This window comes from Mixophyes fleayi, chromosome 5 (assembly GCF_038048845.1).
Source record: "Mixophyes fleayi isolate aMixFle1 chromosome 5, aMixFle1.hap1, whole genome shotgun sequence".
Classification (NCBI taxonomy): Eukaryota; Metazoa; Chordata; class Amphibia; order Anura; family Limnodynastidae; genus Mixophyes; species Mixophyes fleayi.
This window is the reverse complement of record NC_134406.1, coordinates 211,307,474-211,379,562: the sequence shown is the minus strand read 5'-3', so window position 1 is coordinate 211,379,562 and position 72,089 is coordinate 211,307,474. Positions and strand designations below refer to the sequence as shown.

General features: G+C 40.9%; 1 protein-coding gene across 2 annotated transcripts; it reads left to right on the top strand.

Annotated features, from left to right (window-relative positions):
• The first annotated feature begins 12,731 nt into the window (after positions 1 to 12,731).
• ABHD3 (abhydrolase domain containing 3, phospholipase) lies at positions 12,732 to 62,432 on the top strand. 2 transcript variants are annotated; one of them, XM_075213397.1, is made up of 10 exons: positions 12,732 to 13,053; positions 13,193 to 13,356; positions 25,217 to 25,399; positions 37,946 to 37,991; positions 53,174 to 53,286; positions 56,097 to 56,270; positions 57,542 to 57,590; positions 59,433 to 59,598; positions 61,476 to 61,650; positions 62,012 to 62,432. In XM_075213397.1, exons 1-10 carry the CDS (start codon positions 12,754 to 12,756, stop codon positions 62,130 to 62,132), a joined length of 1,491 nt encoding a protein of 496 aa, XP_075069498.1. In that variant the 5' UTR covers positions 12,732 to 12,753; the 3' UTR covers positions 62,133 to 62,432. The 2 variants fall into 2 exon arrangements, with proteins under 2 accessions (XP_075069498.1, XP_075069496.1); XM_075213395.1 differs by having other exon boundaries at positions 12,735 to 13,053; positions 61,476 to 62,023.
• Positions 62,433 to 72,089: the final 9,657 nt, after the last annotated feature.

The following is a 72,089-nucleotide window of genomic DNA, read 5'->3' as shown; positions in this document are numbered from 1 at the left end:
AGAATAAGGAAGAAGGAAGCTTGCTGTACTATAATGATAAAACCTCAGTCAAAGTATACAGTAGTAGAGAAATATAATGTTAAGAACTGTTGGTGGAACAATTTATATTGAATCTGAAAGGACACATTCATATGATATGAAGTTCACTCAGATCATAATAGCAATCATATCCTTATTTTGTGTGCCAAAAAAGGGAAACTGGTTAAAGCAACCTACTTGTACTACTAATGTATGTCCATCACAACCAGACACAGAACTAGCGAGTTGTGGGCCCTTATGCAGGAAAGCGGGAAGGAGGGATCCGGGCCCCCGACTCTTTGCATCTGCCATGTAGCAGGCCCCATTATGTCCATGGGTCCCTGTGCACGACACCTGTCGTACCAATGGTAGTTCTGCCACTGATAATAACTATGGTTATTTCCCAACTGCACAGATAGGGAGGCATAACAGATTTTGGGTAGACGTCCGGCAATGTGGCTCTAGCTTCATGTGGCTGTGAGTCCACGTATGTGCACAGTACATGATGCAAGTATAATTTTGTACACAACTGTATCTGTTAACAACACATTTAACCTGCTTGACTGAAACGGTGAATCTACATGGGTTGATGATAAGTCTAAGACTGAGGGGTATATTTACTAAACTGTGGGTTTGAAAAAGTGGAGATGTTGCCTATAGCAACCAATCAGATTCTAGCTGTCATTTTGTAAAATGTACTAAATAATTGATAACTAGAATCTGATTGGTTACTTTAGGCAACATCTCCACTTTTTCAAACCCGCAATTTAGTAATTGTACCCCTGAAAGTTAGGTTGTGGATAGAATAGAGGAAGAGAAAAAGAATCAACCAACTGTAGTCACGAGCATTCAAGGACTTTGGAGACAAAGAAAATGAAAACGCTATAAGAGGTATGTAGGCTTGTGGGAGGATTTTATTGCAGCTGTATAATACCTTTTTATGTATTGTGATTCCTATTTTGCTACTTGAAATAGCAATTCTTTTCTACAATAGCCACCTATAAAACATATTCTCTTCAATTGACATTTACACTGGGATGCTAATGAGATTCAAATTATCTTGCATATATATTCTGACCCAGGATTCAGTAAAAGTCAGGCTTAAGCTGAATGCATATTATGGTTTCATTACTTATTATTATTTATTTAATATAACTATTAGGATATTAACAATAACAGGCTCTAAAATGTGTCTGAGGTGCTGGCGACAGAATTACATAACCATGTTACTACAATTAAATCTCCATATATGAAAAGTATATGAAATTAATATATCTGTATATATAGTATATGCTTTGTGTACATTAAAACACCAGAGAGATTGTTTATGTGTGTGGGAAAGCTTCCAAAAGTGTTTCTCATCTGTAGGAAAGTTTGGTAAGGTTCCCTGGTGTTATGAATGGAGAGAGGGCGGGCTCCATTTATCAGGCCCATTCTGGGTCTTCTTGGCCTCCAGCCTAAGTGTAGGCTGATTTACAACAACACCCGTGTGTGAGTGTTTAAACAGAATTCAGGCTAGACATACAGTCTCTCAGACATGGGGAGGAGGTTGGATGACTTCTAAGAGACTCAGCAAACGGTAAGCAATTATCTCTAAGCTTTGTATGTGTGTGGGACACAAGGTCCTGCACAGGAGAGTATGTTCCTGTGTGTTTACTTAGTGCCAGACAGACAAGGGGGTAAATGTATCAAGCTGAGAGTTTTCCAGCGGGTTTGAAAAGTGGAGATGTTGCCTATAGCAACCAATCAGATTCTAGCTGTCATTCTGTAGACTGTACTAAATAAATGATAGCTAGAATCTGATTGGTTTTTCAAACCCGCTGGAAAACTCTCAGCTTGATACATTTACCCCAAGGTGTTCATTTTGAAGTTTTTTGGTTTTCTGATTAATAAAGCTGAGGCCAGTTGTACCGAAAACCCTGGACTTGTGTGACTTCTTTGCTGCTTTTCACTATCATCTACCATAGGAGATGGCACCTGTTACCCTAATGTGGTCACAACATATATATATATATATATATATATATATATATATATATATATAAAATATGACTCCCCCTCCCGCGTTCAGGTAACATTACATCATGGGTCATCAGCAGTGGAAAATAAAACAAAATTGTGGCTCTGTATAGTCTAGTATTATCATGGTAATAAAAAAATAAATGTATTACTATAATACCAGCATATTTCCCATCCCTACCCTGTGGAGGACATTCCCTTTAAAGCGTACTTGACATTTGGTTTTAAAAGGGAGAACTTGATCAAAATGGTGTCTTTCCCCTGACTATTTTTTTTTTTTTTTAAATTCTTTATTTTGGTTGGTCATATAAGCAAATACAGGGAATAACACTGTTATTGTTGTACAGACGTATAGAAACAGTCAGAACAATCGAATCAACATGTTGTACATAGAAGCTGATAATGAAAGGCAACCATTTTTACAATTTTATATGCAGTATCAAATTGTATATAACGGTAGTGAAAGTGGGAAATATGGGAATGGGGTGGGTGGAAGGGAGTCGGAGGTGTGGGGGGGGGGGGGGGGGAGACCACAAAGCAGGGATATGAAAGAGCTCAGGAGGTGGAGAGTGTGTAGATGACTCAAGACGGTAAGGGAGCAAAGCGTATAAGGGAGCCAGATTTACCACACATGGGTCCTCATCACGGGGCTAATTGTTAGGGGGACGCGAGCTTTCTACAAACTGCCATGGAGCCCAAACCTGGTTAAAAACATGGCCTCTATCATGGAGGTAATAGGTAATCTGTTCCATGGCTGCGACATGCCAGATTTGTTTTTTAAGGGCTGTTAGAGAAGGAGGGGACGTTTTTTTCCAGTTTAGCGCGATAAGGGATTTAGCAGCTGTCGGTATGTGTGAAGCTAGTTTTTTGGAAAATTTGTCGAGCTCTGGAGGAGGATAACAAAGTGGAAACTCCCAGGGGTCCTTTGCAACGGGAGCCTCAAATAGAGAGTTTAGAATGCCACAAACCGCATCCCAGAAGGAAAAGATAGATGGGCAGGTCCACCATATATGGAGCATAGTTCCCCTGTGGCCACAGCCCCTCCAACAATGAGGTGAAGAGGAGGGAAACATGCTGTGAAGTCGAGTAGGAGCTAATAACAACGATAGTAGATTTTATGAGGTTTCTCTAAGTTTGGTGGATATGGAGCTTTTGGCTATCCCCAGTCTCATGTCCTCCCACGCCTCGTCGTCCGGAAGGGGACCTAGATCCCTTTCCCAATCAGCCTCATGTGTCCTCGGAGTAGGAAAGACAGCTGCGATAAATATACCATAAAGTTGGGATATCATGCCTCTGTCCCTAGGGTGTTTTTTACAAAGATATTCAAAGGGGGTTAGATCTCGCAAAACATAAGTAGGAGGCAGGGACCGCAGAAATGACTAATTTTGAAAAACTCAAACAGACTAAGTATGCGGGATGGGGAGTGACGTTGAAGTTCCGCCAGTGGGAGCCGGTGGTTTACTTTGGAGAAGTCTATCGGGAATTTTAAACCAGCTTCCCCTGACTATTTTATCTTATTTTTTGTTTACAATTACTATTAACACAACAAAACATGACACATTTGAATTTCCTACACTGCAAATTTATTTGAAAGGGCAACAGACTTAGAAATAGCTTTCAGAAACTACAATATAGGGTGTATGTTGCATGGTGCTATGTGTGAGAGGTGGGAGAAGGGGTGATGGTGTATGTTATATGCTGATATTATGTGTGAGCGGAAGAGGGGGGTGTTAATATAATGTGTGATATAAGGGTAGGGAGGGGGGTGTCTTAGTACATGTCCTTTCACTTAACCTAATTGTTGTTATTGACATCGTAATTCACTTTATAAAACAATTCTCACAAATTTATGCTTTCAATTATAATTATTCTGCAGTTTATTTTTATTTTCACTTATCATTTTTATTTTCAGTGGCATATTTTATTTATCATATATATTGAAACATCATTGTCTCTCTGGGAGTTTATATATTTGTTATTTTCTTCCTTACATCATATTAACTCCCAGAGAGACAACGATGTCATCATTTAGTCAGCATATTGAAACAGTCAATATGTATTTCACAAGGATATGTCACCTTTAGGAATCCTTGTGAAATACATATTGACTGTTTCAATATGCTGACTAAATGATGATACTTAATAATGACTCGTTTATACTGTACATAATACAGCCTGAATGTAAATAAACAAACTTTAGCCAATGATAACAACACAGAAGGCGGGATCTGACATCTGACTGGCTGAACTATCAATCAATCTTGCGGTTGATGATGTGTCCAGAGAAGTGCTGGGGGTAAATGTATCATTTTACAAGGCAGCGCCTCTTTAAATTTAAGCTGCCATCTCGCCGATTTCCGGCGAATTGTACAACCCGCACTATGTTACATTTACCCCCTGGTGTTCTAGAGAATGATCAGTCCTATTATCACATGATCCAATCAGGGATCCTTACTAACAAATATCTCCAAGCAGGGGTGAATAATAATGAAGGAAGCGTGTTTAAGGACTATAAAAAGCCAGCAAATTCTACCCTTCGGTTAGCTTTGATAAAGCCACTAGCGAAACGCGCGTCAGCGGGACGCCACGTTTGCTATTCTTACTCTCTTTATATATGTCTATAAACAATCCTCTTGCGGTCTGATCTGAATTATGATCAATAGTTAGTATCTGTTTGCAGGGCCGGTGCTAGGGTTCTCGGCGCCCTAGGCAAAATTTCACCGAGGCGCCGCCGGACAGACTGTCATATGATCACTGATGTCAGTGATTATGTGTGAGGTGTGCCGCGGACACTGAAAAACAGCTGCAGCACCCCGCCGCTGCACTTCTCTCCCGAGCTGCTGACTAGATTAGAAAATCTAGTCAGCGGCGCCCTGCATGTCCCGGCGCCCTAGGCAACTGCCTAAGGTTGCCTAATGCGAGTGCCGGGCCTGTCTGTGTGGGTACAGTCAGTGCGAATGGGCACATCTGTATGTATGTCTCCCATGGATTAGAAATTGAGTTAGCTGCTTCCTGTGAAAAGAGAATATATTACCGTATTATTAGCAAACTGAGTAGTAATACGCTACCAAATACAGAACCTGTCAATGTGTTTGTGTAGGAGGAATCCTCTAATAAGGAAAGGGAAGTGAATGATATTAAACTGATAATTGTGGGTGATTCTTAACACTACAATAAGATATTCAACTATCCTTGTTGACAGAACAGTGAGGGATTTGCGCAATTAGCATTTCCATAATTTGTAAGTGGAATATCTATTGGGGTGGATTTAACCCCTCATTGTTATAGACTAATCTAAGTCAATGTAGTAATCTCCTTTATAAGAAAGGTAAAGCAAGCGGCTACACTAACCATTGAGAGACCATCAAAAGTCCAATTACAAGATATCATACTTATATGAGTGATTATACATTATAAAAAATAAACACCCGCAGACTGTAACACTTTAATTGAACATTTATGCATTAAATGTAATATTTGGAATATTACCATTTTAAATGGTGCTTTGAATAAATATCAGAGGATCATTATCTTATTACTGAAATCCAGGGAGTACCAACATGGCTATCAGCTTTTTGCTGTTTTTTAACAGTTGTTGAATACCCTTGAAGTCAAATTCTACTTATCAATTTTTAATATTTTGCTAACTGATTCTATTGATAAAAACAGGAACTTTTTAGTATATTTTAATGAATATCAATAAAGCTGTAATGCATAATTTTATGTTATTAAATGTAAAAGCCTCAAGTTGACACATTTCCTCTTTCCCCTCCCACTCCTAGAGAGGTAAATGGCTGTCAGTAATGCTGTAGACCATGTTAGAGACACTGGGGCCTATTACTAGGCCCTTTACTATGGAAATAAGTAAGATGCATTTATTGCCAAAAATATTTATGAACACAATGTAACAAACACTATTGTTGGAGCAGATGAGCTATACTTTCTCAGTGATACTGGCCCGGAGCATTGTGGGTTAACTTACCACTTTGCCGTGCCAGTCATTGCGGATGTGTGTAAGCACAGGGGGACTGAAAGCCCAAATCTGGCCTTTCTGTTCCACTTGTGCAAAACATAAAAAAATGTTTATGTTTGAAAAATAGATTACATTTATTTGAAAAATATTAAAAATGTAATGCCTTAAAATGCTTTGTTCAAAGAATAAAGCATATTTTCAAATATATTAATCTTTTTGGGGGCATCATGGCACAGTGGTTAGCATTGCTGCCTCACAGCGCTGGGGTCATGAGTTCAAATCCGCCAGGATCCTATCTGTGTGGAGTTTGTATGCTCTCCCTGTGTTTACGCAGGTTTCCTCCGAGTGCTCTGCTTTCATCCCACAGTCCTAAAACGTACTAGTAGGTTAATTGGCTACTGACTAAAGTAAACCCAAGTGTATGTGTGTGTTTGGGGTAAATGACAATTAAGTGAGTAGGATAAATAAAGAAGGTAAATTGAGTCCGTCTATGGGGGCATGATGTGAGAGATGTGGATTAGCAGGAGAAGATAATGAGAGTGGGGAGGAGCAGTTGATCCATGTACTGCAAAATGGGGTAGGTAGAGGGACCTTTGGCACTCCTCTGACTGGGATAATGGTATAGGCAGCCTCCATGACTCGGACAAGGAGTTCTGGATGCCAACAATTGAGCACAGTTGTGCTCAGTGGATACAGCAGTTGTGCGGACATGGAAGTCCTGCAGATCATCAAAACAGCTTCATTTCGGTGTGGTGACATTCATCAGCACTACTGTGTCACCGGTTATTTCCCCACTAATTCTAGATGTATTACATATGGGAAAATAAGATCATGAAGGTGGAAGAGAACTAATAAGCAGCTATCTCTAGCCATCTTCCGCAGAGCAACATACAATGTGGTTTCCTGTCATTTAAATAAGGAACTAAAACATACAAATACTATTACAGTAACAGTAGGAATGATAACGCTTGATAAAAAGGTGCTGGACATAAGGGCCAATTACTAAAATTATGATTTTCAGTTACAGAGTAAACTTTTAGATTTGGCTTTCAGAATACTGTTTGGTTTATGTGTTACCTCTAAGCTGTGAGTTCTGGAAATGAAACTAGTAAAAGCTTAAGTAAGACAAAATATCTTCTCCTCATCCTACGTTGCAGAACCACAGGGTTTTACAATGGGTTTGGAGATAAGCCTCTCTCCCTCAGCTTCCATGATTATCAGCCTGAAGATGCTCAAACATAAGTGGCTCTGTGCAGAGTTATCAGTTGGAACCATACTGGACAAGATAAGCCACCCTAGAAAATCTTCTGTTCAGTGCAACTCTGCACAAAATATTCTTCCTAACCGCTTCAGGTTTTTAACATTACCATCACTAGATCTTTCAGATTCCTGCGGTCGGTGCACACAACGTTTATCCTAAACGCCACAATATGAAGGTACCTCAACATTTCTACATATTCAGGGCCAGCGGACTGGTAGGAACAAGCGCCATATCAGGGCAGGCTGGACCGCACGTTGCCTAAGTTACCAGGTAGGCCGGGCCATTTAGCCTCTGTTAGCTTCCTCTGGAGAAGTGATGCGACCTGCGCCTGCTCCAAGACAACCCACCTACCTGAACTCCCATCTCCATTTTCTCCTCCATATTAGTCTCATCAACTGTTTATGTCTGTCTCTGCAGCCCCCCTTCAGCCCTGGACAAGAAGTGGTTCTCAAGCAATGTGCCCCCATTCTACATAATTTATTTATATGTGATCATCCAAGTCAGCTTGGGTAGCAGCATTAAGTGTGGTTAGACAAGGCATTTGGGGATAATACCTCTCATGTCATGGGCCACTGTGGCTGGGCAGTAGAACCTAGCTCCTTCCACTACCTCTCCCCTCACCCCTTGAGTGTATTCATCCGTCTCCCTAATGAGTGTGTCTGTGCCTTTCTTTATCCACCTTCCTGTGTCCGTCTGTGTGTACAATTTTTTGTATGTATATCAGAGTCACCCCATCTGTCTTTTCATGTGTTTCCCCAATTGTTTGTGTGTCTGTCTCCACATGATGGGTGCCGGTCCCACTCTTCCTCCCCTTGTGTATATCATTCTTTGTCCCTTCATTCCATCTGTTTTCCCTACTTTTTCTCCCAACTGCCCCCACAACCTACTGTCCTCTAATACCACAGCTTGTCCCTCCTCATCTTCCACTTTTCCCCTCATCACACCTCACCCTCATCCTCCTCTACTGGAGGTTATGAGGTGGGAGGGAGAACCAGTGCTGGTGGCTGAAGATCAGAAGTGACGTAGACAAACAGAGGTGCAACCATGGTCAATGTCACATAGCTGATCCTACGGATGGCAGGTAGCAGCATTTTCTGATCTTAATATATTTTGCTGAGGGTCTGAATAGTGAACTTTTGTTACATTATGGGTCTTATTCATCAAAATCCAATTAGTACATATGATAATGAGTCTTAGGACCCTACTGTTCAGGGATTCCTCATTGAAGAATTAGTATGCACTAAGGGATTGAATTATTAAAGGATGAAGCGCTCTTTAATAAATCAATAAGCTCTTTTTTCTGCTTTTGAATGGGGAAGTCTATTTTACTAGTATTGTGGCGGTACTTGTACCACCGTAATATCTGTTATCCCCATCTGTCATTGGCCAAACTTACCACAGTTGTCTCTAGGGCTCATGGTGTGCAAACCCTGACTACCTTGTGTTGACTCCACCTATAGTTGTTTTGGTCCCAACCACATGAAGATTTTTTTCCAGGGCTTAGGAAGGATTCATGGCCCCTCCCTCAGACCAGGGGTGGACACACAGCCATAACTGGCTGTCCCCGGGTTTCAATATACAGGGTGCATTGGTATACAGGACGCACAAGAAGATCCCGCACTTCAGCAGCAGAGCAATGCGCTTAACTGCACCTGCTGGATGCAACCAATACACACAGGTGCAGATTGGGAACATAAAGTGGCCCTGGAAAAAATTCTGGAAGTGGCCTCCTGTGGGCGGAACCAAATCAACTGTAGGCAGGGCCAACATAAAAGGAGATAGGATTAGTACAAAGCTGACTTTCCCGGTAAGGCCTATAACCAATCCGCCCCTGAATACACAGCTTTTCTCCATCCTCGACTGCCTCAAGCATCGCCAGTGTGACATCATGACTTCACGACTCCAGTGAAGAAGAGCAGAGCGGCACCACCTCCTGGGGCTTAGGTATGTAAAGAACTGGGGGAGAAAACACTGATGCTATCTTCATATGCAAAATTAGATGCAATGACCTAAGAAATGTGCAGTTTTTGTACTGCACTACTGTCTCTATAAATGACTTATAGGTATGTTTTTTTAAAAACATTATTATTAATTAAGATCATCAAGGAAATCTATTATTAAATACGATGAAGGGGGCACTATTATTAATTATGTTAAGCAAAAGGGCACTATTATTAATAGCAAGGGACACTATTATTAACCAAGATCATCAATGGGCACTATTATTAATTTAGATAATCAAGGGAGCATTATTATTAATACGCACTACTATTAATTAGTTTCATCAATGGGGCACTATTATTATGATCCTCAATGTAGCACTATTATTAATTCCAACCATTAAGGGGGCAATATTATTAATCACAACTATCAATGTGGCACTATTATTAAGATCATCAAGGGGGCACTATCAGTTAGATCATCAATTGTGCACTATTGTTAACTTAGATCAAGGGTTATAATAGTGTAGTATGTTCAGAATATTTTTTCAATGCCCTGCCCCTGCCCCCCCCCCCAAACAGCCTTAATCTTGTATCCTTGTATGGAAACCTCTATGTGACAGTTTGGACTATTGGGGCGCTGTACCGGAGTTCCAAACGTAAACCACTGGTTTTCAGTGATCATAACAACTGACCAATAAAATGCTGCAGTGCTGAACGCAGGATAAGGAACGGACTACAAATACAGAAATAAGGAGCACAAATTAAGTGTTCTTAAAAAAACCAAAAAACATCTTGTAGGCTGATCACAATAATCACAGCTAATACAAAAGTCTTAAATGAAATCAGCTCTCCAAGTCGTGTAATCTCAAATGTGTGACTTTTTTGTAATAATACATTTCATCCGGATCCAAACGGGAAAAATTCCCCTCAGGGAGATGTACTCACCAGAAGTAGGTAGTACATCAGCGTGTATCACTCTCCTACGGACACTCCGTTTATGCCGTGAACTTCTCCACAAACTGTGATCAGGATGACGACCTCTGTTGTAAATCCAATCATCGGACAAGGGCAGAAGGTAGGGGGAGTGGTCACGTCTCCCGTTCTTTAATCGATCCACGATCCTCTGTTTTAAAACCGCTGTTTTCTTTTAGTGACCTCAGCAGATGTAATATATATATATATCTCTCCCGCAATCACTTGCCTCGGTTCGGGTATATCGAGTCCCCCGAAATACAGATCCACCGAATATGATGTGAAAACGGGGAATACAAGGAAATGCTAATAGTGCATTAACTCTTACATAAAAAGGTTTATTTAATAAAAATGGACATGACATAAAATGTGTAATACAATAAACACTCCTCTCATCCAATGTACCCTTACCAGCACAAGATAGTATATATGCAATATATATGTGTCCTCGGAATCACCGGCAACTCACGGGAACGGCTATATAAGGTAAGGGACATGTACCGTGAACCTCCAGCCAACGCGTTTCGATTCGGTCTGAATCTTTCTCAAGGCTCCTTGAGAAAGATTCAGACCGAATCGAAACGCGTTGGCTGGAGGTTCACGGTACATGTCCCTTACCTTATATAGCCGTTCCCGTGAGTTGCCGGTGATTCCGAGGACACATATATATTGCATATATACTATCTTGTGCTGGTAAGGGTACATTGGATGAGAGGAGTGTTTATTGTATTACACATTTTATGTCATGTCCATTTTTATTAAATAAACCTTTTTATGTAAGAGTTAATGCACTATTAGCATTTCCTTGTATTCCCCGTTTTCACATCATATTCGGTGGATCTGTATTTCGGGGGACTCGATATACCCGAACCGAGGCAAGTGATTGCGGGAGAGATATATATATATTACATCTGCTGAGGTCACTAAAAGAAAACAGCGGTTTTAAAACAGAGGATCGTGGATCGATTAAAGAATGGGAGACGTGACCACTCCCCCTACCTTCTGCCCTTGTCCGATGATTGGATTTACAACAGAGGTCGTCATCCTGATCACAGTTTGTGGAGAAGTTCACGGCATAAACGGAGTGTCCGTAGGAGAGTGATACACGCTGATGTACTACCTACTTCTGGTGAGTACATCTCCCTGAGGGGAATTTTTCCCGTTTGGATCCGGATGAAATGTATTATTACAAAAAAGTCACACATTTGAGATTACACGACTTGGAGAGCTGATTTCATTTAAGACTTTTGTATTAGCTGTGATTATTGTGAACAGTTTGTGTATGATATTAAGCGCCGTCAGTTGTGACACTATACCATACATATTGAACCTTTTTTTACTCCTTTGTGGATAGGAGTAGTCACATACAGGCTGCCATATATCCTTATCAGCGCTGTGGTTTCTATCTATTTTTACATACATCTTGTAGGCTGAGATTGCCCTAAGTGATTGAATAGAGGTATAGCGGAGACGCAAACATGTTGCAGCTCTTAGTCCTGTCCTTGACGCCACATGCGATTATTGTAAGGAGAACTAAGGACAGAAGGTAATACAATCAGTGGACACTGTATGGAAAGGAAGCACGGAGCAGCTTGCAGGGCAGGTGCTGCCCTAGTCACGGCGCAAACACACTGGAGAGGAAGCACGGAGCAGCAAGCAGGGCAGAGCGGGTGCTGCTCTAGTCACGGCGCAGACACACTGGAAAGGGAGCACGGAGCAGCTTGCCGTGCAGAGTATGTGCTGCCCTAGTCACGGCGCAGACACACTGGAAAGGGAGCACGGAGCAGCTTGCTGTGCAGAGTATGTGCTGCCCTAGTCACGGCGCAGACACACTGGAAAGGGAGCACGGAGCAGCTTGCAGGGCAGAGCGGGTGCTGCCCCAGTCACGGCGCAGACACACTGGAAAGGGAGCACGGAGCAGCTTGCAGGGCAGAGCGGGTGCTGCCCTGGTCACGGCGCAGACACACTGGAAAGGGAGCACGGAGCAGCTTGCCGTGCAGAGTATGTGCTGCCCCAGTCACGGCGCAGACACACTGGAAAGGGAGCACGGAGCAGCTTGCTGTGCAGAGTATGTGCTGCCCTAGTCACGGCGCAGACACACTGGAAAGGGAGCACGGAGCAGCTTGCTGTGCAGAGTATGTGCTGCCCTAGTCACGGCGCAGACACACTGGAAAGGGAGCACGGAGCAGCTTGCAGGGCAGAGCGGGTGCTGCCCTAGTCACGGCGCAGACACACTGGAAAGGGAGCACGGAGCAGCTTGCCGTGCAGACCGTGTGCTGCCCCAGTCACGGCGCAGACACACTGGAAAAGGAGCACGGAGCAGCTTGCCGTGCAGACCGTTTGCTGCCCCAGTCACGGCGCAGACACACCTGTGACACACAGCTGCCGTCAGCGGAATGTGACAGATCGCGGAGACGCTGCTTTGTCTGAGGATGTAGGATGCACGAGACGCCCACATCTGCTGCCGGCGTTTATTAATGGCCTACACTTGGGAGTACTGGCCCCATCTGATTGGTCGAGACATCTGAGGGGGGGTGGAGATTCGCGTCTTCCCGGTGAATGATTGGATGAGGGTGCAGCAAGGACAATCTCCCCATCCCAGTGCTGCACCGGTTCCTGTGCTGCTGATCCTCGCCCGCTGCCCGGGGCCGGTGTCGGTGTCATTTGCATGTGGCTGCAGAGCTTGCAGAGTGTCAGCAGGTGGAACAATGCTGGGGAGCATCAATTTGCAGGGACTGACCAGGGATCTAACACTCTATTTGGAGAGTCAAGTGCGAGTGGGTCTGTTCGGCTCAGGCGTGGGCTTGTCCTTGGTGCTAGGCTTCGGTGCAGCTTATGCTTGCTACTATCTTAGTGTCATTGCCAAGGTAAGGGCTGCACTAGTTGTCTTTTCCCCCACGAAAATACAAGATACTATCTGGATACCCCTCTCCAGTCATATATTCGGCCACCTTCTATTGACCGATCGGGTGATCTTAAGGCTTCTCTCCCCATCTCTCTTCTCAGAAACCTCAACTGGTGACCGGCGGGGAATCCTTGTGCCGCTTCCTAAAGAAGTATTGCCCAGCAGTGACAGAAACTTACTATCCTACCGTGTGGTGCTGGGAGGGCAGAGCCCAGACATTGCTGAGACCATTTATTACTGTAAAACCGCTAGTGCATTACAGCAAGTGAGTATAACTGCTGTAGGGCTTTCTCAATTTTTTTAACATTTACCTCCTTGTGATGTTAAATTTCTACCAAATATATCACTAAAAGTCTGTATGTCATAGTAAGTACACCCTAATGTGTGTTCATATATTCAACAGTACACCCTAATCTAAGTACATTTCTACCTAGCCACTCCTTCTGCATTTCTGTGTTTTCAAAATAATCCATCTGATTAGTTGTATATATGTTTTATTGCTAATAAATGTAATGGTATTTTGAGATCTACTTAACACTGCGAGTGGCTCATGTTGAAATGAATGCAAATGGCATTTTTTGACGTATAGTGCGCTTCATTACTTCTGCGCAAAGCACTGGTTCCGAAATTAGTGGTTTGTGCGCTTGCAGAGATGTAAAAAGCGTGTTATACGCCGTAAACGTAATCTGCATTTAACCCAGCATGAGCCCTTGAATCTCATACCCCTTGGTATACACGTACTGCAGTTGGAGAACATTGGGCCTGACGCTGAGCTGGACGAATGCCGTTTACGTAAGGTAAATTTGCAAAAAAATTTCACTGTGCTTGCGCGCATAGAGAGCATATGCATATGGGCTCATGCATAGTTACGCGCATCTGACACTGCTGCCTCCTTACGAATGGAGAGATGGTATGGAGGAGGGAAGTCTAATGTAGGCCGAATACAGTAAGGACACCTTCAAGCAAATGCATCTGAGGCAGATGCTTATACGGCTGTGATGATCTATACCTTTTGCAGCTGTTAGAGGGCAGATGCTGCTGACTGTCGCCAGCACTAGCTAGCGGCTTCTGATTGGCTAATTGCTAATTGCAAGCCAATAGGTGTTTTCGACATTAATCATGCGTATATTATAGGCTTTTGTGTGTATTTTAAAAATAATTTTTATTGCTATTTTATTTTTACGAGAGAAAGAATATTATGCTTTTTACAATAGAGCAAATAGAACAGCAAATGTGATTTTCGCTATCGAAACAAATGTTAACAAGCTTCCCTCGTGCATATTACCTGGCTGTGTATGCATATGTGGGTTTATGTGTGCTTGACGTAAGCCTGCCACACATGCTACAGGTGCAAGCTAGACACAACTTGTAACATGTGTGACTCAGCATTTGGACGTAAATATGCTGTTTGTAAGAGTCACTTTGTTGAGTCAGTGTAATTACACCCAACATGCGTCCAACTCAGCATCAGGCCCATAGGCTCAGAGGTCAGGTATTACACCATTTCTCGTGATATCAAATTCATAATGCACTTATAATCAGCCATGTATTTGCATTAGTACAACAATCACCCAATACATTTTAACTTTTCCATTGATCAATTCACCTGTTTTCATGTCATGATCAAGAAATCACTTCTATTGTAGTTCTCCCTAATAATTATGGATCTATTTATTGAATAACAATACATCTCCACTCATCCTGCCCCACATCTCTCACTATGCCGCCCCGCTTGTTTCCCATTCCCATCCTCTCCCCGAGTCACCCTTACTGGTCCTCCTCTCATGGTCCCATCTCTTCCCCGTGCTCCAATAACCTCCCCCACTCCCTCCCACTGGTCCAACTCTCACCCCCCCCCCCCTCGCTCCGACAACTTAATCCGCATCTCCCCTCGTCCTTCCCTCCCCTTCTCATGTGCCCTCTGGAACTCTAGGTCCATTCGTAACAAACTGACCTCCATCCATGACCTCTTCATCTCTAACTCTCTCAACCTTCTTGCCATCACTGAAACCTGGCTCACTCCCTCTGACACACCCTCACCTGCTGCCCTCTCCTATGGGGGCCTCTCCTTCACCGACTCCACCAGACCGGACGAGCGTCCAGGAGGCGGAGTGGGCCTCCTCCTATCCCCCTGCTGCACTTACCGGGTCATTCCCACCGTACCTTCCCTCTCTTTCTCCTCCTTTGAAGTTCACTCCATCCGTCTCTTCTCTCCTATCCACCTCCGTGTCTCCGTCATCTATCGTCCCCCTGGCCCTACCTCCCTTTTCCTGGATAACTTTGCTGCCTGGCTCCCCCACTACCTTTACTCTGACCTTCCTTCCATCATACTCGGCGACTTCAACATCCCTATTGATAACTGCTCTGACCCTGCCACCATCAAACTTCTCACCCTCTCCACCTCCCTTGGCCTCACCCAATGGACCTCCTCTCCCACCCACTGTCTTGGCCACTCCCTTGACCTAGTCTTCTGTCACCTCTGCGATCTCTCTGATTTCTCAAACTCTCCCTTCCCACTCTCGGACCACCATCTCCTCTCCTTTACTCTGTCCTCCTCCACTGCTCCCCCCCCCGCCGAAAGTCACCCTCACCAGACGCAACCTTGAAGCGATTGACCTTACCTCTTTCTCCTCCTCTCTTGATTCTCTCCTCTCTCCCCTCCCTTCCCTTCCCTGGCCTGTCCAGACCAAGCGTCCTCTCTCTACAACCATTCACTCACTACTGCCCTGGATGCTGTCGCCCCCGCCGCTCCTATCCGCCGCCGCCGCCTTATTCCTCAACCGTGGCACTCCAAACTCACTCGCTTCCTCCAAAAGTGCTCCCGCACTGCCGAACGCCTCTGGAGGAAATCTCGCTCCCTCGCTGACTTCCTTCACTTCAAATTCATCCTCTCCTCTTTCTGCTCTGCCTTCTCCCTTGCTAAACAAACCTTCTTTAAATCCCTCATCTCTTCTCAGTCCTCTAATCCCCGCCGCCTCTTCGCAACCTTCAACTCCCTCCTTTCTCCCCCCCCTCCTCCAGTCCCACTTTCCCTCACCGCTGCTGACTTCGCCACTTTTTTCTCTTCCGAAATTGAGGCCATCAGACTTAACATCTCTATTTCCTCCCCCTCTCCCCCTGCCCTTATTGCTCCACCCCCATCCAACACGCAACTCTGGTGCTCCTTCCACCCCACATCTGGCAATGAAGTTCGCTCCCTTATTCTTTCCTCTCCACCCTCCACCTGTCCGCTTGATCCCATCCCCTCTAACCTCCTTCGCTCTCTCTCTCCTACTGCCTGCTCCTACCTTGCACACCTGCTCAACATATCACTCGCCTCAGGTGTTGTACCCTCCTCATTCAAACATGCTCTCATCTCCTATCCTCAAAAAACCCAATCTTGACCCCACCTCCCTCGCCAACTATCGCCCCATCTCACTTCTCCCTACGCCTCCAAATTACTTGAGCGGATAGTCTGCTGTCGTCTCACCAATTACCTCTCAGACAATTCCCTCCTCGACCCTCTCCAATCTGGCTACCGCCCCCTCCACTCTACCGAAACCGCCCTGGCCAAAGTCACCAACGACCTCCTCTCAGCCAAATCCAGGGGTCACTTCTCCATACTCATCCTCCTCGACCTCTCTGCGGCCTTTGACACTGTGGATCACCCCCTCCTTCTGGAAACTCCTCTCTCTCTTGGCCTCTCTGGTTCTGTCCACGCCTGGTTCTGCTCTTATCTCGCCAACCGCACCTTCTGTCTCCACATCTGGCTCTGCCTCCACCCCCTCCCCTCTCCCGGTTGGAGTCCCCCAGGGCTCTGTTCTCGGCCCCTACTATTCTCGCTCTACACTTCCTCACTCGGGACTCTCATCTCCTCCTACGGTCTTCAGTATCACCTCTATGCTGACGACATTCAGCTCTACGTATCTTCTCCTGATCTCTCTCCCACTCTCCTCTCTCGTGTATCTGACTGCCTCTCTGCCATCTCCTCCTGGATGTCCTCGCGCTTTCTCAAAATTAATATCTCTAAAACTGAACTAATTGTCTTCCCTCCCCCCAGGCTCCCCTCTCACCACAACCTCTCTGTCGTGGTTAATAATTCAACCATCTCCTCTGTCACCCAGCTCCGTTGCCTGGGTGTCACCCTTGACTCCTCTCTCTCCTTTGTCCCCCACATCCAATCTCTAGCCCAAACCTGCCGCTTCCAGCTGCGTAACATTGCCCGCATCCGGCCCTTCCTCTCACAAGATGTCACCAAAACCATCATACACGCTCTCATCATCTCCCGCCTCGACTACTGCAACCTTTTCCTTACTGGCCTCCCCCTCTCCCACCTCGCCCCCCTTCGCTCTGTTCTCAATGCGGCTGCCCGACTCATCTTTCTCTCACGCCGCTCCTCCTCCGCCTCCCCTCTCTGCCTTGCCTTACACTGGCTCCCCTTCCCCTACAGGATCCTTTTCAAGCTCCTCACCACCACTTACAAAGCCCTCTCCCAGTCTACTGCCCCCTATATCTCCAACCTCCTCACCATTCACACCCCTGCCCGCTCCCTGCGCTCGGCCAATGACCATCGCCTCTCCTCCACTCTGATCACTTCTTCCCACTCCAGAATCCAAGACTGCTCCCGAGCTGCTCCCCTCCACTGGAACGACCTCCCTCGCTCCATCCGTCTCTCACCCAGTCTGTGCTCCTTCAAACGGGCACTCAAAACTCACCTGTTCCTCAAAGCCTACCAACAATCCACTTAACCCTTACCTTGTTGCACCTTCACAAACATCCTTCTCTCGTTCTCCCCTCTCTCCACCAGCCCCGCCTTTCTCTCCCTTACTTTAATGGCTCCCTCCTGTGCCTGTTTGTCCACCCTCCCTTAGGATGTGAGCTCGTATGAGCAGGGCCCCTCTCCTCTCCTCTCCTGTCTCCATACCTGTTCCTTTACTCCATCTTCGCTCATATGTCTGCCCGGAGTTCTGAAGTATTGGTACTTTGTGTTTATTGCTCTGTACTATGTCACTCTGTATGGTCTCCTGTTTGTAATATGTACGGCGCTGCAGAAACCTTGTGGCGCCTAACAAATAAATGATAATAATAATAATAATAATCATCTAGTAAACACCATAACTTCCCCACTCATGTATTAATCACAAATATGTATGCCCTCATGCTTTCAATCTGGACTCCTATAGTGGTCACTAAGAGATCTTGGCTCCTTACAATTAAAGTGAAAATGAAGCCAAATAGCCCACATCCTATAAAACTTATCATAAGTAGCCTTAACAGTATGAGTTTGGCTTACATATCCCCATTGACTTTCAGCAGCCATACCGTTACCATAGGCAAAGGGGGGGGGGGGTTTCCAGTTCCCAAAACCCCCCCTCCAAGCTTGTGGCACTGTATAATTGAGGTGGCTGGTCCCTGCCCCCACTTCACACAACTCTGCTTGAAAAGGGAGAGCTGTGTGCACCTAATAGTACTGCATGCAGCATTGCCCATGTATATTATAGGGATAGGAAGAGTTGGAGAGCAACCAAGCACTGTCTAATATTATAGCCACACGCCCATTGGTGGTGTGGAAAACCCCCTCTGCAAATCCTGCGTTTGCACCTGGTTACTGAACTGCCTTTTCTTTCAATGCCTTGAAAAAAGACTTCTAACTGCGTGTAGCTGATGAGGAGCCAGGGAACGTTTATATGTGTAAACTGAGTTGTGCAATAGAATCTGCAGGTATTTCATAGCACCGGTTGCCTATCTACAATACCTTTATCCAGAAATGTTGAATAATTGGGTATGAACACAAAATATGTGAGACTACCAGTGCAAATTCCTTGGGAAAGCTAAATGTGGCAAGCTAGGAACATCTTGAGAAGTGAAATTATTGATGATAATTAAGCTTTTGCTCATCAGTAAAGTTATTCTCCAATTCCACCTACCCCTTTTGTTTACCATTGTCAACCCAGTCAACAGTCCTTGTAATAACAGCTACAATATTATAGTCCTTTAAATTAGACACCCAAGTCAATTTAGATTATCTTCATGTCTTGAATGCCAATCTGTATTGTTTTCCTCTCAAAAAGTGGTTAACAAGCTTCTGTAGGGTATTACAACATGCAGGTAGGAGAGAAATTGGAGCTTCAGCAAGATATTAATTTTAATAATACTCACCCGCCCAGCCAGGTACAACTATTTAGGTTCCACTTAAGGTCATTGGAGACCCCTAATAAATAACTAAAGTGGGTAAATTACGGGAAGTCTGCCAACCAAAGCGTTAAGTATATAGCTAAATACTTCATGATCTTGCTTGCCATTTAAATGGAAAGCTTGTCTGGATGGAGTATGCCTCATTTGGTTCTAGGTATTACACATCTTAGGTTTATTTAAGTTAACTTTAAAGTTTGAGAGCCAACCAAATATGTACCGGAAGCTCAGAAGGTTCAGTAGACTAATCCTAGGCTTGATAATAAAAAAAAAAAAAACACCCAGAGATATGGAGGTGCCAAGGTCCCTCAATACATGGGGGACCTTGTATGTAAAGGTGGCTAGCATGTGACTTTGTACACCAACTTCCATGTTATGGTTGGGTTTGCTCTCATCACCCTGAGAAGAGCTTCCATAGGGAGAAATAATAATGTGGATAGAGCAATCTTGCCTTGTTCCTTTGTCAGTGTAGAAGGGCTGCAAAAGTGTGACATTAATATTTACTATATCAGTACAAGTAGAGGAAAGAGCTTTGATCCAAGGTAAAGGTCTAAACCCATGGATTTTAAAGTGGATTTTTCAATGGAGAGACTTATAGGAGGTTCACCACAATGTTTTGTACAGTGGATAATGTTTGAAGCTCATATTAAATTATCCCTACTCTCTTTTTGGTACAAAGCCCACTTGGTATGAGTATTTCAAGGTGTGAAAGAGTCTTTTTAATCTATTAGCTAGAATACTTGCATTATATGTTGTGTCAGTTTTAAGAATATAAATTGGGTGGTAGTTAGGGTAACAAGGCAGAGTCTGTTCCTTCTGTGGGAAGGGCTACAGACTGGCAGCATATGGTGGTCCTTCAGCCACAAAGTTGATATACCTTAAAAAGGGAGCGGAAAGGAAGGAACATCACTGTTTAATCCACAGCTTGCCTCTGGTTTTGAAATCTAAGTTTTCAGAAACACATAATAGTTTTGGGTAAAACAACAGTGTGGACAAGTTCTTCATGCAAATAAATTGTTACCAGCAAACAAACCAACACCAATCTCACCAGTATCGAAAAAGCCAACTACAGCGTCACCTATATACAAGGGCCACCTTTACTACAATACTGCTGCACACATAAATGTTTAAGTATAATAATAATTTTGTTTTATCAGGAATTCTCCCAACTCCTGAGTTCATGGGAGTTCACACCAGAAACATAACACTAACACCATAGTACTGTAGAAATATTTACAAGTAGAGCAGACTCATGGGATATTTACAAAAATGTAACATTTAGGGGTTGATGTTGAGTTGGATGCAAATTGGCTCTGCACCTGCCTACAAAACAGGCCATACGTGTGTATACAAATTTCACTTGCGCCCGCTTGTAGCTGGAGAGGCGGGGAAGGGAAGGGGCAGTTTATCGTAGACTGAGTACAGTACGGGCATGTTCGCGTAATTGCAGACAGATGCAGACTCGCATAGATATGCATTTACTCCTGTCAAAGCCAATCAATTGCGGGTGCAAATCACTTTGATGTAATTGACTGATTGTGGAATTGCTATTAAAGCTGATAGGAGCTTTTTTCATTCCTAGGGGTAAATGTATGAAGCATGGGTTTGTGCAAGTTGCCGGAAATCAGCAACTTTGCAGGGGAAATTTAAAGCGAGGATGGCTTTTAAATTTAAGTTTGCCTTTAAAAGCCATCGCCGTTTTAAATTTCCCCTGCAAAGTCGTCGAATTCCGGCGACTTGCACAAACCCATGCATCATACATTTACCCCTCTAGTGTATAGTGTAATTTTGTGGGTATGTTTTAGCAAGATTTGTTTTTTAATCCTAGACTAGAAGGAGAGTTCTACCCGCTGTAGCTGAGTTTTTTTTAAAATTGTATTCCAAGTTGATATCGAATGTGTAGTTCTCTATCAAAACAATTGTTTAAAAAATCGTGTGTACATTTGTCTTATGTATATCTGACATAAACCTGGTGAATATGCTACTGGTGCAAAATTTGCACACACACACACAATTACTTTTTTAATGTCTGTGAATTTGGATGCAATTTCATCAAACTCGGCATGAGCACCTTAATCTTTAAGTTAACTTGTCAAATGCTATTAATGATTTTTAGCAGGACTAAGATAGCAATAACATGATTGCATGTCTGTAAACTCTGTGAATGTGCATTTCACTCTGTGTGCGTGTCTTGAGCTGTATTGTGTCAGCATCTGTGTGCTTTATTGTGTGTCAGCATCTGTGCTTTTCTCTGTGTGTCAGCATCTGTTCGTTTCTCTGTGTGTATCTTTCAGTGTGTAGTGCCCAGCTTTCCACCACCTGCACATCAACACAAGATGCAGCACAACTGTACAGAGATCACTTGGCCAGGTGCAGGGTTAATATTCACACTGGTTGACATCTCAACATAAATAACACAATGCACATTGACGGTACATATTTCTCCCCATTTGCATCATCCATTCAATTCTTCTAATTTCCCACTTCTGTTTAAATATAGGGAAAAGGTCAAACACATTTCAGATCTACCCAGAGTACAGAGGGTGGAATCATTGTGGGTGGTGGCGGACGAGCAATAAATGTATTAGTAAGGAACGTGTTTTAATAATGACATCTGTAGTTACTTTTTTAAAAAAAAATGTTTTAGCTAAGGCATAAAGAACAGTAATGGAAAAAGTAAGTGGAATTTTATTATTTATAGATGTGTGGAAAACCAAACATTTGAAGCTTTTTCTATATACATAGATAACACCATATATAGGTCTTATTCAAATGATCTATGTTAGCTCTTGGTGTATGGTAAATATGAATATCGCTCAGTGGGGCTCAGCTGCAGACCACAAGTTAGCTGCTATTAACACAAAAGTGTCAGCAACAATGAGGTTCAAACTTTTCCTTCCAGCAATAACTGGTGAATGAACGATTAACGAGCCAATCCAAGGGCGAGTGTCTCCCAACTGACCGCAACCTGGATTTTGGGCCCTCACTTTTTATGCTAGTTATAGGTAGCGTGGTTTACTGTCAAACATTTACTAGTGAGTTTTAAATTATTTATATTGTTTTGTAGGTTACACCTGTATGTCTTAATACTATCATGTTGGAATTACAATGTCATAAATAACAAGAATAAAAAGTGTAAGAAAGTAGGTATATAGACAATTATTATTATTCTTTAATCAGTTTATATATGTATATAAACAATAATTTATCAAGAAAAACATTATAGTCAGTATAGATCAGTCATTAAAACCACTCTGAATACGTTTGTCAAGTTTATATATCCAATTTGTTTCACTTTTGCAGGGTGTAGAGCACCTGTTTAAATCCCTAGCCCCCAGTTTAACCTGTTCTATGCAAAAACTGTTTAAAAAAGAAGGATTACTTTTATATATCTCCCAATTGTGTGAGAATCCTGATTTGAGGGGTCTTTCTCGCCGTCCTGATGGTTAGAATGTTGGTAGGTATGACCAGTTCCCTGCTGCTCTCCACACGTGACACAGGTATTTTTAAGGGACAGTCATAGAGTTAGCGGCATCTCCATGCTCCAGTGTGTCATGGCCACACCCCCTTTAATGATTTAAAGCAGTGGTGGGCAACAGGCGTCCTATTACCCCCAAGCTTTCAGCTGCAGCCCACCAGCCAGCTGCTTCGGATCTTATCAGAACGGCGCAGCAGACTTATGCGTCACGCGGCCTCCTCTGCAAAGTACAATGAGGTCACGTGGCATACCTGGAGGATTAGGTAGTGTACTGTACTCTCCCTCCTTCCTCTATGCGGCCCCTTTAAAAGCGTGAGCCGCACGTGCGCCCCTCCACCTCTTTTAAATTGCAGCTCACAGTTCTAAAGAATAATAATTTGTGAACACTCAAGTTAATGAAATTGGAATTTAAATATGTGAGAACATGATTAAAATCATAATATGCATCCTGCCATAAAAATTGGAGGCCATCTTTATATCTTTTCCATACAGAAAATAGGTTATTACTCCAGATGTGATTCACTTTCCAATAACCTAGATATAAATTTGCTAAACCTGGTGTCACTGCAGTTACCATGTTTACGCCTAGTCATTGACAATAAAAGGGATTATTTATTAACGGCTATTTGCATAGCGCTTACATATTATGCATCTCTTTACAGATAATATTATTAAATGTGTATTATTGGTGTGAAGCCAGACACCAAATTCTTGGAATGAACCTCTAGATCCAGGCTAGCCATGGTCTTCTCCTGTAGCAGCCCACTTTCCCTTAGAGCTAAAGGTGCCCAGCAGTACTTGGTTTCTCCCAGGTTTTATGCACACAGTAGTAGAGGCTTTTCTGGAACTAGCTCTGGCACTAGAAATATTGGAGACATCAATCAATGATACTGGGAAGAGAACAAGAACCACAGGTACTTCCACAGGCCTGAAAAGATGGAACATTTCCTTGTCTGTACTGTTGTCTAGAGAGACAGAATCCAGGAACAGACTGTGGTCAAATAATGGGTCAGAGTAGGCAGCATCCAATGCAGAGGTCAGGGCAGTCAGCAACCCAGAGATTACAATGTATTGTTGTAGAGTATTTAAAAATGAAAAGAGGCATTATAGCCAAGTTCAGTAAATGTCTGCTGATGGGGATTGTAGTGCATTTGGTGTCTTTAGATGCATTTGTTCACCTGTAAACTGTCCCTGGAAATTACTTTTTGGCAAATATGCTGATATCTGTCAGGCAATACACAACAATCCACCTACAAACATTAAAACGAGTCTGCAGTCTGCCTAAATGGCTGCAAACCTCTGTCAAGCATTTCAGCACAAGATAAATAGAGGTGGGATAATAATGTTTGATTATAGTTTTAAAAAAGACAAAGGGCTAGATTTACTAAACGGCAAGTTTGAGGATGTGGAGATGTTGCCTATAGCAGCCAATCAGATTCTAGCTTTCATTTTGTAGAATGTACTAAATAAATGATATCTAGAATATGATTGCTTGCTATGGGCAACATCTCCACCTTTTCAAACCCGCCGTTTAGTAAATAAACCCCAAAATGTTATTCATCTTAAAGCTGTTTTCCACCACCGCTACATAGATGCAACATCATATCACACAGTCATACAGGGCATAGTTGAAACATTGCTGGAGTTACACAGCAATAGTATGAAAGTAGTGTTCTTACAATTATACAGACTGCATTGGCATACTGCATGTTGATGAGTCTTCTTGTTGAACGTCCACATGAATCATTTATGAGTAAAGTGAAGCTGTAAGAGATGTCTTATAGGATAATTATCACATCAGCTAGTGACATATATGAGCGAGATGCACCACGCATGCTAATGCTAACTGAAAAAGAGTACAGATTAACCATGTATATAAAATACCTTTTAGAACATATCACACACATCTTCTTTCCAATTTAGCAATTAAATCTGGGATGTATAGCTATGTTTTGCTAACTCTAGATGCTCAGTTTTCTGAGGGATGTGTCAAAGAAGAAATTAAAAGATGTGTCCAATTTTTGCTTACACGTATCTTTAATATACACCTTTAAGGAGGAATATCTTTGCATGTCCCATAGGCCTGGTGCAAGTTTCCATGTTGATGGAGATAATGGAAGCATTTTTGTGTGAGACATATCTCTAGCCTAGATTTAAAGTTGCACAGTTTCTGAGGATGTGTTTTGAGTTGCACGGATCTTAACATAAGGTACGGATGCTGTTTTGTGTGCACAGATAAGTCTAAATTTTCCGTTACTAAATCAGGCCCATAAGTTGCATGGAGATTTTTAAGCATTTTGAGTAAAAGTCTTTGATTGGCAAAGTCCAGGACTATCTTGGGAAACTCAGAAAAGCTCCATCCCTGTATGGGACTCAACATTGCCTTTCTCCCAGCTAAAATGTATGTAGTTATAATCATTACAAGTTCTTTACAGAAATCTAATTAAAATGCTATACTTTGTTTATTGTCTTACAGTGAGCTTATTGAAACAGCAGATGGAGGGCAGATTTCACTGGACTGGTTTAGTAATGATGATAATACACTTTACCCTGATGCCAACACAAGACCTACAATCCTTTTACTGCCTGGGCTCACAGGAACAAGTCGAGAGTCCTATATTCTCCATATGATAAAACACAGTGAGGAGCTTGGATACAGGTAATATACAATCATTAGAAAAAATATAAGCGCATAGGTTGGAGAGAGTTTATGGATGTGTCCAATGTTCCACCGCAGCTTCTTTAAGAAAGTTTCTTTATGAATGTATCAGGGACTGCAAAGGAAAAGAGAAGCACAGATGGTATATTTTATTTACCATGATAAAAGGGTATGTTGTACTTACAATGATTGACAAAAATCGTGATAATGATAGGCAATCAGCAAGGCATCTAGGATTTGGCAGACAGAATTATTTTTTTTATATTACACGGTGCTTTCCATAAAATATATAATCATTCATATATATACCTGCCGCATGGAGCTTGCAGTCACCCACACATACACACAGGCGCCGAGAGTGTGGTTTGGGCAGATGCAAAGTACCGGGGCCCAAGCTTGCCTGGGTCCCTGGCCTGCCTGTGTAGTAGAAGGAGCCCCCAACCTGGTGTGGTCACTCCCCCTTCGGTGGCTATAGTACCGGGGCCCCAAATTCCTCTTGGCGGCCCTGCACATACATACTAGGTTCCAATTATTCAGAATCCAAGTAACCTACCATTATGTGTTTTTAGACTGTGGGAGGAAACTGGAGTACCTAGAGAAAACCCACCAAAGCACAGGGAGAATATGCAAACACCATACAGATAGGGCACTGGTTGGCATTAATCTCATGACACCTGCGTCTTGGCAACACTATTTTGTTATTTTGTGTTATGGGGAAAGGGTGGAAGGAGCAAATTTAAAATGTTCTGACAGATTTAGATTTGAGTGGATAGTGTGTCCTAGCTAATTTTTAAATTTCACTGTTAAAATAAAGCTGCCCAGTGATAGGGGAATATTCAATTGTTGGCGTTACTGCCTAAAGTAACGCGGCGAGCGCACTATTACCGTCATTACGGTAATAGTGCGCGTACATACCGTTATTACGGTACTTTACACGCTGGATTTCAGGGAGCTGCGAGCTGAAATCCGGCTTAGTATCCGGCTTAGTATTACCATAATAACGGTAATACTTTTAACGCCGCAGGGGAAACTAAACAATTGAATATGTCCCATAGTGTGCTACATGCAGAAGCATGAATTTTCCCAGCATGCAAAAAAATTGCATTTGCACCCCTTGTATCATAACATAGTTTGTCTGGGTACAAATTTGCACCCTCTAGCTGGATTTGCTATAAACGCTGAATGAGACCCACTGTGTTCAGGTGATTTAGAGATCAGGAGCATACCTTCCTACCCACTCACTTGGGCTGTCGCTTGTGTGTGTTAATGGCATGGGACAATGTATATACAATGCGGACATTAATAAACTGGTTAATTGAGATTCTAGAGATGTAGAGAGTGTATTTACAGGTTTTTTTTTTTTTGTTTAGCAGGGGTCAAAGAGTTTTGTTCTACCAGCATATGTACTGATTTTTACATGTCCTCCGAGGTGGTAGTCATCAAGCCTCTGTCTAAAATGTCTTGAGTTACCTTTTACACCTTCCATGCATGCTTTATATGGGAGAGCGCATTTGCTGGCACGCTTTAATCAATGTAATAAAAAATGTATGTTATGACATAAAGACAGTCTCCATGTTCCCTCGCTGCCATGATTAATTTAGCACATAAAGAAGGTTTGACTGAACCGTATTTCTTGGAGTAAAAAGGAAAAGTTGAATTGAATGAAGGTCTCCTAAAGTGATTGTAGGCAGAACGTGACATTTTTACATTTTCCACCATGCGCATTTTCAGCTAATCCCACAAAAGTAGGGGCAGAGTGATTTCATTTGGGTGGTTCCCAAAAGAGGAATTTGGATATGCACTTATATATGTTTTGTGATAATAAATAGCTGCATTTGCAAATAGTGAGATGACCCACAGAGAGTACTATTTAAAATGTTTTTGCTTTTCAAAGTAAGGAAACTCATTATTAAAACAAATAAAAACCTCTGAAATGCCACGACTAAGTAAAATGTTGTTATAGATAAACATCTCTATTCATATATTGGTTAATTGACATTGAAGAAATAACTGCAATATACAGAATATTGCATATATTGGTAATTTTTATGGCGATAAAATGTATTGTTAACTATATAATTACATTACATAAAAGGAGATGTTCACCCACGGAAGTGTTTTATAATAAACCCCTCATCCCAAGAGATCATATAATAGCAGGGAACACTTGCCCTTCAGAAGACACTCATTCTCCTCAGTCCTATGGCTGATTCTCCTGGCTGGAGACTTTTTAGTTTCTGTTCGTTCAACACATTGTGGCTTGTGATGTGTCAAGAATATTGACCAATCAGTGCTCTTGACATTGCAAACTGCCATGTATCAAAGAGTAGAATTAAAAAGTGTTGTGTTTTTATTGGTTTGTATTATTTCCATCTATCAGGTGTGAGCAATGAAATATATTGTTTAATCAACTTCCTTCTAATACTAAAATTCAAACATCCCTATGTATCTAAGAGGCAGACATGTTCATTCTGGCTTTTATCTTCTCTTGCCTCAACTATTGCAGCTGATTTTACACTGGTGTCCCCTGACCGCAGGATTTCACAATATATTTGTTTCATAATAGAGCTGCCAGAAATGTGATTCTGTCCTTTTCTTCTGTCTCAGCTAACATCTATATCAGTCCATCCCCATTAATCTGTTTATTCAATGCAGAATCTTCCCGATATCATTTATAGCTGTCCACACTCATACACAGAAAAAGATAGGTTTGGTTGAAAGACGTGGGCATGGTTTGGCCATTTAGGAACAAGTATTAAGAAATCTCCTTGTCGTTAAGAAAGAAAAGATAGTAATGTGCGATGCGTGTATGTTTGTCTTAGACTTCTGTCTAAATAGTTCATAATGAGTAAAATCAAATCTTAATTTTAAATCAACAAGATATGGAAACAATTGGCCAGAATACATATATTCTTTGTACATAAAAAGGAGGGGCACACACTGTGGGCCAGAAACAATCCGAATACCTACAGAAGTTACTCCATAATCGGTAATCCAAGTTACGGAAGCACAGCTAGAAATTATATGTCTTTGATAGCATAAAGTGTTATTAGGTAATAGTAATGTTGATCCGTGTAATAATAGTCAGTCATCCATAGTATTCGGTTTTGTTATTGCTCGATTGTTGACAAAATGATAGTAATATGGATCCTTGTTATAATAGTCAATATTAGCAATTTTTCAATTGTAAAGCATAAACGTATTAATCCAACATGATGACTATTGGCTATTTCTCAATTACTAGTCCAGAAAAAAGGGGTATGAGTTATTAGGGTGGAAGTACATCTCAACTTACATTGGTGGTTCAGTTCTCTGGGTGCTCAGCCGCCCCCTTCTTTTGTAAATATTCCAGACGATCCTTACCTCCCTTTCTGGTGTGTGGGGGTGATATTGAAGGCAGCCTTGGTGTCTGTATGTGTCGGAAGGCTCGCACAGTTGCAATGAGGTTCTGTTCTAGTGCTGATATCCCAAGCGGCTTTTGTTTACTTCGCCCCCGGCTGGCGGACGAGTAGTGCTCTGAATAGAGAGATTGTGGACTTAATACCTATAAAAACATGTGGATTTATCTTACTGCTGGGGATGATATCAGTGATCGGTGAGGTATATAGTCAGTAGCCAACGCGTTTCACCTGAAGATTGCAAGCTTCATCAGCAATGGTGTGAAATGGTACAGATGTGCAGTCAGTTTAGGCAGAATATTGATATTTATGAAGTAGGATGTTTTTACCATGCACAATGTTGTACGATTTTATGTCAGTGCAGTTTTTTTTTTTGGTTTTTTTTTTTAAATTTAATTTTTATTGGGTTTTACTCACATATACAGGTTATAAATGCACAACCAACAAATTGGCATGGTATGTTATTGACACTGAAAAAATTACATCCTGGCACCAGTCCAAAATGTACTCAGAAACCTGTAAAAGAGTTATGCCAAACTATACACATACCTGCTAATAACCATATAACCAATAACACACAGACAAAGGGGAAGGGGGGAACCACATTGGGGGGGGGGGGGGGGTCAAGCAAAATCCTCATTCAAAAATGTCAGTTTAGTTTAGAGCTCTGTCAACCTAGTAGGTTATGCATCTGCCGAGCACACGACGAGCCCAAATGGTCCACTCAACCAAGCCAACCCTCTGGTGAAAAAATGGGAACAAAACCACTCAATCAGTCAAATTTGAAATTGGGGATTCTGGAGAGTCTAATAGGTTTAACCATGGAACCCAAATAGCATAATACATTTCAAACGAGTCTGTGGTTAACAGGTTCATCTCATCCATGACCCTATAGTGTTCCAATCTATTAGACCAGTCCTGAATACTCGGAGGCGTAGTTGATCTCCATTTCACTGGAATTACTGCGTTCGCTGCCGAGATAATACATTTTAAGAGAGATTTTTTAAAACATGATAGAGGCATGTCAACTTTATTTAACAGCCAGTACACCGGGGTGTTGGGTATGTTTTAACCTAGCAACTTCCGCGTGATGCTTACCACCCGGGACCAAAATGTTTGCAACACGGGGCAGTCCCACCAGATATGCAAAAGAGAACCAGAACCCTGGTTGCATCTCCAACAAGTGTCGGGCACCCCGCGGAAGACCCTCGCCACATGAGCCGGGCATCTATACCACCTGGTAATTACCTTATAGTGAGTTTCTAGGATTGAAACATTATGAGAACACGCGTGCGCTGCCTGTAAGATTTTAGACCAGTCTGCCTCTTGTAACTCAACTCTTAAATCTCTCTCCCACTCTATGGTAAATTTCGGAGAGGATACGAAAAGATGTTCTACCAAAAGCTTATATATAATTGAAAGGGAATGTGAGGGACATGGTGACCTGAAACACAAAGATTCGAACACCGTTAAACTCCTAGAAGTGTGTTGTTTTGGGAGGCCCTGTCACAAAAGGTATTTAATCTGTAAATATCTCCAGATCTCTGCATTAGGCAAATCCCATTTGGATTGGATCTCTGTAAATGAGAGAACCCCCGTAGCACCCACCAACTGGCCGACACGATGGATCCCTGCTTGAGACCACTGTTTGAAAGCTAGCGGGGTAATCCCCGGAGGGAACATTGGGTTATTAAATAATGTGGTTAATGGGGAAATTGGAGAGGAGATACATGAGAGGGTTCTAAGCCTAGACCATTTAGCTAACGTGGCACCTAAAGTAGGATACGCGATCTTAGGAATGCTGGATAACCAGAGCAATGTGTCAGCAGGGAATTTCAAAGAGAATGACTCAATTTCCACCCATTGTTTCGACCCAACCCGACCAGACATCTCCATTATTCTAACCAATATTGCTGCATCATAGTAAGAGGAAAAGTGCGGAAGTTGCAGGCCTCTCAAGTGTCTACGTCTAAATAGTATTTCATGCTTAAATCTAGGGCGTCTCCCACACCATACAAAATCGCGTACCGTTCGTTGGATGCCCTGAAACCATGAGTCTGGCACATGAATCGGTAAGGTCTGAATGAGATATAGGAGACGGCTAAGGACATTCATTTTGATTATATTGACCCGACCTATCCAAGTAAAGTTCTTACTCTGCCATTCCCTCAAGTCTGCTCGGATCCTGCTCAGAAGTGGTCTGAAATTGAGGTCATAAAGACATGTGAGGTCACTAGGAATTATCACCCCCAGGTATTTTAATTGGGAAGGGTGCCAAATGAAAGGAAAGGCCAGTTTCAGCCCCTCTACCACTGAAGCTGGAGTCTTAATGTTCAAAGCCACAGATTTACTATAGTTAATTTTAAAATTAGATAACACGCCAAACTTTTGAAACTCACTGACCAAATTGGATAAAGAAACAACTGGATTGGAGATAATGGCTAAAAGGTCGTCTGCGAATAACGCAAGTTTATGTTCTTTCTCTCCAACTTGTAGACCCGAGATATTTGGGTTGGCCCTGATAGCTCTTGCCAACGCCTCCATACACAACACAAAGATAAGCGGTGAGAGCGGACAGCCCTGTCTAGTGCCGTTGTTCATCACGACTGGCTCCGACAAGTCTCCGTTTATTTTAATCCTAGCCGTAGGTTGTCGGTAAAATGCTAGAATTCTGTGAAGACCAACCGGTCCCAGACCCATGTGCTCAAGGATCCCTCTCATAAAAGGCCAACTTACACGATCAAAAGCCTTATCTGCATCAGTGGACAAAAGCATTGACGGTTTTACTGAACGGGAAGCCAGATGAATCAGATCTATCACCTTGGTGGTGTTGTCCCGAGCCTCTCGACCTGGGACAAAACCCACTTGATCTGCGTGAACAATTTCTGGGAGTAGCATTTTTAATCTATTTGCAATAAGTTTTGCATACAGCTTAATATCCACATTAAGCAAGGAGATAGGCCTATAGCTCGCGCATTGAGAGGGGTCCTTCCCCTCTTTAGGGATCACAGTTACGTGCGCTTCCAAACTTTGGGAGGAGAAAAAAGCATCCCTGGAAATCGCATTGAAGGCCGACACCATCAGGGGTATCAACTGGTCTTTAAAAGTCTTGTAGTAAGCAATAGTAAAGCCATCAGGGCCCGGACTCTTACCCCCAGGTGTAGATTTAATAGCCTCCCTGAGCTCCCCCTCGGTAAAGGGCTGTTCTAGCATGTCCCTGTCTAGTCTTGAAAGAGTAGGAAAACCCACCTCCTTCAGATATGTCGAGATCCGAGCTGAATGCGCGAAGCCGTCCGCACAACCGACCTGGGCTTCAAGGTTATACAATTTTGTAAGTGTGGAAAGCACTGGCTATGTTTGAGGTCATCTTACAATCTCGGTCCTTACCATCCTTAATCGAGGCAATAAACGCCTTAGCTCGTTGCTTGCGCAATGCCCTCGCTAACATAGAACCCGGCCTATTACCCCACCGGAAGAAATTGTGTCGGCACCTACTAAAGTCTAATTTAACTTTATCATTTAACAGCTTGTTAAGTGCCGACCTAGTCTCAGTCAGCTTATTTAACAGGTCGTTGGTCGCATAGGATTTATCTGTCGTCTCTAAGTCTCTAATCTGCTGTAATAATTGATCATCACCATTTATTTATATAGCGCCACTGATTCCGCAGCGCTGTACAGAGAACTCATTCACATCTGTCCCTCCGAGCAGTACGTTCTCTCTTAACACGGGAGCCCAATGAGTTTCTGTCAGTGCAGTTTTATTTAAATAGCATTTTATTGCAGCATTTTCTATTATAGCTTGCATCATACTTCATTATCAATAGACAATAAGTATTTGCATCTGGTATCCATTTATGATATTTTTTTTACCTCAGCAGACTCATATTATTACAGTTAAGCATGTTTCAATCTCTTAAATAGCAACACATTATGTTGGATATATATCATTAGTTATATTCCCCATACACATTTTAAGGCATATGGGAGGTTCAGATATATTTTGAACAGACATCTGACATTTTTCCATTAGGACAGTAGTTTCCATTATACTTGTGATAGCACTGGATCAATTGTATATATGTTTGTTTTGTTATGATTCCTAGTAAACTCAGGAAGCGGCCACGGAAGTATAATACAAATGTCTTTATTCCGGCTAAATATATGAGCAATGATTCAGTTTAAGGAATATGCATGTTTTCATGTAACAGCATAAATAGGTGTAACTCCCAACATAAATATGAACAGGTGTGGCAGGAAAGTTCACAGAGTCTGTCCAGGAAGCAAACAGAGGAGTAAAGTCCAAAGACCAGGCAGAGGTCTGGCAACACAAGTACAAGCAAAACCAGAGTCCAGGCAGAGTTCAGGGTCAAAAGCAAACAAGCATAAACGGTAAACAGGCCAAGGTCACAATGGGAGATCAAGTAGCAGCAGAACCAAACTGGAACAGGGAGACACAAGCAGCAGCCAGGTATACACGGATGAACTGCACTGAGCCCAGGTTGAGGCAGGTATTAGAATCTGTGAGCCAGGTGCAGTTCCTAATTAGGCAAGGAGGTTAACCCCTTCAGGCATGGTGCAAGCTCAGGAGCAGAACAGCAGCACCTCTGGTGGATTATAGGTACTGCTGCCACATACAAAACCTAGACAGTCATAACATGTTTCATAAATGTTCATGTGAGTGCAATCATATGAGGGGCTCCTGTCATATATAGGAGACCTCTATGATCTTTGGATTATATCATTTTTATCCTTGCCATTTCCTTTTGGCTTCTTTGGAATCTCTGGATCAGTTCTAAAGATTGAAACCTGTTTGCACATTGTGGATTTTCTTGACATCTCTGGTGAATGGGAGATCCATTCTAAAAATCCACATAATTGTAGAGTTCTGAAGAAATGTTCCCAGGTCGAAGTCAAGATTTAGACCTTTGGGATGGAGGATGTGGAGATTATAGATCCAGCGTGCCTCCTCTCTGGATATGTTTTTAATATAATCACCCCCTCTCCAGTGCTTTAGGAATTTTTAGATGACCAAGTACTTCAAGTGGTGGAATCGTGATTATGATGCTTTGCAAAATGATCTGGAACACTGTGTGTTTCCAATTGCTTTCTGATGTTTCTAAGATGTTCAGAAACCCTAGTGTGCTGGCTGCGTGCCGTGCGGCCTACATATTGGAGTCCACAGGGACATCCCAGTAGATAGATATACTGCTCCTGTTGTGTCACGTGTGTTTCTTTCACTTTTATTGTAAACTCCTTATTTGTTATGTTGGATTTGAATGATTTGGTAGATCTCATGAAGTTGTAACACGTAGTTTTGCAAGCTATGCAACGATTGCGGTAGAAGAAGCCTGTTGTTTTTTCACCTAGCAATTTACTCTCAATCTCCTGTAGTATAACGCTTGAAACCAATTTGTTCCTTAAGCTAGGTGCTATCTTATATACAAATTGGTGTCTTTCTGATAGTATCTGGGATAATTTCTCATCGTTAAAAAGAGGATTGACCAATGTTGTTTATTAATTTACTCAAACCGTTTAGAATTCTTGTTGTATTGTGTAATAATGGATAATTGTTCTGGTTCTGATGTAATTTTCTCTTCCAGTATAAGTAGAGGTTCCATTTCCATCTCGAGGGAATCCTGGTAAGCTGAATTAACAATCTGTAACTCATAGTTTCTCTCTATGAACCTATCCCTTTGTGCAGCTACCTGCTCCTTATATACATTTATTTTGGAGCAGTTCCTTTTCAACCGTATGAAATGTCCTTTCGGGATATTTTTTAGCCAGGTATGGTGGTGGCTACTAGAGGTAGGGATGAAGCAGTTGCAATCCACCTTTTTTAATATCAGTTTTTATTTTTAAATTTCCTTCATCCGTATATATTTCTTGATCCAGAAATTCAGCTCTGTACGTGCTTTTGTTCGCAGTGAGAGGTAAGTTGAGATCGTTGGTACTTAACCTAGAAACCTTTATCTCCTACTTTTCATCTGTTTCTTTCCCGGCTTATTATCTATGTATCTGCGCCAGAGACAGTGTCTTCAGAATGGGGGTTGTTTTTCCAGACTTTTGTATCCTCTCAATGGGCCATAAATACATTTATGTAACAAGGCACAAATGTACTGCCCATTGCATTACCACTGATCTGTTTATAGTACTGACCTTTTAAACCAAAAATAATTGTGGTTCTGTACGAATCTGATGGTATCAATTATGAAGTTTATTTGTGGTGTAAATATACCTGATTGTTCTGTACGTAATCTTTGTACATGTATGAACCCTGCCTCATGGTCTATGATCCTGTACAAAGATGAGAAAGATGTATCTGTTTTCCCATGGAAAGTTTTTAAGGGTCATTTAAACATTGGCGGTGTCCTTCAGGTAGCTTTGCTGTTTGGTGTCCAATGGTTTTAGGAAGTAGTCTATATATTGTGATAGGTGCGATGTTAATGAACCTATCCCTAAACCTGTAAGGTTCGCGACTGCGCGTGTGCAAACCTTCCGACACATACAGACACCAAAGCTGCCTTCAACACCGCCCCCGGTAACCAGAAGGGGAGGTAAGGATCGTCTGGAATATTTCACAGAAGAAGAGGGCGGCCGGGCACCCAGAGACCTGAACCACCAATGTAAGTTGAGGTGTACTACTACCTTAATAACTCATACCCCTATTTTTCTGGACTATTAATTGGGAAATAGCCGATAATTATCAAGTTGGATTAATACGTTTTTGCTTTACAATTGAAAAACTGGTAATATTGACTATTACTACAAGGATCCATGTTACTATCTTTTTGTCAGCAATCGAGCAATAACAAAACCGAATATTACGGACGATTGACTTTTATTAAGAGGATCAACATTATTATTTCTGAATAATACTTTGTACTATCAAAGACATTATATTATTTCTAGCTGTGCTTCCATAACTTGGATCAGTGATTATGGAGTAACTTATATAAGTATTCGGATTGATACTGGCACACAGTGTGTGCCCCTCCTATTTATGTACAAAGAACATATGTATGTTTTAGCTTCGTTTCGGCCAGAACAATTGTTTACATATCTTGTTGATTTGAGATTAACATTGGATTTTAATAACCTTCTGAACTATGTAGTCATAAGCCGAAGACAAACATAGATGCATCGCACATTACTATCACTTCTTTCTCAGCGCCAAGGAGATCTGTTATTTGTTTGTAATTTGCCAAGGTACAGGGAGTCACCTTTTAGGCAACTATTCCTTACTACAAAAAGGGAGCGCAGATAATCACTCCACTCTTCATAGTTTGACCATTGGCAGCATGGTTTTACCCAGCGAATAGGATTATGAAACATGAGAATTATCAAATGCAATGCAATGCAATCACAAAATACAATGCATGGCCACATGTGGTGTTCATCATTTTACAGAATAATTTGTAGTTGTATGGAATCCAAAGGATAAGGTGATAAGAACACTTTCTATTAAGAAATTCATGTATTGCGCATGTATTAGGTCTAATAAATGAGTCTTAGGGATCGCTTCTCTTCATTTACTTTAAGTCATGTGCACTGTATACTGCAAATGATTTTGCCCTCTTGCATCTGTTATGGATTAGGACACCATTTGGAAAATTACGTATGTCGCCCACATTGTAGATGGTACAGCAATGTTTTTAAATACTTCATTTCTTTGACACCTTCTCAAGACTGATAAGAACAGAGTCAGAACATGGTGAACTCACACAGTGTTGTCAACCAGTGAAACCTTATCACCCTGTACAATAATGATTTTTTTGCAGATACGCTTGTCATCCATTTACTAGGGTACTTTTTAGAACACAGTTAGTTACTTCTAAAAGAAAACTGCCATTGTCATCCATTGTAAGTCAGCCATTTTGTTTTGGTTCTTGCTTGACAGAGTAATAGACCATATCAGGTTGTACCAAAATATGGAAACTTTATTTATATACAGACACACCGATAAGCCACAACATTATAACCACCTGCTTAAAATTGTGTAGGCACCCCTCATTTCACCCAAACAGCTTTGACTCATCGAGACATGAGCTCCACAAGACCTCTGAAGTTATCCTGTGGTATCTGTCATCAAGACATTAGCAGCAGATCCTTTAAGTACTGTAAGTTGTGAAAGTGAGGCCTCCATGGCTCTGACTGTTTTTCCAGCACATCCCACAGATGCTCGCTCAGATTGAAATCTAGGGAATTTGGAGGCCAAGTTATCTGGCAATACTGTTGCCATGAAGCTCTGCAGCATTGTTTAGGTAGGTGGTACTAGTCAAAGCAACATCCACATGAAAGCCATGATCCAAGGTTTTCCAGCAGAAGATTGCTCAGAGCATCAAACTACCTCCGCTGGTTTGTCTTCTTCCCATAGTGCATCCTGGAGCCATCTCTCTCCCAGGTAAATGACGCATACGGCCGCCCACATGATGTAAAAGAAAACGTGACTCAACAGACCAGGCCAACTTATTCCATTGCTCATGGTCCAGTTTTGGCTTTCAATGGTGGACAGCAGTTAGAGTTGGCACTCTGACTGATCTGTGGCTACACAGCAAGCTGCGATTCACTGTGGGTTCTGACACCTTTTTATCATAGCCAGCATTGACTTTCAGTAATTTGTTTTACAGTAGCTATTTGGGATTGGACCAGATGTGCTAGTTTTCGCTCCTCACACGCATCAATAAGCCTTGGGAGCCCATGATCCTGGCCCTCAATGGACCACTTTAGGTAGGTACTAAGCACTGCATACCAGGAACACCCCACAAGACCTGCCATTCTGGAGATGCTCTGACCCAGTCATCTAGCCATCACAATTTGGTCCTTGTCATAGTTGCTCAGATCCTTACACTTGCCCATTTTTCCTGCTTCCAACACTTCAACTTCATCCACTGACTGTTCACTTGCCACCTTGACAGGTGCCATTGTAACAAGATAAGAATTGTTATTCACGTCACTTGGCAATGTTTTTAATGTTGTGACTGATCGGTGTGTAAATGATAGATAGATAGATAAGAATGTAACATTATGCCTTTATTCCGGTCTGTGTATTTTTAATTTAGTGATCGTTTATCAAGCCTTGCAATAATGTTTGCTATTAATAAACACTGATAGTTAGTGTATCTATTTATAAAACAATCTCTTGTTTTAGGTGTGTCGTTTTCAATAATCGAGGTGTTGCTGGCGAGAATCTCTTGGTAAGATTTCATTACAATATATTTTTGTTGCAGGAACACATCTGTCCATGCATGTCACATCTAGCATTCCTGGTCATGAATTTCTATACACAATAACCTTTTCCCACCAGTTTCACATGAGCTTCACAGCTTTAATTAGTGCTATTGGAGGGCTCTGTATCTCTCAATATCTATAATTGACTTCCCAATTTCCTTCCTAAACTCACTTTATCACTTCCTCCCGCAAGATCAGCACACTCATCTGAAATCCTGAAATTGCTGGTCTAAACATTCTTAATGTCCTAGTCCCACCCACTTCAAAACTGGTTACACATGGACTTGCAGGAGATTACAGGAGATGACAAATGGATACATTAGGTTCTCTATCCCTAGTCAAACACATCTAACCACCCATCTGTCATAGAATTCTATGAAGTCGCGTTGTTACGTCACATGTGCAGCCTTTAAGTGGTCAGTTTGCTAATAACATGTTTGCACAACAACAAAAATGATAAAAAAAATGTACATTATTGAAACCTGAGTTTATCATCAAAATAAGTAAAAAATATTCTTATTATGTTTGGTAAGTAGTAAAGCATTGTTTTTAGAAGATAGTTTTACAAAGATTTATATAATTTTATGGGAGCTTAGAACCCCATTCACTAGAAAACAAATGTAGAGTATGTTGGTCACCATGGGAGAATTTCTCTTATTCGCACATGTACAAGTAGTAACGCAGTTCACATAATGGGTCATTCAAAGACAAGGACTGAAAATGATATTGCAAAATGATAAGTCGGTCTTTTTCCCAAACAGGATAGAAGTGCTGAGCATAGTTAGCATATAAAGCGTATAAACCTGTAGTTGCTGAATTGTGTTTTCTTTTACCATATTAAACAAGATGGGAATAATGTCCTCCACTGTGTATATGGCAATAATATCCAAGTGTACATCATCCCACTGGATCTCCACTAGTCAATGCAAGGAGCAATTATAATACAAGAACTAAAAAGAGAGACTACCTAGATTAATGTAAATTATTTCAATAATTAAAAAAGGAAATAGTATCACTTACAAGTAAGTTTTAATAAAACTGCTTGTTACAATCAATGTGGAGTGCGATTAGTGGTCACTCAAGTATTCAATATTAGAACTGCAATTATATCATGCATGTCACCTGCATTTCAACTGGAACTGGTTTTACAACATGTACTTTCATAGTAGCAGGGGCAAACGCAGGATCTGAGGAGGGGGGTTTCCACGCCACATCTCCAGTGGGTGTGACTAGCATGTGTGGGGGCGTGGCTATAATTTTACAACACTTACACACAAAAAAATCTATATTATATAGATATATATATATATATATACAAGTTAACCCGTGCATGATACTCATGCATTCTAGTCAAATCAAGTTTCTTAAGGTGTTAAAAAGGTTCTTGCCATGCATTTGGGCCATAGCCCAGGCCTCAACCACCAACCACTCCCCACTGTCACCCCCGGCAACCACCAACCACTCCCAACTGTCACTTCTCCTTCAAGAAATATATATATTTTTTTTAAAATCTTTATAAACACTTTTAACAATTAACAAATTAAAAACATCTTAGTATACCAAATTTCAGCCCTTTCTGAATTTTTTTTTCCACACACACTAAGAATTTAGTAGGTCAGTGTATAACTCCGCCCAGCAGGTGGCGCTGCAGCTTGGTTTTATTTTTTCCACAGACAGACTAACACACGCCACTAGACATTTATATTATAGATATATACATATTTATTGGGTTACTGGGTGAAGCCAGATACTGCACACAAGCAATCTTGTATGGTGTTTCACCAAAGACAAGCAAACTTGTATAGTGTTTTAATTCATAGACCAAAGACTCCATTTCTGGAGAGCTGTGTGATCTATTTATATAAATATTGTATTATAGGATTAATAAAGTAGAAGATCCTCTACTTTATTAATCCTATAATACAATATTTATATATATATATATCACACAGCTCTCCAGAAATGGAGTCTTTGGTCTATGAATTAAAACATTATATAAGTTTGCTTGTGGCCAGTATATGAAACTAGAAAGCTATTTTCAGATTATTTAAGATAGCCATATAAACCCTCACCTCGTTCACCAGGGAACACAGCCAGTGAGGTATTGCTGGGAGATATGTGAGGGAGGAGCTGCTGCGGCCGCGCATGCGCAGCAGCTCCATTTCGGAGAGGGTGAATTGTACAGCAGCCGCGGCGCTGTCAAACAAGCGTCCGCGGCGGTGCTGTCTAGGCAAAATGGATTGCATGTTTAAAGACATGCATTGGCGCACGATCGATCGCGGAGGGGAGGGGTTTCTGGAGAACCAGAAACCCCCCCTGTGTGCGCCCCTGAGTAGCCTGTAGGATCGAACTCTCATACTGCATTCTATATCACAACAGCAATACTGATTGAAGTGTGTGTGTGTGTGTGTGTGTGTGTATATATATATATATATATATATATATATATATATATATATAGTCTGTCTTTTAAATTAGAAACGGCTGAATCCCAAATCTTTAATTCCTCTTTTTTATTCTTGGATCAGTAAACCTATGGAATTAACATAATGAAATAAGGTTCAATTTGTTCATATATTTACTATTATTTTAATTGTAGGCGACTTGTACAGTCATGTCCAAAAGATTTGAGAATGACACATGTATTGGTTTTCACAAAGATTGCTGCTTCAGTGTTTTTAGACCTTTTTGCAGATGTTGCTATGGTATACAAGTTTATGCAAAGAGTCAATATTTGCAGTGTTAACCCTTCCTTGAAGGTAACCATGGTTAACAGAGAATAACAATGATTTCAGATACCACCCTCCTTTTTAAGCTTCCAGTATGTTATTCTAACTCAATCAGGATGACAGAGTGATCTCCAGCCTTGTCCTCGTCAACACTCTCGCCTGTTTTTAAGGAGAGAATCACTGACCTGATGTCAGCTGGTCCTTTTGTGTCGGGGCTGATATGCAGTGGAAATGTTGTTTTGGGGATAAAGTTCATTGTCATGGCAGGGAGTTTGAAATTAATTGCAATTCATCTTCAGATCACACACAATTGCCATCATAAAAACTGAGGCAGCAGGCTTTGTGGAAAAATAATAGTTGTGTCATTCTCAAAACTTTTGGCCATGACTGTATGATTGTTTTTCACATATATGAGTGTGTACTAAATGTGGACTACTTTATAGTTACACAGAGGTAGACCTTGTGTTTTATTTAAAGTTACATGCACTACTGTACAACTGGCAACAAGTATAAAACCACATATTTCATTACATAAAGATATAGCCAGGAAACAAGCAATAAATTCTGTAAAGTGGGAGCCACTCTAAAAGTTTGTAAAACAAGCCCAGAGCACATGAATTAAATCGGTCATTAATCAAGTATACAGTGAATGTAACATATCTCCCCCCAACAGTTAATAGTGTATATGTCAGGATACATTGACACAATGTGAACTTTGATACCACTATAGAAGATTGGGCCACATAGGTAGAAAGAGTGGAAGTTTAATATGATGCAAATAATGTTAATGGCAAAAATAAAGTGTCGGTCCTACTAAGTTTAATGGGGGCGAAGACATACAGTTTGTTACTCAGTTTATTAATGCCAAAATGTTTCAGGAAATTGTTGATGTTTTAATAAACCATTTGAACCCCAAACCGCTGGTAATTGTGGAATTATTTATTTTTCATGAAAGAAGTCAGTTGAAAGGTTTTATCCCTTTCATTTTGGAGTAGGTCTCCCAGATACAATAATAGACAGGCTGGCTTGTGATATGAGCAGTGAAAGTATTCAAAAGAGATTATCTGAAATATTAGCCGTCAAGTGTCTATTGCAATTTCAATTGAGACAGTGGCAAAATATGACTTGGTTACAACAAAAAGGACTTGAATGTATGATACACAAAATGTGTTTTAAACAGAATGTCTTATTTTCGAAAAGGGCAGACTTCACATGACACAGCCACGCTTGGTTTAAAGATAAAAAATGCAGGAAATGTCATCAAAAGGGACATGTTGAAAGTATGCAGATCAGGAAGAACACCCAATAAGATAATTCAACAGTAAAATCCCCATGAGCTAAATAAACTTTAACAGGTACACAAGGTGGCAGAAAATGAAAAAGAAAGATGACATTTGGCCTTAGTCATTAAGGAGAGCAAAGCAAAAAAAGCACTAACTTTGCACCTTGGTAAAACCATGTTGCATTGGAGGAGGAGGTACATTTAAAATGTGTGGGGACAACTTTATAGTTGAGGTAGGGCATATAATAGATCAACTTTAAATTTCAGTTTAAAAATAAGTCTAACAAGTATTTGTGTGCTATATGAAAAAGCTGCCAGTATTTTCCTTACATGCAGAATAATAAATTAATTTACACTCCTTGAATTGTAACATGGTTTATCCAGGAGAAAATGTACTCCTTTTTTTGCCTTACTCTCCTTAATGACTCAGGCTCATTGTCTCTCTTCAATTGAACAGTAAACTGTGGCAGATTACCCCTGAAGTGGTGGACGCTAAGTTAAAATGGAACAGGACACAGGATCTGCCCTTTCAGTTAATACAGCAAAAGAGCATTACAAGTTCTTTGCTGAAATTCCATTACAAAAAAAAACCTCTGTACTGTTGAAGATATATACTGTAGACAAGGTATGTTCTCTAGGGAAAATTGACATTGTTTGACCGTGAATTGTTAAGAAAATTTCAAGTTGACTGTCAGTCTATTAAAACATTGAAGGTGTCGAGATTAAATCAGTTGTTAACTGATGCACTGGAGTCATTTTTTTATTTTTTTTTAAAAAAAGGATAGGAACAGTCAAAGGAATAAAGTCATCATAGTATTAGATTAAAAAAAACTACACCGAAATTTCGCAAAGCTCAACCTGTACCGTATTCGATTCAACCAAGGATTGAGGCAGAGCTGAAGAAGCTAGCAAATCAGGAATTTAGTCACCTGTAGAATGGAATGAGTGCGCCACCCCCATAATTCCACTATTGAAGAAAAGTAAAGCAGGAAGCATTCACATATGTGGATACTTTAAAACAATGATTAGTCCAGCGCTGCACACAGTACAATATCCTCTACCAAGGGTTGAAGACATCTTTGCAGTCCTGTCGGGAGGAGATCACTTTGTAAACATAGATTTGGCACAAGCATATTTACAAATAGAAGTTAAAGAAATACTTGACAACACTCACAAAGGTTCATTTCAGGTCAATACAGCAACTATATTGTCTTTGGAATAGCTTCAGCTCCAGCAATTTGTCAAAGAGCCATGGATCAAGTGTTGCAAGGAATACCTGGTACTCAATGCTATTTGATATTATCCTTGCAAGAAAAGATTATGAAGATCATTTAAACAGTCTTAAACGTGTACTCACAAAACTAATTGAATATGGGCTGAGAGACAATTGAGATAAATGTGAATTCTCTAAGGAAGAAGTTTCTTACTGTGGCCTTGTATTTAACCAAAACAATGTGCGCCACTCTGAAGACAATTATTGAATGTAAGCAGTGCTGCAAGCACCACAATCTATGGCCCACTTAAGATCATATCTAGGTCTGGTGAATTAGTATCACAGATTTCTACCTCAGATATTTATAGTGATACACCCATTAAATGCTCACTTACAGAGAGGATCACCATGAAAATGGTCTACAAATGGTGAGAAGGCTTTCAAGAGACAGAGAAGCTGAACACATCAGACAAGGTCCTCATGCACTTTGACCAATCACTACCTATCCTTAAGGTGAGGCATGGGATTTCCTTCTCTTATGGAATAGGGGTAGTGTTATCACATACACTCCCAGATGGCAGTGACTGACCAATCCCATCTGTAGACCACCAACTATAATCTATATTCAATCCCCAGATTTCTGCTATGACAGCTGCCAGATTACATATATGGTTCTTATTCTTGGGAGCTCACACGAGATTTAATTTAAAGAAATGAATCTTCACTACGCTGACAGATATTACAGTTAAATTTTGGCCAAAGAATGGAAATTCTTTGTATCTAGGATCTTCAGAAAGAGAAACTTTCCGTATGTCAAGAAACATTATTGTGCTGGTCCAGAGTAGTGCCTACCAAGCTTCATACAAGAATACTGGAGAAATTGCATAAAGGCCATCTCTGCACAGTGAAAATGAAGGACTCAGCTAGAAATGGTGGCCTGAAATAGATGGTCAGATCGAATAAATAACTAAAGACTGAAGATTCAAAATGCACTGAAGCCCAATTTCACCCTTCGGTATGACCCTCCTCTCCATGGCAAAAATGTCATATAGATTTTGCAGGTTCATTCATGGATCACAGGTTTCTGAGTGCCATGGATGCACATCCTAAGGGGTCTGAAGTCCACAAGATTAAGTCTGCATCATCTAAAAAACTTTTGCCTTTTTGAAAACTATATTCTCTAGAAATGGGTTACACAAACAGATCCGCAGTGATAATGGATGTCATTTAATTTCAGAACAAATCCAGAGATACCTGAAAAAGTAATGGCATAAAATGCTTCATTTCTGTGAAAGGTCCTGGAGACCTCCTGAAAGACTCAAGTCTTAAAGTATTTATATAGTGAAGATATATGTGTTTAATTATTTGATTGCATGCATATCGTATTGTATTTTTTGTCTGAGAAAGGAGGAATATAGTATATATGGGAAACTTTATAGCTCAGCAGAGGTAGACATTAATAGTGTGTTCTAATAAATGTCTTTATATAATGTGCCCAACTGTCTTCTGTATTCTATGCATAAGCTCAGAAGGAAACTTTTCAGCAGCTACTTTTACTCATATATTTAAGTGGTCAGCATGTTTATTCCAAACTACATACACTATACTGTAAATATACACTGATCAGCCACAAAATTAAGTCCACCTGCCTAATATTGTGTAGGTCCCCTTCTTGCCGCAAAAACAGCTCTGACCCATCGAGGCATATACTCCACAAGACCTCTGATGGTGTTCTGTGGTATCTGGCACAAAGACGTTGGCAGCAGATCCTTTAAGTCCTGTAAGTTGTAAGGTGAGGCCTCCACGGCTCAGACTTGTTTTTTCAGCACATCCCACAGATGCTCGAGCGGATTAAGATCTGTGGAATTTGGAGGCCAAGTCAACACTCTCATGTTCCTCAAACCATTCCGGAACTATTTTTGCAGTGTGGCAGAGCACATTGTCCTGCTGAAAGAGGCTACTGCCACCAGAAAATACTGTTGCCATGACGAGGTGTACTTGGTCTGCAACACTGTTTAGAAAGGTGGTACGTGTCAAAGTAACATCCGCATGAACCCAAGGGTTCCCAGCAGAACGTTTCCTAGAGCATCACAGTGCCTCCGCCCGCTTTCCTTTTTTCTACAGTGTATCCTGGTGCAATCTCTTCCCCAGGTACATGACACAAATGCACCCAACCGTCCACATGATGTAAAAGAAAATGTGATTCATCCGACCAGGCCACTTTTATCCATTGCTTCATGGTCCACTTATGGTGGCCATTGTAGGCACTTTCAGCAGTGAACTGGGGTAGGCATGGGCACTCTGACCGGTCTGCGGCTACGTAGCCCCATTCACAGCAAACTGAGAAGCACTGTGTGTTCTGGCACCTTTCCATCATAGCCAGCATTAACTTTTTCAAGTATTTGTGCTACAGTAGCTCTTCTGTGGGATTGGACACACTCCCCATGTGCATCAATGAGCCCTGTCAACGGTTGTCCTTCCTTGGACCACTTATGGTAGGTACTGACCACTCCATACCGGTAACACCCCACAAGACCTGCTGTTTGGAGATACTCTGACCCAATCGTCTAGTCATCACAATTTGGCCCTTGTCAAAGTCACTCAGATCCTTACGCTTGTCCATTTTTCCTGCTTCCAACACATCAACTTCAAGAACTGACTGCTCACTTGCTGACTTTTATATCCCACTCCTTGACAGGTGCCATTGTAACAAGATAATCGATGTTATTCACTTCACTTGTCAGTGGTATTAATGTTGTGACTGATCGTGTTATGTTTGAGGTGGTTAGGTGATATACTTTTATTTTAGTTGTAAACGGAAGCCCTTGGTTGTACATATACATAAATATTTGTTTATTTGACTATTTGCGTTATAAAATAATGAAATATTAATGCATTATTCACTATAAAGTAAAATAGTCTATACATTATTTGAATATTCTTTATTGCGTGAATACTATTATGCTATGCATGCATATGTAAATATTCAGTAGAGAAAGAGTTCATTAAAAAGGCAAATCTGAGCATATGATGATGTAACAACCATGTGAAAACCACTAAAGATTGTGTTTGGTGATGGTATATTTAAAAAATGGCAATTGCTGTGTTATGAATATATAATATATTTCACAGCTGACAAAAGGACTTTGTTCTCAGAATGTTATATTTTGATCTATTTTTGTGAGTGAATACATTTGCAAGTGCTTGAAGTAACCAACAACCCATGTGTACTGTGGTATCCTATTTTTCCTATGATGAATGTCCGGTGGAGTTTGGTGCTGGCACACCAAAAAAAGCAATCACCACTGACATAAGAGCAATGAGAGGCCTGTGAGATGTGCTGAAGCCTTGGGAATTTGAGTGTTCGTTCCGTACATCTACTTATTGTGGCGTCACAAAGGCTACAGATGCCTTGACAAATGTTGTCTGGGTTGGGATAAAAATATTTGCACATGCACGTGGTGGATTTATTGGTCTTTTGCCCTAACATGACAATATACTTATCATGGGTAGGAGGTAGTACCACTGGTGGCTGCCTTACTTGGACACAATCATCTTCCTCCTCCATTATCTTGTCCCAGTACAACATATTCCACTTTTCAAGATCCACAATTATCCACTAGTAACAAGAAGTGGCCGTGTTCTGAGCCTTTTCTATCCACTGCGGGTGGTGTATGAAATGTTAACTATTTTAATTTTTTAGACAAATCACCTCATTCTTCAGCAACTTTCCCTTAATTCTTACATCAAGAGCTGATGTTTTCTTTGATCACTCAGTCTTAGTGCTGGGCCACTGGATGTGTTCTGTTTGGTCACACGTGTGTACCTTATTTGGACAATGATCCCATCTTTCAGAGATTAGCCTAAACAACTGGATCTGCCACTGTACGAGCAGTTCAAGTGGGACGTTATAAGACAAACTGAGGATGACTATGCCAAATAAGCTAATGTCACATGGGCACTTTGTACATTGGCTTATTTCAGTCTCCGGAATTTATGTGGCAGGAGCTCCACGTTTATACTGCTAACAATATGCAAAAAATGTATTAATGGCTGAAAAGAAGTTGATTTTGGTGATGGGATCATTTTTAATGTAATTGAGTGATTTCAGCCCTAGCGTAAATATCACTTATCTTTGTGAAACATGAAAAATCAAACAGAAATGTTTTACTATATTTACTATAGGCATTTGGTTTATTAAGTCTGATATAAGGGGCCTGAATCATTCCAAGGAATGTTCCTGTTGATACATGCTGTGTTTTTACGTAAAATCACTCTGGCATGCCCAGAGAAAGCGGCAATGTCCAATTCATCTTCAAGCGCAAAGGACCCTTATAAATTCAGGGGCAGAACGAGGAGAGAACTGAGCATATGCCCGTAGTCATTGTGCAGTAAGGGCCTGCCAAGCTTGAGCGCACACAGCAGCCTCTGATTCAAGCTTCAGACATCGCTAAGGTACGTGATTTTCAGTCAAATCACTTGTACCATCTACAGGTCTGGTGTAAGAGCCGATTTCTAGTGATGAGGGCTGTGTACGTATGCTAGAACATGTGTTTGCAATCAGGAACAACTGTAAAAATGCATTTTATATACAGTAACATTCTAATACATGTATTTTATGGGGGGGGGGGGCTTTAAAAAAAAAGTTGTTTTTTTATGCTTTATTATTAATGGGGCAGCACAGTGTCTTAGTGGTTAGCACTTCTGTCTCACAGCACTGGGGTCATGAGTTCGATTCCTGACCATGGCCTTATTTGTTGGACTTTGTATGCTCTCCCCATGTTTGCATGGGTTTCTTCCGGGTGCTCCAGTTTCCTCCCACACTCCAACAATATACTGATAGCTTAATTGGCTGCTATCAAATTGACCCTAGTCTCTTTCTCTCTGTCTGTGTTAGGGAATTTAGACTGTAAGCTCCAATGGGGCAAGGACTCATGTGAGTGTGTTCTCTGTACAGCACTGCGGAATTAGTGGCGGTATATAATTAGCTGATGATGATAATTAATGACTATATTATTAACAGGTGTCATTAATTTATTTTTATTCTTTTCTCTGTGCATTCTTTGGTGACTTGATATTTCAAATATCTATTGGAAGTATCCTGCAGTGTCTTGTCTGTTAGAGCAGAGCCGGCCTAGACTCGTATTCATTAACGGACTTGCTTCAGATCCACTCCTTGCTCAATACGGATGTGCGTGTATCCAATGTACGTATATTCGTTTTACATTTCTTGGTGAATAAGGACCGAGATGTCCTGCTCCAGGATCTAGCGTGGAGTCTTTAGCGAATTGTACTCTGGAGCAATGTCTGCACTTATTAGCAGTCCTGATGCGTCCACTTATTGAAAGATCTGCAGGTCCTTTCTTCATTGTCTGCTCACTGTAGTTCATTCAAAGCTGTTTAGTATTCAGACAGGACTAGGCATCTGTTTGATAGTATATTCACTAAACATGGATTGAACAGAAACTGGCAGTAAACTCTTGCTTGATAATGGGGGTTTTTAGGGTCTTGTGAGTTTCTGGAAATATCTTACACAGTTTATACATTTCCAAGGACAGATACAGAACGTGTTTCTCTGAGTTACTTTGAATTACTTGAAAATGTATATAGTTACAAAAAGGAGATATTTTAATATGTGTAAACTGACTTCAGTTATGTACTAAGTAAAAACATAGTTTACTTGAGTTGAGACTGAACCTAAAATGATTAAAACATTTAAACGGCCTAACTATTTGTCTATTTAGGCATCACCGTAAGTTTTCCTACTGTTCTTATTGCGCAACTTATTCCCAACTAAAATCTTTTAGAACTTGTCCAATGCCAATTCTCATACGTGATAAACACACTTTATTGCTGATCGTTAGCAAAAAAAACGATGCAGGTGAATCGACCTGTGCATCCACACTTTCTGACAAGCATTATGTTCACTCTACTTTATTTTGTGTAAATTTAAACGAGTACAATCATTTATAATGGACTGCTATGGGTTCGCTCATAACATACTGCACAATACTGCAGGAAGGCTGTGAGAACACACTTTGCAAAGTTTTATTGTATGCTTTTAACAGGCGTTTTTTTCAATGCTTGTGTGTACAACATTGCAAGGTACTTGTAGAAAGAAACACGGTAGTCGTGCAGACACAGATATTCAGCTAAGCACACATAGCGAAACGCGCGTCAGCGTTCCGCTGATTGAGTGCCTTACCTCTTGTTATTATTGGGATCCTTCATATTGCTCCAATAGATTCTAGTTGGAAGGAGCAAGTACTAGATAGCAAGCCAAATTTGATAGGAATCTTCCTTACATCGCTCCATTAGATCCAAAGCCAGAAGGAGCAATAGCTAGGTAGTTAGCAAGACACTATATTCATTAAGTAGGCATTTATTGCAGCTGAGCTTGCATATACAACCTACGTCTAGCTGTACATTACTAGATGGGAAGCGGTTATTATACCGGAAATTTACTATTATAGTGTACAGACTTATTATTTCCCATGCAGAATGATGGCATTATAATAGTATAAGATCACTACCTAGCAACAATCCCTTATATTTATTAATAGAGGTTAAACCACTCAATCGGTGGATTTTAACACACACACTTGTTTTTAAATTAGCATAGTCGGAATCATTTCGCTTTTTTGTTTGAATTAATAAAAGTTAAGTTTTATGTTTATCTCTCACCAGTCTCAACAAATTGTAAAATCAGAGAGTATTGTGCACCTGATCCATTTATTTTTGTTTTTCGGTTTAAAGTAGGAGTATACCAGCAATCTAGGGTTTAATAAATGGTTAGTTTCCAATTATATGTATTTGGAAGAATTTTTATTGCAAATGATATAGACTGGTCTAGTTTCTAGAAATATTAATGGAGAAGGGTGGTTGCTTTTAAAAAAAAATGCATAGTCAGAGATAGCAACAGTGCTACTTAGATATATCATTTCTAATACAGGTTATTGAAGGCTTATATAAAATAGAAACCACTTATTATGTTATATTAATTACCCTAGAACGAGAGGGAATCTCTTCTTTGTGACTGTCTTGTAAACAAGACATGTTTACAGAAGAGCTATAAAGTACATAACATTGCAGCATACATACATTGTATAAACAAAACCACACTAAAATCAATGACAGGCCTCCTTGTCAATGGAAAATCTTCCTAAATCTTCCTTTAATTTCTATATTCCTTGAGTACAGTTGGCTCCGTGTGCTTTGAAAGTGACTACAATGCACTTTTGTGGTAAGATGTACAAAATCCTTATTAACAAAGCTCAAGTCCATGAACTAAATAAATCCACTGTGTGAGCAGATATAGTATAATCAGCTTTAAATATCTTGGTATGTTAAGCGCCTGTTTTGTGTTTAATGTTCTGTTTCCTTGGTGTTAATCCCATAATAAATTTAGATTTTCTTCTGTCATTTGCAAAGATCTTGAGGTAGCTGTGAGGTGAGATATGAGGTATAAATATACTGGTGTGCGACTTGATCTTATTTCTTTAAATCCTTATTTCTTAATCCTTTCATGACTGGAATTAGTTTATACCATAATGAACGGAACAATTTTATGCTGAGTTGGCTTTTTTTTAAGTCTAAATAAACAGTTTTAGTTTCAAAAGAAATATGGTTTTTATTTGGTAGAAAATTGAAATTTGTTTTTGTTTGATTTACATTCGATAGAAAAAAAAAACAATAATCACAAAAATATAACATTTTTCCTGACTACTCACACGTATTTAGTGCATACCCAGGAAATTACGCCGAGAGGTAATGTACAATTTAATACTTTTCTTTTACAAGATATGATGTAGTTATAGGACCAAGAGCAAAGGTATTATTTATTTGCTATCAATCCTAACACATTTAACATACTTTTTTATGGTGCACTACAGGACCCTGTGGGCCTTGGATGCCCACGTCATGTTGGCACTTGTCCTACAACTGCCAGTATGCTCTGGCAGCCATGGGTATACTGCCATTAGTTCTACAGTCACCAACTTACCCAGAGTGTTGAGGCATGCCAGGGCTTGTGAGGAGCAGTAGTCCATCAGCAAAAAAATATTTTATCTATTTTTGTTAACTCTATATTTCCCTAACATCCATCAACATGGATGTTTTGGAAGAGCACCAGTTTTGTTCATCTGCTATGTTCTAGAAAATAGTTATAATATTTATCTAACCCACTTGCCAAATGCCTGCCGATTGCCGGCCCATATCGCTAAAAGTGAACTCTGTGCAGCTTCCTCGTCCAAACAGAAGTTCTGTGTCATCACGTCATTGACATGACATGAACTCCCCCAAGCAAAAGCCAATCCCAGCACAGTGCAGGAGAAACCTGTTCCAGGTATTTTCTGCCTTCCAGCACTATTGGATGTATGTAAATTGGATCTAACAGAACCAAACTAATGAAATTTTTTGGTAAATTAATGGGCTTGTACTATCTGTAGAAGTTACGAAAGGTATAAACTTGAATAAGTATTTTCTATAAATCATACTTTAAAATTAAGTATTATCTAACTATCTGCTACCCAAAGAAAGCTCTATCTCTCCCTAGAAAAACAATATAAAATTTACATTTGTAAGCAAAACCAAAAACTTAAAACTGAAAGTTGTTTTGATCATAAAGTGGAGAATCCTTCCGATCATGAAGGGACTAATGTGTGCAAAAGGCAAAACTTGCTGGATATATTAATGATGACTCTTTGCTGATTATGGCTGTTAAACAGTATGGTGGTCATTTAGGGCCTGAATCATTGTGGAATGAAAATGCTGATGTGTGCTGTATTCTGCGTAAAATTGCTTTGTGTTTCTTTTCTGTGTTCAATATCTACGCTAGGTCCATGACTTGTACTTGTTACAGCATCACGATAAGATCTAGATTACTAATGGCATAAAAAGACTTTTAATGCTGAACCAAGCCTCATCCTCTTATAACCTACCATTGTCTTTAAATTGTACTAGGTATTCAACCTGACAATATTTTCAAGGGCCACATGTGTGACCCCCCCAATCTTCAATTACCCTTAATTTCAAGAACAAAAAAACAACAACCAGAAAACGACCTTGGGACTCCAACATCATTCAATCCAAAATACCACCACATGCCCCTCACTTGCTCCAAAATTCCAGCACATGCGCTCAGATCCACACTTGCTACAAAATCCACCTACATGCACTCAGATCTCATATGTACATCAAAACTCCACTTCATGAGACTCAGATCTACCCACATGTCACTCAGACCTGCTCACATGCCTCAACGCCTCCACATGCCTTTCAGACCTACCCACAAGTCATCATCAAACCTCGCCATATGCCTCGCAGCCCCCCCCCCCCCATGCCCATCAGACCTTCCCCACACGGCACTCACAGAGGATGGGAGGATGCACACTGCTCTCCCTCCTCCTCCTCTGGTATCCTGCATGACCGCCCAACCTTGTGCAGAGGAGGTCATGTGACGTGGAAGTCTCTGCTCCTGTTCAGTCTCCCTCTCTACAACAAAGCAAAGTGATGGGAGCTGCCAAGTGGTGGCTAAAAATAAAGGCTCAGCGGGCCACTAGCAGCCCTCACCTGTACTAAGTGATGAAGACTCCTCAACTGAGCTGTCAAATTCATGTTTTCCGTTTCTCTATTTTACAGAATGGACAATATTATTTTATTTTAATAAACAATGATAATGAACATTTGTTTCCTTTGAAGTATACAAAGAGAGAATGATATTACTTTCTAAAGCCTTGAAAGCAGCATTCTAGACATAGCATTAAAATAGATTATTGGACATATGATGGGTAAACCCTGTAAAGTTTATGACTTTATGTATTTCCTTGAGGTTAATCACCATATATATTGTGAGTTACTGTGACCTGTAATAGCAGTCGTATGAAGCTTATCATTGTGTCTTTATGTTTTGGCTTCTTCTCGCAGACACCAAGGACATATTGTGCTGCTAACACAGAGGATTTGGAGACAGTCATTCAGCATGTGCACTCTTTGTACCCAGAGGCTCCACTTACGGCAGCTGGTGTTTCCATGGGAGGGTAAGAGCTATTAAAATGTCTCTTAATTGTTTTTACTGGAAACGATACAGTAATGACAGTGACCAATGTACAAAACATGTGATTTCTATTCAATAAATAGAGCATTTCAGTGATTGATATACAATACAAGGTGTTCTAACGCCTCATATGCAACAGACAGCATTTTAGTGGCCAATATACATTATATCTACATTATGTAGATATGTTGCTTCTACAACATATCTACAAAAAAAAAAAAATGTTACCCTCAAAAAAAAAAATGTTACCCTCAACTTTCTTAGTGTAAAGGCATATATATACGTACACGTCACCCTTGTGACCGTTACAGTCAAGCCTTAAGCAGTAGCAGGGTTAGTTCCTAATTATAGTTTTTTTTGTTTACTGAAAACCAGAATCAAATAGGGCTGAATATACTGTACTAGAACATACCAAGTCCTAACAATTTTCTGAAGGTCACCCTGTATATTCCCTCACAGTAATTAATGTAAGTAATGACTTGGTATCTGCAGTACCAACTAGGTAAAAGATTTTACAGAGGTGTCTTTCACCCCTAGCCGGAGAAGCGGGGGCTGCTACATGCAGCTTTTTTCCCAGGGCTCTTGACCGTTCTGTATTTCAGAGTCGGGAATCTATTTAATTTGCCACTTACAAATGGCAGCGGAGGTGGTGTGTGAGTCAGTGGGAGGACCAATCGCAGGCTGCAATCTCCTGCAGATTGTATTTGGTCATCCTACTCACCTTCCCGCCAGGTTGTTGGCCGGGGCGGTAGGAGTAAAGGAGGAACCACGGAAAATCAGCTGCGCAAAGCTTTGGCTAGGAGGAGAGGCACTTTAATAGGATCATTTATCAAGTCATATTGATGCTTTAATTGTTTGGAAATAAACAGCATCCATTTTTTTCCATTTTAATCCTAGATCCTATTTCCCTATAGGAAGTGGCACACTTTGCATTATTAACATTAAATGTATTGCTACTATCTAAATTGGATTTGCTTTTTAGTTTTCTTTGTTTCTTGTTGCAGCTTGTTAACCAGGTCCTGTACAATTTGATTCCCTAGAGGACAAACCTAATGTTGCCATGTTCCTCTAAGAAGTTTGGGCAAGAGCACAGTCATACTCCCACCACATTCCCCTTCCATGTATTGTAGCAACATGGGAATCCTGGAACATTCTTTTAGAACACCTGTAATTGTAGTTTAATGTAAATAAGATTTGCTTCTCCCTGTCACCTCCAACATATATTTGGAGATTCTACTTTGATAATTGTCTCTAGCAGACATGAAAGTATATATTGTATTGGATGTTTTGCATTTGCCTGCTGCCTGATATTTTCTTACCCACTACCACATCAGTATTAGCCACCGTTGTTAGAAAAACTTGATTATGTTTACTTTTTCTGGATTTAATTATACATAACATATACAAAAATACATTTTAACAATATTTTAAAACAACTTTTTTATTTAATAAATATTGTTACTGTTATAAAGATATATAATGCAAAGTGGTTAGCACTTCTGCCTTACAGCACTGGGGTCATGAGTTTGATTCCCAACCATGGCCTTATCTGTGAGGAGTTTGTATGTTCTCCCCGTGTTTGCATGGGTTTCCTCCGGGTGCTCCGGTTTCCCCCCACACTCCAAAAACATACTGATAGGTTAATTGGCTGCTAACAAATTGACTCTAGTTTGTGCATCTGTCTGTGTGTGTATTATGGAATTTAGACTGTAAGCCCCAATGGGGCAGGGACTGATGTAAGTGAGTTCTCTGTACAGCGCTGCGGAATTAGTGGCGCTATATAAATAAATGGTGATGATGATGGTGTACCTACAGCAAACTTAGTTATGATAGTTACAACAGATTTTATGTGGACAATATTTAAAACTATTATACTTTTAAGATTTAATGGTTGTGTAACTATCACACCAACATAGAGACATAATTATACATGGTCACATGTCACTGACATTAGAACTCTACTGGCTGTTAATTCAGTTTAGTATAAAATATATAAATAAAGAACTAGATAACCAGAGGCTATTAGAATACTAGCAAATTATAGCTCTGATATTCTCTCTGCAGTGTGATAGTGCCTGTAGTTCTAAGTACACAATTCTGATTAAAACATACTCCAAGGATAAAATACTGGAAAATGCTAGAAATCACACTGCCCTACATAAAGGGGTCAGTGCGTTGCTAGGTGTCTCAGTGCATAATTTATTCAGTACCTCCAGTCTGGAGAGAGGATTCCAGGCACTGATAATCCCCCTATGTGCTTGCCTGTGGCCTTGTTCATAATTCTACTGGTTTTATGCAGTGTTAAGGGTTATGGGCAGAATGGCTGTTTATTGTTAGACAGATTTGGGACATGTTTACTACACCTGGGGGTAAATGTATCATTGACCGGATTCTTCAACTCTGGCGAGATCGGCGTCTTCAGCGCTTAAATTTAAAGCGGCGCTGCCTTGTAAAGGGAAACCAATCAGATTCTACCTTTCATTTATTTAGTACATTCTACAAAATGACAGCTAGAATCTGATTGGTGGTTGCTATAGGCAACATCCCCACTTTTTCAAACCCGCAGCTTAGTAAATCTAGCCCCAAGACTCTTGTAACATTCACAAATTTATATATAAAAATTCCAGTATCAAGACAGAAATTAACCTGTTTGACATTGTCTGCTTTTGTTAATGACAATTAATCACTGCTCCTTTATCTGCTGACTACAATTCTAATTAATTTTGTTCCACAACCACCATTTTTTGCACATTTTAGTATGATTAATCAGCACTTTTACACACTTATTTATAGAATGCTGTTGCTGAACTACCTGGGTAAAACTGGGCGTCAGACACCACTTCTGGGTGCGGCTGTGTTCTCCGCTGGTTGGGAAGTCTTTGAATCAGCAATTGTCCTTGAGAAACCTCTTAATTGGATACTCTTTAATTACTATTTAACAACTTGCCTACAAGCATCAATTATGAGGTAAGCCTCAGTTACTTAAATTAGTATAATTACTTTTTTGCCAATTATGGTCTGCTCTCTATCAAATGAGAATGTTTTGTTTCAAGATTTGCATATACATTGTAGGAATTTAGTTTAGATAAAGCATTTGCCATGCACTAGACATACAGAACCTCATATTTGTTAAGTTGTGTTTTCGGAAAATGTGCATAATTAGAAAAGTAAGTGTGCTTGTCGTCTAGTGGTCCATTGAAATTGGAATATCAGATATTGTTAATTTTCATGTACTGAATATACAGTATGGCAGGATCAACAGTAGGAAATTATATACAGTATACAAATTCAAATAGAAAGCAATACAATTTACAGGTAGGCTAAGGAACATTCTGAAGCTCTTCTGTTCAGTTTTACCCCTATTAAAGTAATTCTATCGTTTTCCAATAAGCATAGTCTAAGCAATTTGTGTTTCCAAAGCACAAAATAATTTATTTAGCAGATACAAATTTAGCAGTTCAATACATAATTATAATACAGTACAGCCGATACCAAATATATACATACATACCGCCACGCTCTGCTGGTACCAGCTTACAGTATTTCACTCCAGAATACTGTGGTCAGAGAATGACTGAAACCAGTACCAGCAAAACAGTATTATATACACTCAGTGTTATAGAGAAAACAATGCAGATGACGTGGCTTGCTTCTATAGGTCCAAGCTTCAGGAGGGTCCAGTGTAAACAAGTCATAGGCTAGCTCAAACAACCCCCTCCAAGGGTGAGGGTCAACATTCCAGATGATTCTCCTGCCCAGAAACCAGTTTAAGCTAGTCTATTCACAATACACAGTCAGTAACAGTTTAAACATTTATTCCCTAACATCGCTAACTAGAGTATGCAATGTGCAATCTCTTCGGCGAATGAACCGGACAACTGCTGATGAATAGTGGATTAAAATGATACTAAACAGACATGTTTCCTGTAACCTGAACCTTAAATATCACTAAAGTGTACATATAACCTTAAAATATATATATAACTATAAACTAAATACCATCTGCTCATAAATCACTGGGAAATGGAACCATTATAATATGAAATATATAAATAACTAAATGTTAGAGTGCGAGTGTGTGCGTGCGTGTTTTACCATGTGATCGCGCCATGCCACGTGTTACGTGGCATACTGATCGCAATTGCACGGCAAAACAATATTAAACAATATACTTTCGTTCATCCAATTATACGACTTCGACACTCCATATTGAAATTAATGTATTTGTTATTTTCTAGGCACCGCAATGTACTGGAAAAACAATTTGACATTGATTATGTCATGAAGGTATGTATGTCATATATGAATGTAGTACAGTTCTCATATATAATAGTTTTAGTTTAAAAGTGTCTTCATGGAAAGCGAACTTTCACATACCTTACTGACACCTCAAAGAACCCAGTGAACTCTATCTATAGCGTTCCAGGCTCTGCATGATTGTAGTCATGCAGAATGTATGGTATGTTTTTATTCTTAAGTCTTGACACTGAACACAGTAAGACCTCCATCTGCATGAATGACAGGTATGTTTTTATTCTTAAGTCTTGACACTGAACACAGTAAGACCTCCATCTGCATGAATGACACTTACAGTGACATTATTGCTCACGTTTGCTTTGTGAAGAGGTGTTACAAAACATGCCTGTTTTCACAAAATATTCAATTATCTGGCTGAGAGTATCCAGAGTTTAGGATGGAGGCACAGCCGGTTGGCATTGGCCTGTTATAAGCAGGGGCTTGCTGCTGGCGGCTGCACAGTATGTGCAGGTCCGTTCGGTAGTGACAGTGTGCTGCCCCGCTGCTCTGATTGTGTTTTAAACACAATCAGAGCAGCGGGGCAGCACACTGTCACTGCCGAGCGGACCTGCACATACTGTGCAGCCGCCGGCAGCATTAGAAATCAGAAAGGGGGTGGGGCCTAAATCGCCCCCCCCCTAAAATCGCCCCGGGTATATCAATAGTCTAGATCCGCCCCTGGTTATAAGCAGTTGTACCAGGACAGTGTTTCTATCTTGGCTGGAAAAAGGTCTACTGTATGTATGGTGGTTTTGTAAAACACAAAGCAGAGAGGCGTGTGAGAGAGATGAGCAGTTACTTATTACCACACCAGTTAGACCAAACCAAGTTCTAACATGGAGTGTCAGTTTATAGTTTGCAGCTTTGCAGGGCCTGATAAATGGTTGGGCCTGCTGAGTTCTCTCACTACATGGGGAAAGAACTGACCATGCTGATCTGAGAGAGGCATAGAGATCACATTTTGTAAGTAATTTTGTGCAATCTAATCCATATTTTGTGGAATAGACTCAATGTCTCCTCAATGGTTAGACAAAGACTGATATAAGTAAAAGCTGGACAAGCATAGGCTTTTCTTTCATATTTCATGTTAAGCTCTGTTAACTGATAGATTGTGATTTAGTTTGTCTGTGTGTCAACGGTCTACCCCAAGGGAGAGGTGACCATGCTAATTCTTGCCTTTCAGAACTCTTTATAATTACAAAATAGATTGTCATGTTTTTTGCCAGGCAGCATTTAAGTCAATGAGATCTTCAATAATTATTGGGCAGTACAATCCCAGACCATATTGTAAGTATGTGCAGACAGAGTTTCAATAGCAGTGTACATAGTTGAAGTAGGAAAATGATAAATAAAATAGGCACAAATAGCGGAGAATGCTATAATAAAATCTGACTTGCCTCAATAGTTGGGTCACATTTTTAGAGGATGTGTGGCACATTAAATGTTTATCTAATTATTGTTATGTACGGTGGTGCAAGTGGTTTCTATGTAATGGTTCAGTGTAACTAATGTATTTCAAACTATAATGCATCATTACGGGATTTCAGGACTTAATATTCCAAAAATATTTATTAAAAAAAATCTTTGCCAAGTCATGTAAAGCAGAATGACTGTTTTCTCCAGTCTTGTATGCATGTACTGGTATTGTGTGTTTAGGCTTACATAGCTGCCAATTACCTTTTTAATCTATCTAATGCAAGTCGGACAATAAAAGCAAACGTGTTGTTGATTCCTGTGGTTAAGTCCAAATTTGCACCTAAATGCAATTTTTGTAATTACTTTGCTTGGTGATCATGATCTGACTTGATTTTCCTGTTCCATATTAAATCGCAGGCTAAGTCCATTAGAGAGTTTGACACACGGTTTACATCAGTGATGTTTCGTTACCCAACAAATGATCACTATTATAAGGATGCTAGTCCATGCCACAGGGTGAAATCAATTGAGATACCAGTGTTGTGTCTGAATGCCGTGGATGACGTCTTCTCCCCTGGACATGGTGAGATCTTAAATATATACATGACAAATATGTAATGTACATATACACATATTTGACAGAGTTAAGTTTGAATTATGCTTGTACAACAAGGCATTACCAATGGTATTAGCATTACCCGTTGACATAGACTAATACACTGGTATAGACAGGCTTCATGCTAGTAGAGGAACAGTGGCATTATACGATATCTGTACATTAACTTCCATTACTTATTTCTTATTGTGTCTCATAAAAGTGTATAAGTATCTTCCTCATGTGATTGATCGTGCAGATCCAAGATCCTTTTACAATCCCCATGTTAGCAGCATTAGCTCAGCATGTACTCAATCACAGCTCTATCTTCATCATCTATTTATATAGCGCCACTAATTCTGCAGCGCTGTACAGAGAACTCACTCACATCAGTTTCTGACCCATTGGGGCTTACAGACACACGTCAATTTGATAGCAGCCAATTAACCTACTAGTACATTTTTGGAGTGTGGGAGGAAACCCACGCACACATGAGGAGAACATACAAACTCCACACAGATAAGACCATGGAAATCAAACTCATGACCCCAGTGATATGAGGCAGAAGTGATTACCACTAAGCCACCGTGCTGCCATTATTATCACAATAATATAATATAGCACAATGATATAATACAACTTGATCTTATTCGCATACAGCGCAACAATCTATTCTCTACAAATCATTCACATAGATCATTATTATTGTAGATTATTATTATCATTCCCAACGTTTTCCTTTCTCGTATTAGAATCCTTGTCCCATAATATTATAATCCTAGTACAATGTCTCTGCTCCCATAACACTTCTCTGCTCCCATACCATATATCCTCATTGTCTAATATATCATATCCCATAAATCACTTTGTCCTATATCACTAACCCCTTGCAGAATCAGACCCATATGTGTATCTCATCCTCAGTCCTTTAGATGTATATTGTCCTTAGTCTGTTATATGTATAACATCCTCAATCCTTTATATGTATATCATCCCGATGCTCCTCTTATACTGTCTCCATATGTTTCTCATATACTGCCATAAGCACCCATTGCAGAGTTTAATGAGAAGATGAGGACAGTAGGGTACTATGGAGTATGGGGGAGGGAGTGATACTTGCTTTTCGCCATCGAGTTTGAGAAGACAGCGCTTGAATGCCAAGTGTGGGTTTGCAACCCAGACTCAAAATTCCTTCCTTAGATTCCCGAAGTTTCTCTACATGAGGATACCAGAGGTACTTATGGGCCACACCCCCATGATGATGTCATCACAGGAAGGTGGGCATCTATAACCTAATAGAAGCTGCTTCTTTACAAGTACTATCAGCTGTATGAGTCAATATGCAGGCAGCAAGACAGAAGCGACCAGATAGTGCTGCTGGTGTTATATCATTAGGACGTATCTTTACATCAGGCCTCTGGTACCCATTAAAGATACACCCCTTAAGAATTGTATCTGGAGATGTATCCAAGTCTAATTAGGCCAAATCTCAAGGGCTCAAGGGGTAGTGCTACACTTATGTGTGCACACACATACTGTATTCAAGATATGATTGTTCATGCCGTTCCACCTCTTTAGACATAAAAGGCCACACATTTAGATTGTATACAACTGTAAATATGGCCACATTTTCATGTGCAGTACAGAAAGCATGTTTTTACGTGTCGCAGATAAACCTGTGTCCAACTCTAAAGGACTCCAAAAGTGCATTGAGATCATTGTTGAATGCAATGGAGACCCATTTTGAGTCTGTTGCTCCAGATAATGAGAAAGTTATAAATACGGAGAGTTCAAATTTGGCATAAATAAACCGCTACCTGTATATGTATTTTGTTCTTATAAAATATTGTTTGTCTTTGTTTTAGCAATACCAGTGGAAACTGCCAAACAAAATCCAAATGTCTCATTGGTGCTTACAGCCTACGGAGGCCATATTGGATTTCTGGAGGGCATTTGGCCAAGACAGCAAACCTACATGGATCGGATTTTCAAGCAGTTTGTACAAGCGATTTTCGAGCATGGAAATGAACTTTTCAGCATGTAATTTTTCAAAACGATGCTGCTTTTTTTTCTTTGTTTTAAAGATCATTGTCGTACACAGGCAGGTTCTGAAAAAGTAAGTTCAGCTTATGCACAAGTTAACCCTTCAGATGCTGATGAATCATGAAACTATACCTCTAAAGAAGCACAAGGGTTAACAGCCAATTATTACAAGCAGGTAAGCCAGCGAGCTAGATATAAACATCTAGTATTCAAACACTTTGCAAATATATACATACCGTTTTGTAGAAAGGACTTGCATACAGGAATGTTATCATTTTGTATGTAATTTTTTTATGTGTTACCAAGAATGACCTTATGTATAATTACGCTCTGCATATACTGAATTGCACTCAACCAGAACCATTATGTACACAGATAAACATTCCTCAGGGTTTTCATATAGACCAATTACTCTGCCTAGAATTGCAAGCATTGCCATAATACAGTTTGATGGATTTGCATATCCTGATATGTTTTAATGTAATGTATGCTCATGAGGGCATTGTAATATGCAAAAAATAATAATATAAATAAAATACTGGAATGAATAACATAAACCGCACAGGCATTCAATAGACTGAGGTAAAGCATGGATTGTAGCAGTATTAGAGTGATTACTTATTAACTTATTGCTTATAACCTGTGAAACATACAGTGTATCACTTACTTTATGTTGTACACCATGTTCCTTTTACATATTTATTTTATAACTGGCTGATATAAAATGCATTTGAAATATATATATATTTTTAGTTTACTGTGTTAAAATAAAAAATGTAATTTTAAACTATCTGGTTGTCGTGTCTGTATTGTTGCAGAACTTGTTTTAATGATCAGGGTGTTATTGAGCAAGTTAAGGGTTCTTTGAAGCCACAATTATGGTTGATCTGTCTGACTAAAATGCATTTAGCAGAAGTGGAAACCCAGCGTGAGAAAATGCTTACAAAGCACACCTCTGAACAAGTCTTTCAAATGTGTCCAAAGCTAAAAGAAGCATCTCCCAGGGAGATGGGTGCTGTGATCCACCAAGCTAGGTTTTCGTTACCAAGAAAAGGGTATATTTACTAAACAGCGGGTTTGAAAAAGTGGAGATGTTGCCTATAACAACCAATCAGATTCTAGCTATCATTTTGTAGAATGCACTAAATAAATGACAGCTAGAATCTGATTGGTTACTATAGGCAACATTTCCACTTTTTCAAACCCACGCTTTAGTAAATCTAGCCCTAAGTCTTTACAGCAGGCATTTTAAGCCGTTTTCCTCTTCTCACATGAACATGTCCCCCACTCTTCTAAACTGTTCACATCACATTAAGAGTAAACTTCCTGACATTATTTTAATTTTGGGATAGTAGTTCTGATGGTTATATTTAATAATGAGGCTAAAACCAATGTGGGCTAACATTCACTATGCTATTTTTGTGTACTTGTATTGTATAACGTACTGAAATATGAAGTATGTACCTATGTATTGCTGCACAAACTGTCCATTTATTTTGTACTCTATATATCAAGGTAAAGTGGTAAAAAGTTTTCTGTGTTGTGGATATGAAGCAGGTGTCTGTGGGCACTGCCCATCCACCCTTCCTTTAGTCTGCAAATGGGGAAGCGCTGTGCTGCTGACGGAAGTCTGTGTAATGTGCTTGGGATGGACTCCAAGCAGAAATTACATCACTTCTTGCGTAAATAAATAATACATAAAAAAGTAGCAAACTGTAATAGCTTCTATTACAAATACACTCATTGAAAGATTATGTTTTCAGAGCTTTATCACACAGGGGGACATTTAACAACAACAAAACAGTGCAGAGTGAAGGTGTCAGTAAATTGACAAAATATCCATTACCCGTCACGGCATGGACTCCACAAGACCAATGAAGGTGTCCTGTGGTATCTGGCACCAAGATGTTAGCAGCAGATTCTTTTAAGTCCTGTAAGTTGCGAGGTGGGGCCTCCATGGCTCGGACTTGTTTTACCAGCACATCCCACAGATGCTCGATTGGATTGAGATCTGGGGAATTTGGAGCCCAAGTCAGCACCTTGAACTCTTTGTCATGTTCCTCAAGCCATTCCTGAACAATTTTTGCAGTGCGCATTATCTTGCTGAAAGAATCCACTGCCATCAGGGAATACCATTGCCAGGAAGGGGTGTACTTTGCAACACTATTTAGGTATCTGGTACGTGTCAAAGTAAGATCCACATGAATGCCAGGACCCAAGGGTTCCCAGCAGAGCATTGTATAGAGAATTACCCTGCCTCTGCTGGCTTGCCTACTTGCCATAGTGTATCCTTGTGCCATCTCTCCCCCAGGTAAACAACGTACACACACACACGATCATCCATATGATGTAATAGAAAATGTGATTCATCAGACCAGGCCCCCTTCTTCCATTGTTCCATGGTCATGTGCTGGCGCTCACGTGCCCATTGTAGGAACTTTATTGGGACAGGTATCGGCATGGGCACTGCCCGGTCTGCAGCTATGCATCCCTTATGCAACAAGCTGCAATGCAATGGGTGTTCTGACACCTTTCTACTATAGTCGGCATTAACTTTTTCAACAACTTGTGCTACAGGAGCTATTTTGTGGTATTGGACCAGACAGGCTAGCCTTCGCTCCCTACGTGCGTCAGTGATCCTTGGGCACCCGTGACCCTGTTGCCGGTTCAGTGATTATCCTTCCTTGGACCACTTTTGGTAGGTACTGAACACTGTATGCCAGGAACATTCCACAAGACTTGCTGTTTTGGAGATGCTCTGACCAAGTCATCTAGCCATCACAATCTGGTCAAAGTCGCTCAGATCCTTAAGCTTGGCCATTTTTCATGCTTTCAACACAAGAACTGACTGTCCACTTGCTGTCCACTATATCCCACCCCTTGACAGGTGCCATGGTAACAAAATAATCAATGTTATTAACTTCATTTGTCAATAGTTTTAATGTGGGTGATCGGTTCTCTCTCACACACACTCTCTCTCTCTCTCTCTCATTTAATCTGTGACAAAAAATTGTCCATACTGTGCAACAAAAATGGGAGCAGCACCAACACACACTACATTTTAAAAATTTTGTCTATATAGATGAATTGTAAAATTAAATTATATTAATGACATTATCATATATGCAAACAGAGGGAGAGAAAAGATAGAAGCAAGTGCTCAGGCATACTGTACTAGCTGCATTGTAAGAGAATGCAAATATGAAATTATGTTCAATGTCAGACTTGCTGCATCACTGTTACGAATGCATTTACATTAATGCAGATATATGGTTAAAGATTTGCTGTTTTTATGTTTTTGCAGCATTTTCACACATACTTAGCAGTGAGAAAGCCACACATTGTTTGTCTGAAAACATTCAATATGAACAAAGAAATATATTCAGAATATGTCTGAACATCTATGCTTACTGGACCAGAAAGCTGCATAGCAGATAAGACACCATTCTTACTGACTCAGGAATGCCTACTGCAGAAAAGGATTGCTGCTGTTTTGAGATTATTGAGAGTTCTAAAATATTTGCTGGGGGTACAGAAATAAAACAAGGGGGGAGGAGAGGGGAAGACATAACATGGGGGGAAGGGGTACATAGTGGGTATGGAACACATCAATATATCATAAAACACAGGCAAAGTATATAGTCACATCTCTGAAGTAGTCAAATACAGATATAGCCAGTTGGCTAATGAAGCTAGAATTAAAAAACATAAACATAAACCACGTCTGCTTTTACAGTATGAAGACCAGACCATTGTATCCTTGGACTTAAACCTAAACACTATGAACCTCTTAGATAAAAACCATTAAGGCCCAGAGGGATCAGTCATATCTAACTGGTGAGGAGACCAAGACGGGGCTTCCTCTCCCTCCGTAACATAAATATGCCAACTATGCCATTTCACTAGTAGAGAAGTGGCAGCCGTGGAATGCGGAACTCCTAGGGTCTCCATCTCGAAACTAAAGTTCACTTTTGCTATAATCTTAGGCAAAGTCGGTGGAGTAGGTTGCTTCCAGGCCTGTGCTATGGCAGCTCTCGTTGCAATAAAAAACTTGACCCATCACATATCTGTCCCATGAAGGAATTGAGGGTGGGTATTGGTGTAGTAATGCAAGCTCTGGTGAGGGCTATATTGGGTATCGAAGGACCGTTTACAAACAGATGAAAAACTTCTAACCACAGGGGTTCCAGGATTGGACATGACCAAAAAATATGGAATATATTTCCTCTCTCAGAGCAATTACGCCAGCATGTAGGGGGTACTGAAGGCCAGCATTTCAGTGTGATTGAGACATTTTGAAGGAATTTCGGACAGCACATTACCATTCCTCCCCTGTGAACTCTACCTGGAGATCTGACACCCATTGAAGTTGTATTTTGAATTTGGGAAAGTCTACTTGCGTAGTTATAATAGTGTACTAGGTGGTTATACTAGCTCTATTAATGCTCTTTGTCAGGTTCACATGATATATATCCAGAGGGGACCTTATGGCAATGTCTTTGAGTGAGGGTTCTGCCAGCCAGTGCCTAAGCTGAAGGAATTTGTAGACGGCACTTCTAGGCAAGTGGTATTGCTCATACAAATGGATAAAGGAGGAAAGTGTACCTGATTCAAACAAGTGGCTTAACGTCAAGATCCCTCTAGATGCCCACCCTGAAAGGTTTAAATCAGGAATCTGACTGGCAACAGCTTGTATTGAGATATTTGCCGTGGGTCGGACAAATCCCTTAGGGCCTTCACACAGTTGGTCCCACACTGTCAAGGCGTCCCTAGTACGAGTGGGCAGGTTATGGGCCAGAGGTCTCCAGTCTCGGGGAACCCATAATAGAACAACCAATGGAAAATCAGGATTGCAAGCCTTTTCTAGGTCGACCCAAGATTTCCTACCCCCTGGAAGGAACCAATCACGCATCTGTGAGAGCGGATATGCTTCATGGTACCTCCCCAGGTCAGGGATGGCCAAACCCCCCCTGTGTTTTCCTCCTAGTCATACGCTGTAGGGCCATCCATGGAGGCCTAGCCTTTCATACAAATGTCCTCATAACCTTAACTAGATTACTTATAAGGCTAGCTGGGAGTCGGAATTGGAGCACGCAGAATAAATACATCATCTTTGGGAGGGGCATTATTTTGAATGCCAAGATAAGAAATTTCTGTGGATTTCCAAGTATAGGTATATGTGTCTCTCAGGTTCTGTAGTCTCTCCTGGGGCATATTAATGGGAAGAGCCTCTGTTTTAGATGTATTAAGTTTGTACAGAGGGGCTTCGCTAAACTGGGCTAGAAGGGCATCCCGGCCAGGTACCATTGGATATTGGAAAATTGTTGGACAGAAACCCATCGCTAAACACACGCGCAGAGGGTTTACTATTAGCGCCAGGATAGCACTCATGATCTCCTCTTCAAGCCCCATATGCTAAAGAACCCTTGTCATATATGACCAGTGGAGTCTGTCAAACGCTTTTTCAGCATCCAATGAGAGCAGGAGCAGTGCATCTTCCTTTTTGTGGATCTGTTCTATGAGGTGGAAGATACACCTTGAATTGTCAGGAGCATGTCTGCCCGTGACAAACCCCACTTGGTCTGGGGTGAATGAGCATAGGAATAACAGGGGAGAGCCTGTTAGCTATAAGTTTTGCGAAAATTTTAATGTCCGAATTTAATAGAGCTATTGGTTTATAGTTTTTACAGTCTGTGGTGTCCTTTCCTGGCTTAGGGATTACTATAATATTGGATTCCAACATTTCAGCTGGGAATTTCCCTGCTGTTGTGCCCGCATTATATAGTTGCTCAAATATGGGTACCAATTCCTCATGGAAGGTGGTAAAAAAGTTATTGATGTAGCCATTTGGCCCAGGCGCCTTATCTTTTGGGAGATGTTTAATAGCTTGTCTAATTTCCTCCTGAGACCACAGAACAATGAGCTCCTCCCCTACTGTGGGGTCTATTGAAGGAAGGGGGACTCCCTCCAGAAATGAGGATATATCATAGTCGAATGATGAGTAGAGGGGTCTAGTTGGAGGTAATATAGGCTTAAGTAGAACGATGCGAAGCATTTGCTATGTCCCGGGGTTTAAAGCATTTGGTACCTTTAGGGTTTACTATGTACTTAATCCTGTTGCGGGCCTAAAGTTCCCTCAGTTTCCTTGGCAATAGCCTGCCTGCTCTCTATTACCTGCCACATACAATTTTTGACGCAATTTAATGAAATGCGGGCCATGAGTAACTTTTGCAAATCAGCTTTGACCAGAGAGATCTTCGAGCCAATGGATCTAGTGGGGTGCTGTTTATGTTGTGATTCTAAGTGTTTAAGTTTAGCTTCTAGCTCTGCTTGGCTATGTATGTTCACTTTCCGCATGCAAGATGCTACCTGGATAGCTGTACCCCTCACTACTGCTTTGAGAGCACACCATTAAGTAAGCATCGAGGTCTCCATGGGGTCATTAGTTTATATATAAGATAAAAGAGCTTCTTTAATTGCTAACTTGGCTTCCAGGGAAGAGAGTAGGTGGGCCGACAGATGCCACGGTCGTAGAGGAGGGTACTGTCTCGTGGGTTTCCAGGACAACACCACAAGTGCATGGTCTGACCAGGAGATAGGGAAGATCTGTACCCTACAGGTGTTCTGCAGTGACCATTTGTCTGAAGGGATAAGATCTATTCGGGAGAATGTGTTGTGCAATGAGGAGAAATACGTGTAATCTCTTACATTTGGATTTGCTACCCTCCAAACATCATATACGCCATGTTCTGCCAGGAGCCTCTCAAACGCTAATGACAGGTTGCTGTGGGTTGGGGAAACCGAGAGACTATAAGGGAGTGACCTATTAAATCTAGGGTCTATGACTAGGTTGTAGTCTCCCAATATTATCACACTTCCACATTTAATCCTATCTATTAATGCCAGTGTTGACTTCAGAAATGGGACCTGCCTTGAGTTGGGGGCATATAAAGATACTAAGGAGACCCATTTACCCTCCAGCTGGCCAATAACTATCAAAAATCTTCCATTCTTCGCCTCTACTTTTGAGGATAATGTAAAGGTACATTTGGAGCCAGCTAAGAGAGCTACTCCGCATCTTTTATTGGGACCATTAGCTGTGAAACACGTAGGGTAGTGTTGGTTTCTAAAGACCGGAGGGGCCCTAGCTGCAAAATGTGTACCTGTCTGCTTTATTTTTATGGAGAGGTTAGTGCCAATCTGCGCTTGTTGGGGGAGTTCAGCCCCCTAACATTCAGAGGTAGAAACTTAACGATACTTTAAGGTGATATACATAAAATGGTAGAGGTGAAGAAATAGATACATAGTACTTCTAGAGAGCTCTGCCTTTAGACAAAATAAAAGGGGAGCGTTGATGAAGGCGTTGTGTTCCAGTGGGAAAGAAGGGGTAAGGGAACAAAAGAAGGAAGAAGGGGGGTAAGAACCCCCTATAGGACGGGGAAATGAAAATAACCCTATTCATAGGGTCAAGGCATTTGGGTAAGGACAGGGAACCGGCAAAATGCCTAACTTGGGGCGCATGGCAAGGGCCAAATTGTGCCACCACCCACATGCAAGGATACACATGAAAAATATGAAAAACAATATAACAATAACAAAACTGTATTGAAAGACATTTGAGTTAAATCCCTCAGTCAGCCCCACTTCTTAGCGCAACAATATGAATTCTGTACTTAGTATATAATACAGTCTGATTATATAACATTCCGCTATTGTGTAGCATATCTCTATATGCGTTGGAAAAGTAAACCATACCCCCTCCCACATAGCACCTGGTTCACCAACAGATTTAGAGCACGTATAATCTCAAAGCAGCCCAGCATGACCAATAAGATGTTCGGAACGAACTGTGACTGTCAACTGCAATCTCTGAAACCTAGGGAGAGATAATACGAGAGAAAACCAAAACAACAACAAAGTGTGGGAGACTACCCCAACAAGTACTATTCCAAAGTATATATCAGTGGCCTACACATAAGGGATCCTTCATTTGAGACAGGCCCAACTAATCAATGCGGTAGTATAAAGAGACTAGTTTTGCTTGACCTCCATATAGTGTCCCGGCGAGAATGTCCAGTACTTTAGAGAAAAAGTATAGTGTAACTGCACCTCAACTCGACTGTAAGGTGACAAACCTTGAAAAGACTGTCCATCTTGAGCTCTTTTGAGGTAAGGCAATGGTATACTAAGAGAAAGTCCTTTTCCAGACTCCAGATTTCCCCTATGTGATCTGGTGACTGCTGGATTGATCCCTGGTTTTAGGGTCAGGCTGTGGAGATTGGATATTCCAGGACTCCAAGATCTTTGATCCCTCTTCCACCGTGGAGATGACCTGCATCCTATTGTTTCAGTGAACAAGAAGTTTAACTGGGAATCCCCATCTCTAGAGAATGTAATTTTCTCTCAGTATTTTGATGACTGACTGGAACGAGTGACGTTTGGCTACTGTACCTGAGTCCTCCGCTTCTCTTGCTGCTCTCAAGATACGCTACACGCCTTGATTTGAAAGACATGTATGTGCATGAGGGTGTCTCCAGGAAGAATATCTGAAGCATTTCATAATCAGTGTAATCTAAGTAAGGCCTGAGTGGAGGCTGTTGGCAAGAGCTTCTGAAACAGATCTGTGGTGAAAGACATTGGATACATGCTCCGGGATACCCCCTATATTAATATTGTTCTGACGGGATCTATCCTCCACATCTGCCAACTTATTTATCAAATTATACATCCAAATCGTGTCTGGCCTCACTCCGCTCACCTCCCAGTAGCCGTATCTCTGCGGCCGTTCACCGTCTCTATGATATACTGCTAGGCGGTCCGGTCATTTCCGGTTTCGCCAAATTCAGCTTCTGCAGTGGAGGAGCCCGATCGCAGAGACCTCACTGGTGCCAGTCTACCCAGTAAACTTCAAGGGGACTGATCTGGAGGGAGGAGGGGAGGCCCAGGGGCTGACATCCGTACCGACCTGCGGCGCCAATTTCGGGCGTAAACGTGATATCACTCTCTCCTCCTATTAAGCTGAAACTGGATTAAAAGATGCCCCCGAATTGCCTGTACAAACGGAGATCCTCCGAGCTGTATTTGGAATGGGAGAAAGTCCACTATCAATAGTCTCAGGCCCAAAGGTATGGAGCTCCAGAACTCTGCAACTTCTCTAGATGACGTCCAAGCCACGCCCCCAGCTTAGTTAATTTTAATTATCATTTTTTTCAGCACTTCCGGGAGATGTTCTGGCTGGGGAGAATGAAGCTGAATACGAACTGCAAAGGCCCCTCTCATAGGACTGGTGCTAGCAAGGGCAGGGATAGAGCTACAAGCTACAAGACTAGAATTTTTGCTGATTCTGTCAGTGAAAACAGTTCTACATTCTATGGGTAAATGTATCAAGCTGAGAGTTTCTGGCGGGTTTGAGAAATGGAGATGTTGCCTATCGCAACCAATCACATTACAGTTATCATTTATTTAGTCTATTCTACATAATATTAGCTAGAATCTGATTGGTTGCTAAACAACATCTCCACTTTTCAAACTCTCAGCTTGATACATTTACCCCCTGGTGTGGTTGCGTTATGTAATGCTTCTGTTGGTGTTTATAATTTTTTGATAGGAGGGATACTGAGTGCAATTCAGTGCGAAATCCCTACAGAGCTTCGAATGATGTGTGTCTGGGCACACTTCTGGGTATTACGGTAAGTAAAACAGCAATTTTTTTTTGCTAAAAACAACAACTGGGCATCACTATAAAGTGAATTTCCCCCTATATTCTGATATGCCTCTACTGGCACCACTGTTGTACTCAGCTGTTAACTAACTATAGTGTATCTGTTAGACCTGTCAGCCTCAGTTGAATGTTTATTTAGGGTTATTTTTGAGCTTAAGACCATCATTGGCTGTTGATGTTATATGGGTTGTGACTTAACACACCATGACACTGACGTGTGAAAACCCCAGCATGTAACGAGCCACCGCGATCCACGGCTCGCTTCCTCCAGCTGCGTCCCAGCTGTCATAGCAACAGCCAGAACATCATTTGTCTTCTCTTCAGTCTGTCGCATCCCGGCAATGCTGGGCAGCCAGACGTGTGCACATTAGGTGAATAATAATGCCTGCAAGATAATTACTTGTATTTATTAATTAGGCAGTCCCTGGGGTGTTTTGTTGGACACTAATCTGATTGGCTGCTTTCTGTATTTAAGGCAGCACGGTGGCTAAGTGGTTAGCACTTCCGCCTCACAGCACTGGGGTCATGAGTTCAATTCCCAACCATGGCCTTATATGTGTGGAGTTTGTATGTTCTCCCCGTGTTTGCGTGGGTTTCCTCCAGGTGCTCCGGTTTCCTCCCACACTCCAAAAAAAACATACTAGTAGGTTAATTGGCTGCTATCAAAATTGACCCTAGTGTGTGTGTGTGTGTGTGTGTGTGTGTGTGTGTGTGT

Bases quoted from the DNA above. Each gene is read 5' to 3' on its own strand.
- ABHD3 (XM_075213397.1), top strand. From the start codon at position 12,754: ATGAGGGTGCAGCAAGGACAATCTCCCCATCCCAGTGCTGCACCGGTT. The intron at 25,400-37,945 runs GTAATATACAAT...CTCTTGTTTTAG, and splicing joins AGTGAGGAGCTTGGATACAG to GTGTGTCGTTTTCAATAATC. The intron at 53,287-56,096 runs GTAAGAGCTATT...ACTTATTTATAG, and splicing joins GCTGGTGTTTCCATGGGAGG to AATGCTGTTGCTGAACTACC.